The 72,089-nt window shown below is 43.3% G+C and overlaps 1 long non-coding RNA gene across 1 annotated transcript; it reads left to right on the top strand.

The window, feature by feature from the left end:
- Positions 1-24,486: 24,486 nt before the first annotated feature.
- Positions 24,487-57,829, top strand: LOC107179004. Its single transcript, XR_006217087.1, has 7 exons — positions 24,487-24,632; positions 44,602-44,728; positions 49,390-49,440; positions 50,455-50,679; positions 55,014-55,169; positions 56,513-56,568; positions 57,664-57,829. It is a non-coding gene; the product is annotated as an uncharacterized LOC107179004 (long non-coding RNA).
- The last annotated feature ends 14,260 nt before the right edge of the window (positions 57,830-72,089 follow it).

Here is a 72,089-nt window from a genome sequence, read left to right as displayed (position 1 = left end):
TCGTTCTTTCTCTCCTGCGCTGGTGACCTGGGACAGAGGACTGCTCCCACCTCGGGTCCATTGAGCCCCTATTCTGGGATCTATGCCTGAGAAATCTCGTGACCTTATCTCCTTTGCCTGAGTCTATTGAAACTGCACCTGCAATCAAAATGGCCCCGGGTTCTTCACTTCCTGCAGGGGGAGCTATCTGCCAACCACACAGTGGCTTGTGCCTCCTCGGGTCATCAGGTCCTAATCTGCATATTCTTAATTCAGCACACCAGCCTCAGGATTTCCCACACAGTTTGGAAGAAGGGACTGGAGAAGGTCAAAGTGTTCTGCTTAATATAGAGCGGAATTTGGGTGACACAGGAGCGGGGGGGGGGTGAGAGGGGTTCCTATGAGGCGGGGCTGGGGGGACAGAGGGAGGAGCCGGGCGTGTTGGGCAGCTGTGCACCGTGGTGGGGGTAGAGCTGCAGAGGAATGTGGCTCCAGGGGATGGCCATCTGTGAACTGCAAGTGCCAAGTTGCGGGTAGTGGCGAGTCTGGGAGAAGTTGCCATGGTCCTTCTCTCCTAAATCTCCAGGCTTGGCTGCAGGGACCGGGCTTATCCCGGCTGTTGCTACAGTGAGAAGCGACGATGAACGAATGGCTGGCAGTCTCAGGGTGCTGATTGCTCCCGATCACTCACGTGCCCTGAGAATAACTTCATATTGTGTTTACTAGGTGTCACGTCCTCTGTCATCACAGCCCAGGCACTGACTCACTTATACGCTCACAACGGTTTTTGTGCTGTTATCTCCATTTTATAGATGAGGAAACTGAGGCACCGTGAGGTTTAATGATTGGAAGTAGAAGACGGAGCCCAGGTCTCGGCTCAGACGGGCGATATATGTACCCTGCAGCCTAGACCGTGGTGGAGACTCAGGAGGGAGACCAGGGTGAAGCAGGTCTTCCAAGGCATTCACCTCGGGAACAAAATTTAAGGGGGTGCCAAAAAACTCCCTTGGTCACAGTAGTGACCAAGCTGAATACAGTTTGAAAGCAATATTAAAAAAATAAATAAAAATTAACGCAAAACCTCCATTACGGAAAAAAAAAAATCAAAATTTAAAATAAGGACCATGTGAGTATTACTGATTCCCATCTCCTCCGCCCCCCCCCCCCCCCAGCCCGCCGGCTGTAGTGTAGCTCAGTGTGATCCTAAGAGGGGTCAGATTTTCCTGTTGATTCTCCGTTCTTGTCCTCCACACTGAGGCAGAGATACCTCTGAGAAGGTACTTACGCTGGGATGCACAACATTCTAAGGTAAGGCCTTACACTTCTATGAAGCTTGAAAAGGGTGTTGCTGACGATCTCTGCTAGATCTCCGAGGTTAGATCTCCCAGCTAATGGCAGGTGAACAGCCCATGTCTCGTGGCATTTATACCTACTGTTTGTTCTGGCTGTGGTGCTCAAACTGAGTCTTCCCTTAAGAAAAGTTCATTTGACTGTGGTAAGGACATGTCAGGGAGCTTCGTGGTTTAGTCAGTCAAGTGTCTGATTCTTGATCTTGGCTCAGGTCATGATCTCACGGTTCATGGGGTCGAGTCCCGTGTCGGGCTGTGTGCTGACATCGTGGATCCTGCTTGGGATTCTTTCTCTCCCCCTCTCTCTGCTCCTCCCCTGCTCTCTGGCTCTCTCAAAATAAATAAACATTAAAAAAAAAAGAACATGAGATCTACACTAGTCTTAAGAGATTTGTAAGTGCACAATACAGTGTTGTTTGCTGTAGATACGATGCCGTACGCAGACCTCTAGAACTTTTTCAGCTCGCTTGACTGAAACTGTACCTGTTGATTCGTAACTTCCCATCCTCTCCTCCCCCCGGCCCTTCACTGTTCCACTCGTTGATTCTATGAGTTTGAACGTTATAGACACTGCGTGCATGTGGAATCATGAGGGATGTCTTTCTGTGACTGGCTTATCTCACTGAGCATAATGTCTCAAGGCTCATCCATGTTGCTGCCATCTGGCAGAATTTCTTTTTTAGGGCCGAATAATGTTCTGTTGTATGTATCAACCACACCTTCTTTATCCGTCTACCCATCCATGGATGGATATCTAGGTTGTTTCTGCATCTAGTCAGTGCGAACAGTGCTCTGAGACCTTGGGCCGTAAGCAGGAGTACAATGAAAGATGAAAACTTCCTTCAAAAGGCCTTCTCTGGTCCCCTCCTGTCTGAGCTCCAGCCCAAGGCAGTGGGCAGCCCACTCCATTATGTCGGGCACCCAGCCCTTTGTTGCCCCTCACAACCTGTGATGTGGTGGGAAGGCACAGCTGAGACGGCGATTGACAATGTGTTCATGTCACTGTCCCACTGTCCCGTCAGTGCCTAGCCTGAAACAGAGCTTGCTACATGCCTGCAAAGCGAGTAAATGTGCTTGGGAGGACTTTTAGCTTGCCCTGTTGTTCTAAGATTCTGCGTGCCTCTTGAAATAGCAATCCCTCCTCTTTCCGATGGTAAGAAACTTCCAAATCAGCAGAGTTAAGTAGAAGTGACATAAGTCCTTAAATCAGATACGCTTGAGTTTACATACTTAACTGTGTAACTTTGGAGACAAGAATACCTTTAATCTGCATTTAATCTTTAGGATGATCCTATGACATAATACATGCACATGTATACAGGTACATGTTGGTTACTTTTTAAGTGGCACACATGTGCACATACACACGTTACAGTTTTTTTCTAAATGTTTATTTATTTTTGAGAAAGAGGGAGAGAGCACAAGTGGGGGAGAGGCAGAAGGAAAGGGGGACAGAGGATCCAAAGTGGGCTCTGTGCTGATAGCCCTGATGCAGGGCTCAAACTCGCGAACTACAAGATCATGACCTGAGCTGAAGTTGAATGCTTAACCGACTGAGCCACCCAGGTGCCCCCACATATTACAGTTTTATGTGGAGATATCTGTTTGGAAATTTTCATATTCTAGTTCCATTTGTTAACTTTAATGCTTCATTTAAATAAAACATAAGCAAAAGTGGTTTAGAGGCTGAACTATGCCAGGTTAAGGTTTATTTTCAAACCCAGAGAGCTTTGGAAGAAGAGACTATCTATGTCACTTACACGTCAGTGGGGAAATAGACCTAAGCTTTGTGGTATCCAGTGAAATGGTCCAATATTGGGTTTTCAAGACATGCTGTCAGCTTTGGAGTAGATGTGCCCAAGCAAATCTGTTTTGTCAAGAAGAAATTCCTCACTGTTGGTGAATTTGGGCTGAAGAAAACAGAAGTTCAGGAGACAGAAACCAGTCACCACGTCCTGTGCCTCTTGGCAGGGAGCATGACTTTGTAGCCATGCTGCTGTGGTCAAGGCTGGGAAGGCCTATCTCTTCCAGGCTATGCTGGTGTGATGGAGGAAGACTGTCTCTTCTTGTATCTTGTAAGTAAAGCTTTGAGTGTTTTCAGGGGCAAATGAAACTCTCTTTGGCTCATAGGAGCTTAAGCAGCCAGCATTCAAACCATTATTTGTAACTATTGATGGCCCACTGGGAGAGACTTTATGCAGATGTTTCTATAGAAACTGGGTTGATCCCAGCATTATTTTCAAAGTCATGGATTTGACAACATGAAGAAATTGCTGAACTAAGATTCTGTTATCAAAAGTTCACTGAAGAAAATATTTCCAAGGCAGCCTTCCTGGACCTTCCTCCCAACCCTCAGGCAGATTTTTCCACACTCTTGTGTTGCCATCACTGAACATTGTATGCATTTCAATCCCAGTGTTGTCCATGTGCATCTTCATTTATATACCTCTCAGGCTTGCTCTAGACTGTCTGCTCCCCAAGGGCAGGGGCTGGATCTTACTTGTCAGCACTTAATGGGTGGGTCCAGGTTCTGTGGTACACAGGAGACATGGCTCATCCTATGCCGGCCCTGAATTTACCACCAAGAACTTGCTGTCCATGAAGACATTATTCCTTCTGTCAACTGTTCCTTCTGTGACTCTAGTGAAAAGTGGGAACTTGGCAAGTGCAGGTAGAGTATCAGGCTTGTTAGGGAACCTTCAAGATCTTCCACTCCTTTCTCCTATCTGATTACAGTTGAACCTTGAAGTATGTAGGTGCCAAGCCCCTGCATGGTCAAAAATCCATGCATGACTTTTGAATCCCCCATAACTTAACTGCTTAAGTTGACTACTTAACTGTTGACCAGAAGCCTTACTGATAACATAAAAAGTCAATTAACATATTTCATATGTTATGTGTATTATATACTGTATCCTTCCAATAAAGTAAGCTAGAGAAAAGAAAATATTAAGAAATAAGGGAGAGAAAGTACATTTATAGTACTGTACTGTATCTATAAAAAAAAATCCACGTATAAGTGAAACCACACAGTTCAAACCCATGTTGTCCAAGAATCAACTGTATTTTATGTGAGGCATTTGAGCTGGTGGATTATGAATATGAATTTTTTTTAGGGCTGGGAAATAGCTAGGCATCTGTCTCCTTCGGATCTTGAGTATTATTAGCAGAAACTGTTTGTTATCATTCACTCCAATAAAGCAGGTGCCAGTTTAAGACAGAGCCTTTTGAACATTGGAAGAACACTTAGTTTATGGACATACCACTGAGATCTCTGGTCAGACTCATGGGAAAAGGCCGTATTAAATCCATCCACAATACAGAGGTGAGCCCCTCATCAGCAGGGCAGGGAGAAAACCTCAAGCTCCTACTATGTCCTAGATGAGACTTTTTTTTGTCTGCCCCTGTTATTCTAAGAGGTATTATAATCACCATTTCACAGCAGGGAGTTAACTTAAAAAATGTTTCATTTTATGCATTCAGCTGACTCATATGGGACACTATTCTAGGTAACAACGATACAAAAATAAAGAATGCAAACATGTTAGCTGCCCTAAAGCCCATACACATTTTTGCTCTGATCCTCCAAAGGCCAGCACGGGTCAGATGCTGAGTGGAAAGCTGGGCTTTTCTATGCTAAGTCACTGCTCATTTCACTACATCCAGTTGTGCGAGATTCACTCGTTCTGCTGTGACCTCTCTCTGGACACTAGCTCCTGGCAGGCTCACCTTCTGTGTAGGTCAGAAACTGGAAGAATCCGTCATTATGTTTTGTGTTTCACATGCACCCTGGTGTTACAGGACAGGCTCGTCACCTTGTTACTGATCTTCTCAGCAATGCATCTATTTGTACCAATTATCATGTAACGACATGTCACATCATTTGGGTTCCACTGAACTAATTAAGACTTTCGCCACGTATTATCTCAAATGACAACTGGGGACCGCCATCTTGAGACATCTCTGCGTTAAAAGTGAGGCAACTGGACAATTTATCTGAGTCTCAAATGCCATCAAATTTTGGAACTGCTACCATCTGTGACTTCAAGTTTGAAGAACTAACAATTAAGAGGCACCTGATACTAGGCATTTCTTATATACTTTATGTTCCTTATATCATATAAACCTTATCAAGAAAGTGATGGAGGAAAGATTGGGACTGTGCTTTGGTTGATTTCAAGGCTTAATTTCTTTTCACATAATCTCCTTTCACAGAGAGCTTGGTTCTCTATCTTCATGATCAAACATGCTGTCATTTCAAGTATCTGACATATGAAAGATGGTGGAGAAAATTGGTCCTATTAAATTCCTTTTTCAGATAAGGGATTCCAAGACTTATAAAGATCTTATATGGGTTCAGAAAACTTGTGAATGACAGAGAAAGAATAAGGGTTCAGGCTCTGGTTCCCAGCCATTGGCTGCTCTATTGTTCTAGACTCCTAGACCTTAGTGTCCACAGCTTGAGAAAACAAATTAGCTTGACTTGATTTGCTAATAACCCTCCAAACACCCAGCTAATACTCTTATTTTTCATCCCTGAAAGAAGGGAGGTCTGGTTTTCCAGGAAGGATAGAACCAGGGGTCTTCACTGGCACAGAAGGAAGCATTTTTTTTCACGTCTCACTAAGTATTCTTGTGCTAAAAAAGAAATTTCCTTCCATGTATATGCCTGGCAAACTCGTACTTGTCTTCAATATAATACTTCCCACCTGCTCTTCCTACCTGAGTAGAGGTAGGTGCCCTTAGTTCTGTGCTCCTGCATTATCCTTCACTTTCTCCTGGCACTTGGTACATATCATCTCTTAGAAACTCTTTGCTTACTGGGTCATCACTGTCCTGGCTCCACTGGATTGTTAAATTTGGAACTGGGATGTCTCCATCTACTGGCCCCTAGCAGCCAGCATGGGGCTTTGTACATAGGAAATAAATGGATCAGTGGATGCACAAATGGATAGACACTGGATTGGATTAACATATGGATAAATAAAGAAGATAATGAGGGATTTTATTTAGACACTTAATTTAGACACTGCTCACTGAGACTATTTCAATGAATAAATTATAAATTTAAAAAAATTTTAAATGCTTATTTATATTTGAGAGAGAGAGAGAGAGAGAGAGAGAGACAGTGTGTGAGCAGGGGAGGGGAAAAGAGAGAGAGAGACACACACAGAATATGAAGCAGGCTCCAGGCTCTGAGCTGTCAGCACAGAGCTTGATGCGGGGCTCAAACTCATGAGCCATGAGACCATGACCTGAGCCAAAGTTGGACGCTTAGCCAACTGAACCGCCCATGCAGGCACCCCTCAATGACTGAATTATAAAGAAACAGATAGCTGGCTATCTCTACAAATGCACATTTGGCTTGAATATACCCATATTCGCATCTATATTTATCAACATCAACATTATCTACCCATAGAAAAATCGCCCTGATCCTACATGCAGAGATCACTGCTAACATTTAAGTGTGGTCCCTTTTAGAATTTTCTGTACCTAGAATGATACATGGTCTTCGACACGAGGGCCATTTTTGGCTGCTTTGACCTTTTATCTGTGCCTCTGTGACTCATCTTTGTGTTTTACGTGAATGCGCTCCTATTTTGTAATCAGAGAAAACAAAGTTTCTTTAAAAATCTTATCTCTTCTATTAAAAAGCCTAGCACCTTTTGGGATTTCTCTTAAGTTGAGATAATAATAACTGCTGAGAATGGTTAAGCATCTATAAAGGATTACTACCTTCAAGATAATGTTCTAAGTATTTTAAACATGACATATGTGAAGTCATTACTGAGCAACCAGGACAACTTAATGAGATGATTATTATTATTATCTACTCCGTATTGATGAAGAAAGTGGGATACACATAGGTGCAATAATTCATTTTAAGTCACACAGCTGATAAGTCATCAAACATAATCTGACTGATTGAGAGGGAGGGGGTGTCTCACATTGGTGTTTTTTGTTTTTTTTTTTTGTTTTTTTTTTGTTTTTTTTTTGTTTTAGTGTACATTACCTATTTGATCCTTATTTTTATTCCATGAGGTGGAGTATTACCTCCCATGGATCCAGGAAACTGTAGCACAGAGAGATGATGTTAGTAATCCAGTCTTCTCGTCTTAAGGACTGGCATAGCCCATATAATAGCCAAACTCCATAATCACTCCATAACAGCAGATAGGGCTGTTCATGTATTTTAGATTTATTTATTGAGGGGTTTATTTATTTGTTTGCTCACTTATGCATACAAAGATTGATCTGTCATACACACATGAACCTATTAATATTGCTGGGCATGGGACAGGCAATAATAGCTTTGCAAAGACTGTATGATACTGTTTTCCCATTTTAATGGATAGAGGAGCCCTTGAGTTCTTTGTTTCTGAAGACTAAATCTAATGAGATGATGTATTCAAATATGAATAGCACAAAGTCTGGCGTGTAGTAAGAGCTTAATTCATGATCATTGAATGAGCATTTGCAAAACTTTGATGAATCACATTAAGGAAAGAAACACCCCAATCCCAGGGATGTGTTACTTCTCTTTACATAAAAATAGAACACCATTGATAACACTGGAAACGCGGAAATTCTCTTTTATTCTATTTTTAATTAAATTTTTGCCAAAATAAAAAAAAATGAATTCCATAAGGAGAATGTCTTTGATTTTTTGCAGTGTGACGAACTAGATACCTGACTGAATCTTCCACAGGAAACGGTTTACAGAAAGCCACTTATTTTGTAATCAATTGCTGGCAAAAGTAAGGACTTTCCAGAGAGAGCCCAAGACTTAAATGAAGGTGAGAACCCAGAGATAGAAGCAGAGTACAGAAGCCAGCTCTCTCCTTGCTGGCATTGCTACTACAGGGAAAAATGGTCTTTGATTTTCATGGCTTCTCAAAAGGCAGTGGACTTTAAATAAGACTCAGACAGTCTACACTCTGGAGAGTCTAGTATGAGACCCCATCCCAATATAAACTGGATTCTAAAAGGTTAGAGCCTCAGTTTAAGAATGAATTAGGAAAAGGAGTGCCTGGGTAGCTCAGTCGGTTAAGCGTTCGACTCTTGTTTTTGGTTCAGGTCATGATCTCACAGTTCATGAGTTCAAGCCCCACATCAGGCTCTGCACTGACAGTGCGGAGCCTGCTTGGGATCCTCTCTCTTTCCCTCTCTCTCTGCCTCTCCCCTGCTCACTCTCTCTTTCTCTCTCTCAAAATAAGTAAATAAACTTTTTTTTTAAAGGAAAGAATGAACTACAGAGAAGCCCAGCTTTCTCACTCTCAAAGATTGGTGCAGAGTAAAGAGGACAGTTTCTCCCCCTGAGAATTTATCAGGACACATGGGTTTTTAGCCTAGAATGTCTAAAACCCCACAACTTGAGAATGCAGAGCAGATAAGTTCTGATTTTGCAGTTCTTTCAAGCACTTGACAGAAGCAAACACAAATCCTTTCTGGAGGAGCTCACCTTCAATCCATGCCTCAAAGAATTCCCACAGATTAATTTCTAAGAAAAGTGAGCACACAGACAAAATAAGAAAACTCTTAAAATAACAAAGCACCAAAGTAAGATGGAAGAAACACTAGACGACAGAACCAGCTGCTTGGTCTTCAGAGGTTAAAGTTATCAAAGAACATAAACTAAGTGTGTACATCATATTTAAATGAAAAAGAAGAGCCTTTAGTATAAGAAATATCTCTCAGAAATGGTGAAAAATGGGGCTCCTGGCTCAGTTGGTGAAGCATCTGACTTAGGATCAGGTCATGATCTCATGGTTGGTGAGTTCGAGCCCTGCATCAGGCTCTCTGCTGTCAGAGCAGAGCCCACGTCGGATTCTCTCACTCCTTCCTTATCTCTCTGCCCCTCCCCTGTGCTCTCTGTTTCAAATATAATTTTTTTTTAAGTCGACTTTGGGGTGCCTGGGTGACTCAGTTGGTTAAGCGTCCGACTCTTGATTTCAGCTCAGGTCATGATCTCACTGTTTGTGGATTCGAGCCTTGCGTCCGGCTCTGTGCTGACAGCATGGAGCCTGGAACGTGCTTTAGATTTAGTGTCTCCCTCTTTCTCTGTCCCCACTCCCCCCCTCCCCCAGTCACGCTCTGTCACTCTCTCTCAAAAATAAAATAAACATTAAAAGCATTTAAAAAAAAGTTGACCTTAACCAGTCTTCCAAACAAAACAATGCCTTGACAGTTTTCATTTGTCGACTAGAAGCACAAAATCTGAAGTTGGTATGAAAATTAGGTTTCCGATTCCAAAGCAAAGGCAGAACAATAACAACAAAAAAGAAATGGTGAAAAACATCAAAATAGAGAATCAGGATTCCAATGTATCCAAGCAGGATAAATAAGAAGAAATTCATGCCTAGATACAGCATAGTGAAACTGTAAAAAACCAAAGCCAAAGAGAAGGCCCTAAAGGCATCCAGTAGGAAGAGAAATATTGCCTTCAAAAGAATGGCAATTACATTGGTAATTGATTTTTTAACGACAGTCAATATCAATAGCAGCAGTGGTTGGCAAAAGAGTGTAGAAAAATAACTTGGTTTGAAGAGAAACTAGCTGTCAACCTGGAATTATATGTCCAATGAAGATATCATTTTAAGAATGAGGGCCAAATAAAGACCTTTTTTTGGCACCAAAAAAGCATTTTCTTACAATAAGCCTTGACGCTAAAAAAAAATTCCAAATTGTGTTTTTCATAATGAAAGGAAGTGATCTTCCATAGGCCTGAGATGATAAAAGAAAAGTTGACCAAGATTATATTAAAGATTTGAATATCTGGGTAAATATTTAAAAGGACTGATTGTTTAAAACAATAATAATGAAGACTTAAGGAGTTAACAAGTAAGATAGAGTTAAAATGTTTGAGTATAGTAGCATTTAAATTATGAGTGATCAGAAATAAATTATTAAAAGATCCACATATCACTCCGAAGGAAGGTATATTTACCTTACATGTTGGTAAGGTAAGGTTATTACCTTACATGTTGATAATTATCTTCTAAAAATATCAAAAGAATCACAAAAATAGAATTAGAAGGTATAACTAATAAACTAGCAGAGGTATAATGGGGTAAGAAAAAATACATGCAGACACATGCACATCAAACAAAAGAAGGACAACAGGAGGCCAAAAAAGAACAAAGTAAAGGATGAGCAAATAGAAGGCATCAAATGAACTGTAAATTTAAGTATTTTAGTAATTACAATAATTGTGCATGGAAGCAATTCTTTAGGTAAAAGACAATTTTCCTGGATTGAACAATTTGTAATCCGGGTATACACTTTTTTACCAAAGACATACCTAAAATGTATGGATAGGAAAGTTTTAATATAAAATTATGTAAAAGATATACCATTCAAATACTAACTAAAGCTTTTCTTTTTTTCTTAAAAAAATTTTTTTTAACGTTTATTTATTTTTGAGACAGAGAGAGACAAAGCATGAACGGGGGAGGGTCAGGGAGAGGGAGACACAGAATCTGAAACAGGCTCCAGGCTCTGAGCTGTCAGCACAGAGCCCGACGCGGGGCTCGAACTCATGGACCGTGAGATCATGACCTGAGCCGAAGTCGGCTGCTTAACTGACTGAGCCACCCAGGCGCCCCAAGCTTTTCTTTTTTTAATATGAAATTTGTTGTCAAATTGGTTTCCATCCAACACCCAGTGGCCATCCGAACAGGTGCCCTCCTCAATGCCCATCACCCACTTTCCCCCTCCCTCCCACTCTTCATCAACCCTCAGTTTAGTCTCAGTTTTTAAGAGTCTCTTATGGTTTGCCTCCCTAACTTTTTTTTTCCTTCCCCTCCCCCATGGTCTTCTGTTAAATTTCTCAGGATCCACATAAGAGTGAAAACATATGGTAGCTGTCTTTCTCTGTATGATTTATTTCACATAGCATAACACTCTCCGGTTCCATCCACATTGCTACAAAAGGCCATATTTCATTCTTTCTCCTTGCCAAGTAGTATTCCGTTGTGTATATAAACCACAATTTCTTTATCCATTCATCAGTTGATGGACATTTAGCCTCTTTCCACAGTTTGGCTATTGTTGAAAGCGCTGCTATAAACATTGGGGTACAAGTGTCCCTATACATCAGCACTCATGTATCCCTTGGGTAAATTCCCAGCAATGCTATTGCTGGGTCATAGGGTAGACCAGTGGCATAGAATAGAGACTCCAGAATTGGACCCACAAATGTATGGCCAACTAATCTTTGACAAAGCAGGAAATAATATCCAGTCGAAAAAAAGACAGCCTCTTTAACAAATGATGCTGGGAGAACCAGACAGCAACATGCAGAAGAATGAAACTAGACCATTTTCTTACACCATTCACAAAAATAAACTCAAAATGGATAAAGGACCTGAATGTGAGACAGGAAACCATCAAAACCCTAGAGGATAAAGCAGGGAAAAACCTCTCTGACCTCAGCCGCAGCAATTTCTTACTTGACACATCCCCAAAGGCAAGGGAATTAAAAGCAAAAATGAACTACTGGGACCTCATGAAGATAAAAACCTTCTGCACTGCAAAGGAAACAATCAACAAAACTAAAAGGCAACCGACAGAATGGGAAAAGATATTTGCAAATGACATATCAGACAAAGGGCTAGTATCCAAAATCTATAAGGAACTCACCAAACACCACACCCAAAAAACAAATAATCCAGTGAAGAAATGGGCAGGATGAATAGATACTTCTCTAAAGAAGACATCCAGATGGCCAACAGGCACATGAAGAGATGCTCAACGTCGCTCCTCATCAGGGAAATACAAATCAAAACCACACTGAGATACCACCTCACGCCAGTCAGAGTGGCTAAAATGAACAAATCAGGAGACTATTGATGTTGGCGAAGATGTGGCGAAACGGGAACCCTCTTGCACTGTTCGTGCAAACTGGTGCAGCCACTCTGGAAAACAGTGTGGAGGTTCCTCAAAAAATTAAAGCTTTTTAGGAAAAAGCATATTTTTAAGAGGGTCACTACATAATGACAAAGGAATTAGTTCACCAGGAAGTATAATACTTTGAAAGTTTTTTTCTCCTTAAAACATATGTTTTTAATAACTATTAGAAAAAAAAATAGTGATTTAAACAACACAATTAACAAAACATTTTTTATGGATATTTCAAAAATATGGCACCCAATTATGGTGGTATGTATCATCTTTTCAAGCACACATGGAACATGCAAAAAGTTGCCCTATAATTGGATGTAATGCAAATTCTCAAAAAAATATCATGGGGACTATTTCCTATGACCACCATACAATGAGGTTTGAAATCAGTGACAAAAAAGACAATTGAACAAATCCAAATTTATTCAGAAATTAGGAAGTCATGAGTCAAAGAATAAATGATAATGGGAATAAAAAGATTTAAAACAGAGCAATAATGTAGAAATACAGAACTGAACTATTTATATTAGAAAAGGAGAAAAGCTAAAGTTTAATTACTGAGACACTAACTTAGCAGATCTGTGGTACAACAAAAGCATGATGCCAAGAACGCAGAAGTAGTGAAGAACAGAAGTTACCAAAATCGAGTAAGGAATTACAGCAGAGAGGACTAATAAAACCTACACCATGTAGCAAGTTTGATCAGAAATAAAAGGGAAGACACACCAGAAAAAAATGGGAAGTGAAAAAAGAGACATAACTATGGGTATAACAGACATAAAAATGCTAAGAGAATATCAGTGACGAACATATATTTAGAAACATATAACATATACATACATATAACATACATATAAGAACAAAAATTACCCATGAAGGACTATTTACCAACAATGATAACTGACAATGACACTGAATCAATAGTTGAAAAATCTTACCCCAAGGAAATACCAGTCCAAGACTGTTTCGTTGCGAAAGGAATAAATTATTCTCTACTACACAATTTCTTGTCGAGAATAGAAATTGGCAAATACTCTAACTCATTTGATGAAGCTAGCACAAACCCAATGCCAATATCCAGCAAGGAGAGTAAGAGAAAAGAAAATTATAGGCCATTCTCACTAGTGCTCATTAATGACTCATTGGACCACTATGCTTAAAAATAATAATACATCATGACCGACTCGTGTTTATCCCAGAAATTCTAGTTTTGTTGAGCATTAGAAAATCTATTGGTATAAATCATTGCACTAATGGAAGGGGAAGGGAACATATACATAACCATCTCAACAGACAAAAAATGATTAAATTTAATAGTTATAAGAATAAAAAGACTCTGGGCAATCAAGAGTCGTTAATCTAGGATTTGAAGCCTACCGAAATCTGGAAACAAGTCTCATGCTGAAACATGAAAAACATTCCCTTTAAGATGAAGAACAAGGGTGCTCCCTATCTGTACTTTAATTTAGCCTTGTTCTGGAAGTCTTGGCCAGTGCTGTCCAGCAAGAAAAGAAAAAAAGTATAAGACACAAAAAGGAAGAAATAAAATTCAATTTGCAGATTATATTGTCACCTACATAGCAAACCCTAAGGAATAAATGGACCAATACTAGAATTGATAAAACACGAGCAAGCCTGTTGTACCATACATCATCTCTAGAAATGTATTGTCAATGACAAACGTGAAAACATGGAATTTTGTTATCTCAATATTTACAATACCTTTAAAATATGTAAATTGCTCCCCTCTTCCCCGAATCTCTCAAAAGATGGTAAGGTCCAGTCTTTTAGGGAGAAGATTATAAAACATTATTGAATAGTTAGTGTTGAAGGAGTTTTCCCTCGGTCTCTGCCTCTCTTGGAAGATATATAATATATTAAAGAGCTGGAAATTCAGTGTCTTAAAGATGCTGTTTCTCTTTAAAGTTACCTATAGAATCAACATAATTCCAATCTAAATCCCAAAAAGTGTGTGTGTGTGTGTGTGTGTGTGTGTGTATGTTTACTGACAAGCTGATCCTAATGTTTAGGTTAAAAAGTAAACATTTAAGAGCCAATTCATTGACAAAGTTCGTGTGGGGAACATAAATTTCCAGATACCATGAATTACTATAAAGTTATGTTAATTACAATGTGTGCAATTGACATGGGGCAGATATTTTAATCATGGCCCAAGAAGAGAAAGCCCATGTATCACAGGTAATTATGACAGAGCTGGCATTGTGGACCAGTGTAGAAGGGATAGACTTTCTAATATATGATACTGAGAAGATTGTGCAGCTGTGTGAAAAACAAACAAACAAACAAACAAACAACTCATCCCCCTTACTTCATATTATGTACAAATGAACCAACTCCAGGCTGATGAAAAGCCCAAAAAAGAAAGGTGAATTTTATGATGTTTGGAATTTAATATAGGAGACTAACTTAATGAAAGAAAGTTTCTTTAAACAATACACAAACTCAAGAAATCATAAAGAAAAGTTTGTTCTGCTCAACTGCACCAAAAGAAAACATCCAAGGAGAACGAAAACTCAAATATCAAACCGGGAAAAATGTTCCGAATAAATAAATAACTCATACAAATCAACGCGGAAAAGACAAAATGCCTGACAGAAAGGTGGGCAAAAGATTGAAGCAAGCACTCTGTGCATTCGAGAAAAAGCAATTGCCAATAAATATTTTAAAAGAGCTTAACTGCATCTGTCATCAACAAAGGTAAGTTAAAATTAGCCACCGGTTGGGTAAAAATGAAAGCTGCCAGTATGGAGGGTTGATGAGGCTGTAAAGCGAATGAGTCACGTACACACATTTGTGAGAATATAAAATGGCCTGGCGACTTTGGAAACTGTGACATTGTCTAGTAAAGTTGGAGGTATACCTACTCTGTGCCTCAGCGATTTTAATCCTGAGAATGTAGCCCTATGTACAGATAACTCTTGAATATGTGCCCCCAGACTAGAAGATATGCTCCAATGAACTAGAATGTTCTTAGCAGCACTGGCGTGAGCAAAATCTGGAAAATAGCCCGATGTCTACTGAGTAGACAGTGGAAAATTAAATAGTATTTTATGCACATAAGGAAATATTATATAGCCATGAAATCAAAGGATTTATGGCTATCCACAATAGCACGGATTATCTTCGGAATGTAAACTGGGCCAGTCGTAAAACAGATTGTGGAATAATGGCTAGCGCTTATGGAGCCCACACTGTGTGTTCCAGGCACTATTTTCAAGGTCGTACACAAATGAGTTTCTCTTCATGAGAAGTAGGCCCCAATATTATTTCCATTTTGCAGTTGAGAAAACAGGCACAGTGATATTTACTAACTTGCTCAAGATCTCACAACTCATGACTGGTGGAACCAGGTGTCAAAACCCAGGTAGTCTGGGCACAAAATATACTGTGTGGTATGATTTGTGGGGGGCCTAAAGTTCAAAAACAAGCAAAAGCAAACAAATTATTTTTAATGATACAAACCCATGTGGCAAAATGAAAAATAAAAGCAAGTGAAGGATGAACCCAGAATTCAGGACAGTTGCTCCCTGTGGGGAGTGAGGGTTTGTGATCACGGAGAAGCAGATGAAAACTTCAAAAGCAGTGGTCATTTTTAAAAACGGAATAAGCACCCATATATGAATTGTTTTCTTGTTCCTTATACCTTATGCATAGTTTATGACTATTGTTTTGTTTCTAATCAATATTTAAAGTGATTGAAAAAAACTAAAGAAAAAAATAAGACCTTGCCGAAGATGGCAGAGGAAGTTCTCGTATTTTTTCCTCATAACATTTCTTGCATCTTGGATGAATCCTTAGAAAAATCCACAGAAGTGGATCTGGATGTAGAATTTTCATTATTTAAAGAATTTCTGTTCAGACAAACAACAATGACAAGGAAGAACGGCATGAATGCCTCTGATCACAGCCTGTCCAAAAAGCAACATGGTGGAACAGCAAGATCCATCCCTTCAATACGGGGTTTTTAAATGTTGCAACTCAAACCCGGGCCTTTATCCTCCTTCTGATGGTAGACTGTGGCTCCTTCTTTCTCCCTCCAATAAAGAGGTGTAGGGGGGCGCCTGGGTGGCGCAGTCGGTTAAGCCTCCGACTTCAGCCAGGTCACGATCTCGTGGTCCGTGAGTTCGAGCCCCACGTCAGGCTCTGGGCTGATGGCTCGGAGCCTGGAGCCTGCTTCCAATTCTGTGTCTCCCTCTCTCTCTGACCCTCCCCCGTTCACGCTCTGTCTCTCTCTGTCCCAAAAATAAATAAAAAAACGTTGAAAAAAAAAATTAAAAAAAAAAAAGAGGTGTAGGAAACAGGATTCCACCCTCCGTCAAGAAATTCTCTGCCCAATGACTTAGAATCAGTTTTTAAGGAACAAAATTCAAATTATCAGGTTAACGTTACCTCTTACATTAAATCCTTGTAGTTTTTCCAGCTGTGGTAGTTACTTGAAGTCTATCCCCGCTCCCTCCCCATTCTCAGTTACATCCCATCGTCTCCCAAGCTCAGCTCCACTGATTGCTCCTCTGTGAGCTTGTCTTCTCTACCCCCAGTGTGCCCCTTCTCCAAGATTTGCTCCCAGAGTAACCCTTAGCACTTTGCACACGCTTGGAGCAAAGAACCCCTGATTAGCATTCTGCTTGCCTACTATTAGTTATTTAGTGTCATTCTCATCTAGAATGGATGTTCTTTAAGGTGGGATATCAAATCATAAGAATCTCTAAATTATATTCTGGATGTTCAACAGCAAAGGGTCTTGCATGAAGTAATAATTGTGGTGATCATAAAAATAGTAGGCAGTATCTCTTCTAGTCATCTGCTGTTGCATAACTCATCACTCCAAAGCAGGGGCTTAGAAACCAGGATTTCTTTTTATCTCTCCTGGTTCTCAGCTGGGTGAGTTCCTCTGAGGTTCTGTCATGCTGTTGCATTCAGATGGTTGTCTCAAAGCTGGACCAGGCTGAACGCCCGTGATGGTTTCCTGACTCTCACGTCTGGTGCCTGGTTCCCCTTGGCCTCCCTGTCTCTCCATGAGGGCTTCCCCTGCCTGGCTTATGCTTCTCCATGGCTTCTCCTTCTCACAGCATGGCGGCCATAGCATGTGACTGGCGGACACCAGCTCCCAAAGGCAGGAAGTGGAGCTGCCTGGCTGTGAAAGCCTCTACCCAGACTTGGCACAGTGTCCCTGCTGTCATATTCCACTGGTCTGTGCGGTCACAGGCCCACACAAGTTGACGAAGGCGAAGAAAAAGATCCACTTCTGAATGGGAAGCACCCAGGTCACACTGCACTAGAGCAGGTGGCCACGATCAGGGAGTACAATCTGCTACAACATCTATGGAATACGCCTTCTGCGTCAGACATAGCACTAAACATCCTGCACATATGAGGTCACTTAACCTTCTCAACGATGCTTTGAGATAGCTACTGTTTCCATTTAATAGACAAAGAAAATGAGGCTCAGAGAGGCTAATTAATTGCTTTAAATGTCACAGCCAGTAAATGGTAGAGCTGATATTCCCATGAGATCACTCCAGATCCCCCCCTGCCCTGGCTTTTTACAACCTTTTTAAGTTTATTTGTTTTGAGAGAGAGAGAGACATAGAAAGAGAGAGAGAGAGAGAGAGAACAAGTAGGGAGAGGGGCAGCAGCGAGAAGGAGAGACAGAATCCCAAGCAGGCGCCACACCATCAGCACAGAGCCCGATGCGGGACTCGAACCCGTGAATCGTGAGATCGTGACCTGAGCAGAGATCAACAGTTGGGCGCTTAACCTACTGCATGACCCAGGTGCCCCCAGAATCCATTCTCTTCATCACGGAAATATTTGGCTTCCTCACTGTGAAAGATGAATAAATAGTTGACATTAATATTTCTTTTCTCTGACTAACCCAACAGATTCATTTTTAGGCTCTTAAAATAGGCATCTTAAAAAATATCTCCCGTGCTCCCCAAAGAAGCAATAGAGAAGAATGGAGAGCGAGAACAGAGAACCATTCGGTAGGTCCTCCTACTCTTCTACTTGATGTTTGGTCTGTGATAGAACTCCTGAGCTCTTGTTTGTGACCTGGCCTCTCTTCACCAGGAATTCTGACATTCCAGGTAGCCTGGCCTCTGGGAAATTCCTTTTGCTCTTTCTAATGGGTACCTTTTTCTAGGACTTCCTGATTTTGGCCCCAAATCATATCCACCCACAACTTTTGAAACGCTCTTCAGCTTTTTGGTATCAGGTGCATTTGGACATGACCAAAGGTTTGCACGAAGTCAACTTTGCTCTCTTCCTGTATCTTATTGGTGGGGGAACGTTGGGTATATGGAAACTAGGACATAAGCTGGTGACTGGTGGTTTGGCCTTCGTGGAATCCCCAACCAGAAATCCTGGACCTTGCTTTCAATTGGTCTGCATATTTACATAATCAAACACCACGTGACTATTATAAATTGTCATTATGGGTCAGGTTCTCCAAACACTGGCCGGACTCGTGAGACTCCCCACGGTCACTGGTTCTGCTTATCGCTAAGTAGTGAAACACGGTGTCTTAGGACGTGGAGGTATTAATAGACCTTGTCAAATTAGTTCATGAGATGTATTGTTTTCTACCAGTGGGGGAATATAAAATATGACCTGCCTAAATGATGGAAGATTGTATAGCTATGGAAATAAGTTTAGTAATGCTGGACAATTGTTGTGATACATTAACATTAAAATCAAAATAGGATGCATAGTTTTATAAGAAAGTCTTAGGGACGTCTGAGTGGCTCAGTTGGTTAAGTGTCCAACTCTTAGTATTGGCTCAGGTCATGATCTCACGATTCATGAGATCGAGCTCCACACTGGGCCCTGGGCAGACAGCATGGAACCTTCTTGGGACTCTCTCTCTCTCTCTCTCTCTCTCTCTCTTGCTCTCGCTCTCCCTCTCTCTCTGCCTCTCCTCTGCTCATGTGAGTGTGTGCTCTCTGTCTTTCTCCCTCAAAATAAACATTAAAAAAAGAAAAACAACCCCGAAAGCCTAAAAAATACCCAATAATCTTGACCACTTTTTCAGTGGTTCCATTATGGTACTTTTTTCTTTGTACGTTTTTGTATCTTAAACTTTTCTACAATGACGATACATGACTTGTGTGATAACGGTAGGCCCGATATGAAAATAAGTCACAGCCTTCTCTATTCTTTGTGATGTTTTTAAAGGCCACAGGCATGAAAGGTCCAAACTTGTGGCGAGTCAGCAGGAGACTACAGTTCGTTCAGCTGGAAGCCTCCCGTGTGATGGCAGGTGAGTTAAGTCAGGGAGTTCCTTCACCAGCTGGCAATTTTGCCACTAAGAGGGAAGGAAGGCTGTCTCGAAATCCCGCATCGCCCCATCCCCAGCCATCTCCATGAGTCTTGGGGCCAACCGTACCTGCTGTTCCTGCACGGAATCCATTGGCCATGTCTACAACCTGTGGCCAATGCTCACCCTGTGGCTCAGCTGTGTTCTCTCACAGCGTGCAGCTTTTTAATTACCAGCCAACCACGATGCTGAATGCCAGCTACGTGACTCTGAGAGCACCAGTGGATGGGCCTGGTTGGCCCGAGAGTGGATTCGTAATTACTCCTGGGTAACTAGGAAGCCAGCCACGCTGACTACTCTGCGGGGTACAAGACTGTGATCTCAGGATGCTAAAATTGCTGCTTCTCTTTTCCCCAAGATTCAGTGGGATTTACACTTATTAATTCCTGCAAATCAAAACGACGTCGTCCCCTGAGGTCAAAGGCAGGCATCGTTCGCATATACCATGGAAGAAAATAATGACCTGGCATACACAGGGAGTTTTATCAGGCATACGTACAGAGGGAGGTGGCATTTATCGGGCACCTCTTGCGTACCAGACACAGAGCTGGCTCTTTGAAGTGGAGTTGATGTGTATCCCCACCCAGTGATAGACTGGCTTTTATCATGTGAGGTCTCGAAGAGACAATATGCCTCTCGTAAGCAAAATAGTCATCCAGTTTGGGGGTGTGTCCCTGATGAGAAATACATAATGATGACATTCTTAATCATCGTGAAGCAGTTCCACTCGGCACAAAGATCATGGATGTTGGAATCCAAGAAGCGCGGCTCTAGCTGCCGCTGAATTGGGAAAACCTGTTACCCAGGGTGGTGGTCTTATGTGGGGACGGGGGCATGCGGTTTCGTGGTAGGTAGGCACAGCATGGCACAGATCCTCATGCAAATGACTGGCTGTGTGCTGGCCATAGGCACTCCTGGTCTGCAGAACTTTTATTTTCTTTATCCTTTCTCACAACCAGACGCCGAACTTAGGTGGCACAAGTATCACAGGGGAGCGTTGTTACTTGCTTACCAGAATGTACAGGGTCAACGAATAACATGCCTTCAAGTGGGCTTTGTTGGTGTCAGTATACACAGGATCTTTCTTCCAATCTTGAAGCTCACTGTCTCAGAAGGTAGTGAGCCCTTATCCTAGAGTATTCTAGAAGACTCTCAAGTCTGGGGTTACAGCCGCGGGTAGAACTGAATTCCATATCCCTCAGACTCTTTCTAGCTCTCAAACTACTTTATTGTTTTGTTTTGTTTACCACCAAAACTCTTGCCGAAATAAATGAATATGAAAGACAAGTTTCCCGAAGCAAGAAAAGAGATAATAGGTTATTGTCAGATAATTTGATTGAACCCGTGTCCCTGTTTAATAATAGACTGTCACAGTTTGTTTTACATGTGACAGGACACACAGCATTGCATGCTAGGGGCCATAGTGACACAGCCTTCTCTAATACTCCTAGAGTATAAAGTTTAATCTTGGCAATAAAACTGCCTCATAAAACTTTATGGGTAACAACCGAAATGTCCAACACCAAGGTCAAGATAAAATAAACCACCGGATAAAATACACAGCCACCATTCCTTATCCAAATTCCTTAGGGCTAGGGATTCAGAATATTTTGGAATTTAGGAAAGTAATATTATACATGTAGTAAATGTTAGTAATTTCCCCTCAACGTTTTGGAGCAATGGCCAGTCATTAAAGATACTCCTATTCCTATCATGAAACATATAGATATATTCACAGTAAGTGGGAAAAATGAAGAACATACATCACTTCACTGCAGGTCAAGTTTTGCTGCCAAATTGGTTACAAACAGTTTTCAGTAGTTTGAAGCCTTTGGCTTTGGAATTGTGGATAAAGGATTATGAACCTGATTTAAGCCCTAGCCCCCAAACACCGTGATTTTGAAGAAGACCCTAATGTGGGCTCAGAACACAAAACAGTATTATGGAATGAATGAAAACAGTAGACGCTCTGAAAGTAGGTTTCCTGACATTTTAAAATATTACACATAGATACAGAAAAATGACGTCAGAAACCCGCAGCAAGAGAGTGGTATTTTTGGACGCCAGGAAAAAATGGTGACTTTTGTTTTCTTCTTTGTAATTTTGTACCTTTTCTAAAATTTCCAAGAGGACTATGAGTAATTTTAACGACAGACAAAGCCAGCTTGCCGTAGCAACTTTTCAGCCTGTGGGGACACTGCAGGGACACTTCCCCCCCATTAGTCCCCAGTCTGGGATGTGTGAGGGCGTCTCCCTCTTTGAGTGCCGGAAGCAGCCTGGCCAGCATAGGGCACTTGCTTACTGGAAGGGGCTAGAAGCCATCAGTCTAGTGACCTCTGCCTCTTTCAAAACGCTCAGAACTGCAGACCAAGTTCTTATCAGTTCTGTCTAGAATGATGAAGAGATCCTGGAAACAAACCCCAAGACCCTTTTATTCAGCCCCAGTGGAGTAAACGGGTCTGTCTACTCTCCCCTAACAGTGCCGACGTGCTCCAAGGAGTAGGGATTTAAGCAGTTGGATTGATTGTTAGAGAAGCTGAAAGCTTTGTTGCAGGGAGAATAAATGTGAGGTAGCCTGCTAATTTCAGAAGCAGTTTAGAACCGGGACATCCGTCCTTACTGTCCTGGAACATCTTTGTTCTTTCTTTCCTGTTTTTCTTCTCTCACAACCACTGTGGAGAGTTGTTTATCCTCGCTAATGTACTTAGAGCAGTCTTTGGTTTTTCAAGTTCAAGTCTCTGATATATATGTACACGTTTGGTCTTTAATTTGTGCCATTCTGCAGAACGTTTATGGTAGTCAGTTGCATTTGAATTAAACAAAAGACCAATAATAACGATGTTTGTTATGACATCTGGATGAATGAAAAAAAGAAAAAAACATTGGTGGCACTTTGCTGTCATGTGCTGCATAAGACTAAAATGACCTGCCCAACCTACAGGTAATGTAAGGAATTAGCCGTAGCTACAAAGGCCATTTAGAATTCCGGGTTATAAAATAACAAGGGATTCCAGGTTCCAGAGTTGTAAGGCCTCTTAGACCAGCATCTCACAACCTTAGCTGCAGATTGGACTGAGATGAGCATTATAAGTAAAGTCCGTGTCTGGGGATTCTGATTTCTTTGGTCTGGGGAAAGACACTGAACTTGCTTCTCATCTTGAGCCTCCTTGATGATCCTATTCTTCAGTCAGGTGTAAAATCTACTGCCATGAATTAATTGGGTTTGTGATTTTCACGGAGGAAGGAGTGCTCCCCCAAGGCATCGCAGGACAAAACCTGTGTGTGTGTGTGTGTGTGTGTGTGGAGAGGGAGGGCCATAAATTTCCAAACTATTCTCACACAGTGTCCCATATGTGACCGCCTTCTCCGAGTCCTGTGTTGGCGAATATTATAGCTGCCTCTCGAGCGTGCCAGGAGGGAGATGGCTCTGGGGCCGTTGTTCTAATCGGGTGCATCTCAAACTTTAACGTGGCTAGAAATCAACTGGGGGTCTTGCAGAAATACAGATTCTGATTCAGCACCCTGAGAGGAGAAAACTAACATTTATGGAGTTACAGTGATTTGGTTCTGTCCTCTGGGAGCTCTATATCTGACACGACTCTAATGCTGAACTCTTAAAGCCACCCTTTGGAAGCTTGATGAAATGTAATTGCCAAGAGGCCAACTGTCTGGCTAGAGACGAAAGCAACCCGAAGTCCTCCTGAAGGGGCAACACCTGTCTTCTTTATGGAGGAGACCCTTGGCACAGGCTGGAATCACAGGGACAAACAGAAGCAGGGCTGCAGGCTAGGGGCTCTCGACCGCACAGCCAGGTGGAAACTCAGAGCACATTTCTGTTGAGATTGTCAAAGTAAGCCCACATTACCCGCGAGGAGGGGTGTGGGCCTAAAAAATAAAGCTCTGCTGCAGTGGGTTGAACGGCAGCCCTAAAATATTTCCAGGTCCAAATCCTGGGCACTTGTGAATGTGACCTTATGAGGGAAAAGGGTCTTTGTAGAAGTAGTTAAGGATTTTGAGATGAAAGCATCCTGGATTAACCAGAGGGGGCGGGGCCCTAAACCCAAGGACAAATGTCCTTATAAGAGAAAGGTGAGGGAGATCTGAGGAAGAAGAGAAGGCACAGACCCAGAGCGGAAAGTGAGTGGGGGCGGAGGCAGACAGCAGAGTGATGCGGCCACAAGCCAGGGAGCCCCTGGGGTCGCTGCCCAGACCGGGTGGTGGTGGCAAGGGCGCATCCTCCCTCCCGGCTTCAAAGTGAGCAGGGGTCTGCCCACACCTTGATTTTGGACTTCTAGCCCCACAAAGTGCGAGAGAATACTTTTTTGGTTGTTTTAAGCCACCCAGTCTGGTGGGAAGCGGATGCACCTGCCTTCCCATTCATTCCGCTGCCACAGAGCATTTACTGGTCTGACAATGGAGCTTCTGTCTGCCACACTCATCCCTGGTTGTAACCCGCAGTCTGAGAATTCGTCCCCTTTGTCCCGCGACCCTGGATCAGGCAGCTCTCTGCCCCCCTCCTGCCTCACCTGCCCAGCTCACTGCCTGCCTCAGTTTCCTGCGGAGGTGGGATAAACAGACGGAGCCCTGGATTTGGAGCCAGACAGACTTGATTTGCAGCTCCAACTCCTTCCCCGCTTTCTGTGCCGCCTCGGATGAGTCACTTAGAGGGGGAAGCCGACGCCCAGAGAAGTCAGTGGTGCCTGCCCGCTGTCTGGCCCCACTCGCTACAGGGTCAGAGGCAAAGGGCGTCCTGGCATCTCACACGGAGGAGATGCTCCATAAGCCAGGAGCCCCAGCTCCTGCGTCCCACGGGCCTGGGTCTGGCTGTGTGTCACATCACCCCACTGTGACGCCTATGGGCATCCGGGACCACCATGATGCTGGGACTGCGGCCTCCTGTCACTCTGGACACCGGCCCTGCCTCCAGCACCCGCCTGTGAGACTCGGGCATCACCTGGTTACCCTGGGCTGTCCCCCAGGCTCCCCCTAAGACCAGGAATCCACCAGAAACCAGGCAGCCCCCCTTTTCGAGGCCGGATCCTGCTCTCTGGAGGGAAGGTCAGGTAAGTCCCCACGTGTCATACAGCCATAAAATGATGGGGCCAAAAAACAAGGGATTTTTACACCAGGTCTGCCTGACTCTGAAGCTCATGTTCTTACTTACACCGTGACGGGGAGGGTAAGTGTGCTACCTTTCCAACGGGCAAACTAAAACAAACAAATGGGTAGGTAGGTGGATGTTAACATGAATACACCACATTCTCTCAATTTAAAAGTTTTGTTTCCTTGTTTCTCATTATAAATATTTCTTATGACTTGGAGGCCTGCATTGTTTTTTTGTTTTAACCAGAGTCCTAGACATCAGGAACGGGATGGATGTTGTGCTGAATCAGACACACATTAGGATATCCTAAACTGACCGCATCACCCTCCCCGGGCTGCTCCACGAACCCAGAATTGGACTCCAGGGTCTCTGCTGGGGCAGCACGCGTGGGAACCACTGTTGCTTCGGTTCTGCCTTCGCACACCGGGGTGTGAAGCGATGGATGGTATTTCATGGTGCTCAGCTGGCATTCTGGGGCTGGGGTATCCCGTCCCCGTCCCGGCCACACACCCATGCTGGGCGAGAACAAGCGGCCGGCCCGCAAAAACACTGTCCCGGTAGGAAATATGCTTCTCTGAGCACTGACGTGCACATCCTCGGCGACCCCCCCCCCCCCGCCTCTGGGGCTCGGCCCTGACGCTGGCAATGCCCTTCCTGGGGGGCACGCTGATGCCCTTCCTTGGCTTACATTCCGGTTCCCAGCGGGAGAGGGGAGACTGGGACTCAGAGTGACGCCCGGGTACTTACTGTCTGTTCATAGTTCTTGGTGCCTCACGAATAAGTGGGATCTTGAATTCAGCCTGTGGAAACAAAAAGTAAAACCCGTTACCGAGCCCGACACTTCGTGTTTTAATTCCGGCGAACACGCGCCTGTCGCTCCTTGTTAGAATGGGGTACAGGTGCCGGCTCAGAGGAAATGACGGGAAGGGAATCAATCTGGGTTGATAATTGGTTTATTTCTGGAGCGGGTCGGGGGAGGGGCCGTTGCCCTGACAGGCTGTCCTCTTTCTGTCAGGATCCATCCCGTCTGCCCTGGGGAGCTGAGCACACACACCCCGAGCCTGGTTTTCCCTGGCGTGCAATTGTGTACTTCCCCTGGGCACCTGCTTGGCTGGCTCTGTGCAGGGCGCCCCTGCACGTGCAGGAGAAGGGGTGCTCTTCCTTTCCAAGTGTGGCTCTGCCATGAAATATTTATTGGAAGCGACATTTCTCTACCGCGTCACCTAGGACACAACCATTTTTTTTTTTTTTTATTTGTGGCTTGTATTCACCCACACAGGAGAGATTATTAACTCCATTTCCCAAATACATTAGCAGCAGAGACCCTGGGAGTGTTCGGTAGGGGCTTCACGGCAATAATTACATTTCATCTACACAAAGACTCCGGGAGGTATGAAGGATATTGCCCCCCGGTACCAGTTGGGTTCTAGCAAGAAACGGATGGCACCCTCAAATTGGTAACAGTTTAATAAACAGTTCAAAAGGTGTGGACGGGGCGTGGGGAATCCACAAAGGAAAGTGAAAGATGTAGGGGTGCCATTATCATGCTTGGGGGCTCAGGGGAGCCAAGGGTCACTGGGACCCAGACACGGGGCTGGTGGGAAGGGAACTGTGGCTCCCACAGTGCGAGGGACCCAGAGGGGGGATTTGGGTGGGTGCAGTAGAAATCCCCATCTCACACTTCTGGCCACAGTCTCATGTTGCTGCTTCCCATTGGCCAAACTCAACAGGAAGCCAAGGGTGAGGAGCCGTGGATGTGGTCTCTATCCATCAGCCTCCCGGGGATCCTTGTGAGTGGAGCAGGGTTGGGAATGGACTTCAGTGTTAAAAAGAATGAGGCTCAGGGAGGTTAACTTATGTGCCCACGATCATCCGTCTGCCATAAAAGTGCACAGGACTCAAAAATGCCATTTCCTGGCCCGTCACCATATCACACCCCACCGAGCGTTATGCACTTCTAGATCATTCTGCCATCCGTCTGTCGTCGTTTAACCATCCATCTATCCATCTGCCATTTACCGAGAACTTAGTGCAAATGTTGTGCCCAGTAAGACACGGTCTCTGTTCTCAAGGCACTCCTAAAACTCAGTATAATATGGATTCTGCCTCTTTCCATGATGGCTGTTATCAAAGTGCTTTGTAAAACCAGATGCATAGAAAACAAAACAAAACAAATCCTCTGTGCTTTGGAGGCCAGGGAAACTTTATTTATTTTTATTTTTTAAAACTGTCTATTTATTTTTCAGAGAGTGAGAGAGACAGAGCGTGAGCCGGGGAGGGGCAGAGAGGGAGAGAAACACAGAATCTGAAGCAGGCTCCAGGCTCTGAGCTGTCAGCACAGAGCCCCACATGTAGCTTGAACCTGTGAACCGTGAGATCGTGACCTGAGCCAAAGTCAAACATCCTGAACCACCCAGGTGCTCCCCAGGGGAATCTTGATAAAGGAGGTAATATTTGAGGGGTGCCTGGGTGGCTCAGTGTTAAGCGTCTGAGTCTTGGTTTCAGCTCAGGTCCTGATGTCACAGTTTGTGAGTTTGAGGCCCGCAGCAGGCTCTCCGCTGTCAGCACAGAGCTTGCTCTGGATGCTCTGTCTTCCTCTCTCTCTGCTCCTCCCCTGTGCTCTCTCTCTCTCTCTCTCTCTCAAAGATAAGTAAATAAGCATTTTTTAAAAAAGGAGATAATACCGGAGCTGAGTCTTGCAGAGCACGTCTAGAACTTCCTGGCACAGAATTAGGAAAGGTGTGCTGGGAAAATTCAGTCTCATGTGCAGAGAGGTGAAGGCGCTAGAATACGTAGGGTGGCCAGAGAGGCTTGGCACGGCTTGGTGGGGCCACAGGGCTCAGCAGCTTGGATGTCGGTGATACTGGGTTCTGGTTGTCGGGGACCGTGAATGACAGCGGATGGGCTCTGGACTGGAGCTGTGTGATCTGGGACCAGTAACGGCACGGAAGTTACCAAAGGGCCAGACTAAGCTCCAGGTGCTCAGACACCCTGTGTGTGACTTCACAGCTGCATCTAGTCTGTGAGTGACAGCAGGGAAAGGAGAGGCAGCTGTGAGGCTCTCGTTCGCAGACCGCCCTCTCTGGATGTGGTGTGGCATGTCTAGTGCTCGGTCTCTTTGAAAGTTGTCTCCTCCATGGAGGTGGGGAAGAGGGCTTGAACCTTCGTCGGTATAACGCAAATAACCCCCCATCAAATAGTGGAAGAGTGCTACTCTAGATGTCGAAGAACACTGCTCGGTCCCTGCACTGTCATGAATTGTGTGACTTCTCAGGAGCACTTGGTGTCTCCTGATTTATAAATGCTAACTAATGCCCATAGTTTTCTCTTACTGTATTGTCGTGAGTATGAAATGAGTTGAAACGTCCATCTGTAAAACGTTATGGAAGCATGGACATTGCTTGTATAACAAAGTAAAGTCTGCAGGTTGCTTTAACGTCAGCTGTGTTATATTTGGGGTTATATTGGCATCGATGGTTGGGTATTAATATTTAGAAGAATTAAACTACGTGATTATGGTCACGCGGGACACATCTGCACCGCCTTCCCCACTTTGGGACCACCCACCAGTTAAATGTGTTGCTTACACAGTCACTTCATTTCTTGGAAGGCGTCGGTTAGCAGTGTTGAGATGGGATAAAGGAAGACAGTTTCCTTGAGGGGGTTCCTTCTGTGCCTGGCTGTTGGCCAGCTCTCAGGGACACAGTGAAGGGATCACAGGGTGCGGGACAGTCCCCTCCAAGGCTTACCGCCTTGGATCAGAGGTCTGGGGAGGTGGCCAGGGAAGCTGTTTTCCAGCTTCACCTGCCATCCACTGTGTGGCCTTGAACAAGGTATTTATTTATTTATTTATTTATTTATTTATTTATTTTAATATATGAAATTTATTGTCAAAGTGGTTTCCATACAACACTCAGTGCTCACCCCAACAGGTGTCCTCCTCAATGCCCATCCCCCCCACCCCCCATCAACCCTCAGTTTGTTCTCAGTTTTTAAGAGTCTCTTATGGTTTGCCTCCCTCCCTCTTTCTTTTTTTTCCTCCCCCTCCCCCATGGTCTTCTGTTAAGTTTCTCAGGATATGCATAAGAGTGAAAACATACGGTATCTGCCTTTCTCTGCATGACTTATTTCACTTAGCATAACACTTAATAAGGGTTCAGAAAAGCAGCTTTTGAGAGATGTGAACAATCTGTTGTACAAAAAGAATTTTAAATGGTCCTGAAGGGAGTCCAAACTTTCTGGCATTTAAAAAGCAAAGTTTGGGGTCTTAGCGAGCCACAGCAGAGTCTGAGCCAACCAGGCAGTGGCATCGGCATGACATATTAGATGGCACTCCACAAAGCAAAGGGCTCTTCACTTTCTTCAGGGTGTCTAAGACCCGTCGGAGAAGGCTGTGGTTCTAACTGATCTCAGTCCCTTAATAAAGGATGTGGTGAGAATGAGGTGTGGTGAGTCAGATGCAAAGAATTTCATGTCCATCGGTTTTAGGAAGGTAACATATTATAAAAAAGACAAGGCCCTTCCCTTCCTGACAGGCGTGTTTTCGGAAGGAATGTAATGAACATCGAAAGCCCTGATATGTGTCCCTGCCCTGCCACGGTAGCCCCGTATGATCTGGATTCTCAGCCTTATTTTATACGAAACCAAACGGACATTCACAGACAGTAAGTAGCGTGCCCTATGTTGCACGCACAATAAGCGGGTATTGCAAACCACTGCCCTTGATGCTTTTTAGTTTTCTGTGGGGACAATAATCTCCTTGCTCTGAGCCTCAGTTTGTTTATCCACAAAGTGGGGGTGACACAACAGCTATGGTAGGGCTCATGGGAGCACAGGACATCTAAGATGTGGAAAGATAGTTATTGCCGTTAACTCGAACTTTAAGATTAAATGTCCTGTATGACTTTTATTTATTAATTTATTTTTGTTTTGTTTTTGTTTTTTTTGAATGTTCAGTTTTGAGAGAGAGAGAGACAGAGTGTGAGCGGGGGGAGGGGCAGAGAGAGAGGGAGACACAGAATCCGAAGCAGGTTCTAGGCTCCGAGCTGTCAGCACAGAGCCTGACGTGGGGTTTGAGCTCACGAACCATGAGATCATGACCCGAGCCGAAGTTAAACACTCAATTGACTGAGCCACCTAGGCGCCCCAAATTTTTAAAGTTTACTTATTTATTTTGAGAAAGACAGATACAGCATGAGTTGGGGAGGGGCAGAGACAGAGAGAGGGAGAGAGAGATGGGGGGTGTCAGAGAGAATCCCAGGCAGGCTCCACGCTGCCAAAGCAGAGCCCAATGCATGGGTAGGACCCACGAAGCCATGAGATCATGACCTGAGCCGAAATCAAGAGCAGGATGCTGTACCCACCGAGCCACTCAGGCGCCCCTAAATGTCCTGTATGACTTAGGTTTTAGTTTCCAGGAATGAGAAGCTCTTCCCTGCTGTTCATGATGACCAGGGGGGTAGGGACGGGTTCTCACATCTGTCTGCCCTTCAGGACTACCTGGGGAGCTTTAACAAATACTAATGCTCCAGAAAGTTTGATCCAGCTGTTCTGGGGTGGAGCCCAAGTATTGATAGTTTAAGAATGCCCAGGGATTTTAAGGGGCAGGGAGGCGAAGGAAGTGGACACGAGAGCCACTCTGTCCCCTTCTCCACTCTGTCCGCCCCCCGGTGCCACTCACTGGTGTCTTCCCGTTCCCGGGGGGAAGTACCACACTTCCATCTACCTTGCTGTCCCGGGCTCATCGTAAACGGAAACGCAGGCACACCGCTGCTCAGAAAGAAGACTTAATCTGCTTAGAGTCGTTTCTGAGTTAATTTTCAGGGAACCGTGTAGAGAAAACCCACCACGTCCAAACACGGATGCCACAGATCTGAGCAGGGAAGGCTTCCAATCTCACCAGGCAGCGTTCCTCTCTCAGGTCTTATTTATAAGCAACGAGTGAGTCAAAATCCAGGCGCACACAGCTGTTGTTCGGGGTGGAATTTGTTCATGTATCCTGAGAACATTTTTTGAGGTTCTGCTATGCGCCGGGCACCGTCCAGATACTAGTAATTGGAGACCACAGAGCAAGGTCCTGCCTCATAACCCTGGCCTGTGTTCTCCATGATGCTGTAAGCAACTGTACAGAGTGAAATTAAATATGTCTCTGTAAATAATAGAGGAACGTAAGCCGGTGTTGGAACGCACGGGAAGGCGTGCCCAGAGGGGTCCACGCAGCTCCCTTGGAGGTCAGCAGATTTCCTTACCCTCTACTGCTCCTTACAGGTAGCCCCGACCCCTACTTGGTGCCTGATGATGGAAGGATGGGCTTCAGGGCCTAGGGACTGTCCAAGATAAAAGGGCATCATGGAGGATTGCTTTTCTTGCCTTCACTCAGCAACATGGAGAGGCTGCCGTGGCCAGCCAGAGAGAGAATACCATGTATTTGTACCCTTACTTTTCATAGGAATCATTCATTTCAGTTTCTCTTCCTCATTAGCCACAGAAGCAAAGCCTAAGCGTGGCTTCCGTGATCAGAGAGAAGTGATGTTCTGGTGCCATCAGTCAGTCACAGCAGGGCACCTAGTGCAAATGTCACTAATATGTCCAGAGCCGGGTCGGTGGTGGGGATCCTGGCAGAAGCAAGTGGGGGTCTCCAGAAGAGACCACACTCTGCCTGCAGGGCCCACAGTCAGGGAAGGACCGGGTAGGAGATCTTGGGGCCCTGGGGAGTCACAGGGAGAGACCACCTCTTTTCATGATGACTGTTTATTTCTTCAACAAGGAGAGAGATCAACTACATTGGATGCCAATGCAAATCTAATCCTAAATGCCAACCTGGGCACTATAACTGCCTATGTACCAGCTTTCAAAGCCTAGGCAAAAGAAACAAAATACACTCTTAATTAATTTTGGCTTAGAATTCTGTGCTTTCATTTCAGGGATAGAGTTCTCATGGGATTTACAGATACCTAAGACTTTGGAGATCTTTGGGGTCCAGAAGGAAGCCCAGTTTGAAAAACACTGCTCTACCCTATGATGCCTCCCATTAAAACGTAATTCACTGCTCTCAAGGTATAAAGAGGGCCTTGCCAAAGAGAGGTGCACAGTGTGGCTGGGGTCCTGGGAGTAGAGGAATCCCTGACCTAACCATCCTTTTTGACCAAATAACCCCACAGTTTTGGAGGGGATGGTCCCAATTATTATATTTGGTTATCTTACTAAGTACTTTGTGCACTGAAAAGCATTCTTTTTGTTTGTTTTAAAAATGTTTATTTATTTTGAGAAAGAGAGAGACACACAGACACAGAGCAGGGGATGGACACACACACACACACACACACACACACACACAGAGAGACAGAACCCTAAGCAGTCACTACTCTATCAGCATGGAGCCAGAAGCGGGGCTCGATCTCGTGAATCCTGAGATCATGACCTGAGTCGAAATCAAGAGTAAGACACTTAACATACTGAGCCTCCCAGGCACCCCTGAAAAGAATTTTTCTTTTTAAGTAATGGATTTGATGGTTAAAACACATAAATATTTCAGAAAACTAAAATAAAGGAAGCAAGGTCCTATAGATAGGAGGGTGCATAAGATTTCCAAGGAACATACATTAGATCTGGGCTTTAAAACCGGTATGGCTGCTTCTGAGCTGGAAACCCACCTGGGGTCTCAGTGAATGTGTTAGGAAGAAAAGACTTGTTTTATAAATGGATTGGATTTTGGTGTGGATCTTAATCCAAAAATAATTAATACCCTTATGGTATCATAAGCAGTTTACACAATTGGAAATATGTAAAGCAACAAATCACGTTTCCTTGTTATCCTGGAGAAATCTTGTTCTCCACTGGGAATTCGCTGGTGCTACCAAACCAAGCTTGCAAAGAGCCATGTTATCATAAATATTTCTGCTGCATTTCACCTGATCCAAAATTAATATTTTATGAAGGAAAAACAATGCTTTTATAGTGAGGAATCTTTTGTTTTGTTTTTTTGTTTTTTTGGGTTTTTTTTTGCTCTTAAATATTTCTCATTTATTCCTGGAAGATACGGCTTATAAAAATGCTAGCCTCTTTATTTCAAAGTTTAAGAAACAGCATTCTCGTAATGACTGTGCACGTGAGCAGAGCTAGAGGAAATGGCTGAAAGCAAACCATGAGGAGAATATTAGAGAAAGTCAAGAAGGTACGACATAGCTCCGCGGCTAAGACTGGGTCAAGGCTGGAGGGGAGGGTCAAAATGAAGGCTTGATTCTTTTTCTCATTAAAACACAAAAACAGGAGAAGTCATACAACACACATCTGATTCTCTATACCGTCATATCCAACAGATCCAAAATGGTAGACGTTACTTGGAGTCGAGGGAGGGAAGGAGGGGATACTGGGTGTGTATTTGGGGAAAAGGTCCAGGGAATGTGTGTGTGTGTGTGTGTGTGTGTGTGTGTGCATGTGTGTGCATACATGTCTGTAGTGTGGGCACACCTGCACATGCTTTGAATAAATGTGTTGAAAATCTGATTTCTCAGACTCAGATGTTTATTAATTCGGTCACAACTATATGCAATTTTCTTCTATTTTCACATAAAAAATGAGAAAGTGACATCTTTGAGATGCTCAGACTTAGAGGAAGCTGTATGCTGATTGGATTTCTATTTCTGTACCCTGGTCAGAGCAATCAGCTACATTTAATTAAGTATAACATTTAATTTTATTGGATTTCCAACAAATGGAAGCCTTTGGAGTCAAATGGATTGTTAGTATAGATTTTTTTTGAGGAATATGGGAAACTGCTTTCCTAGTTTTTCTGCTATTAAGTATGGGCATATTTTTAAAAAGGATTTTGCAACTGTCTTGGTAACAAGTAACTTCCCTTAAGTATCTCAAGGCAATGTGCATGTGAATCCATTTTTTATTTTAAATGATCTTGAAAACACCCTTAATGATCTGATGCAATCTATAGACTTTGGAACTTATTCCTCCTGGTGCATTTTGTTTTTAAAAGCCATATTCTTTTCTCTTTTGCAGAAAGGGTTACTTTCCTTCCATGGTAAGCTTTTTCTTTTTCTCCCCTTTTTTCCATGTTATAGTAAATAGTCTCTTTATCCTTTTTCTCTTTTGCTCCTGTTGTTTTATCATATCCCATTTCTTCCTTCTGTTCTCCCTTCCTTCCTTTTCCTCCATTCCTCTTCTCCTTCTCTCCATCATTCCTTCTTCTTGCTTTCTTATCATTGAAATTGTTTCACTGCTCAGATAAAACTAGACTGTAGCAAAACTAAAATGTGGATGATCAGGAGTCTCATTAGATGTTTCCTTACCATTTTTTAAAAAGGCTTGCCTGTTTGCCTCACCCCATTTTCATTTGGCTCTCATAAATCATGGCAGAATTTCACTGATTGGGGCCAATACTGCCAGACCCCTGTCTATCTATCTATCTATCTATCTATCTATCTATCCATCCATCTATTTATCTGTCCATCCATCTGTCATCATCTGCCACAATTTATAGGCTGGCCTTGGGGTGGAGATAAGCCTGGTGACCCACCTCCCCCATGGACATCTAAAGACTGCTGGTGAAAGCACTGTCATTCTTGAAATAGTCATTTATTAAGCACCCACTATATGCTGGTTGTTTTATGATGAGCTGTTTCACAGTAAGGTAGGTCTCAAAGAAGTTTGAGAGCATCTTTAAATCCAAAGATGGGGCATGAAAAGCCAGGTAATCTAATAGAGACTGGACTGAGAGTAATATAATCTATAACAACAACAATGACAGCAGCAACAATAATAGTAATGCCATCTGCTGAATTCCAGAACCCTATGTAGGACACCCTGTTTACTTTAGATTCCCTCATACAGCAACAATCCAAATGACCCAGATTTTTCAATATTGAGCAATCCTGTCATTTTGTTCAGCAAGACTTCTCTTGAGCCAAATCTGTCTAGTGAACAAAAGCACAGTATGGATTCAGATGAGGTCATTGCTTTCTAACTTCAAGTGCATTTAGGACTTAACTCCTGAATTGAGCTTCCTGCGTATAGTTAACTCTTTCTTTGCCCTTTCTTTTATTCAGGATCACTCACCTGGCAAATCTCTAAGCCCGGGTGTGCTGAACTATACGGTGTGCCATGTGACTTGAGTCTGTTTCTCCAGCTCCCCCAAAAGGGGATATAAACACTGCCTGCCCTTTACTCATAGGATAGGTTTGAAGACCAAGTGGGATGGTGGAAGTGAAAATACTTTGTCAACTATAAGCAGTTATGCAGTATAGTTCAACAGGCAACTGTTGAGCATTTTCTAAGTGTCAGTACCGTGAAGGACACTGAGGATTTGAAATTGGCAAGGACAGTGTTCTAAAAGAATTTCTATCATTTTTCATTAAGTCTTAATATTTTCAGAGGATCAGTACATTTGGGGAGTTGTAAGATACTACCAAGGCTCTGATAGATGAATGATTAAAATAAATAGGAAAATGATGAGATTAGCCTCCTGGAGAAATCACCTTAAAATAGGACTTTAGGTCAAGACTCTTTTTTTTTTTTTTTAATGTGTATTTATTCTTGAGAGAGAAAGAGAGAGTACGAGCAGTGGAGGGTCAGGGAGAGGGAGATGCAGAATCCAGTGTAGGCTCAGTGTAGGCTGAGCTGTCAGCACAGAACCTAATATGTGGCTCGAACTTGTGAACCACGAAACCGTGACCTGAGCCAAAGTGGGATGCTTGACTGACTGAAACACCCAGATGTCCAGGTCAAGACTCTTACAACGCAGGAAAAAAAAGCCCAAAGAATCTAATCAACGTTTGCCTGAATAGCAAATAAACTCACGATAACTGAACTGAAAATGATTTTATAGCCACTATCCTTTACTTGGCACTTAATAATTGCCATGCAGCATAATACATAATTTTTATACACTGCGTCTCATTTCTCCCCATAAATCCAAAAGGTGGGTATTGCAATTCCATTTTATAAAGGAAACTAGAGGCCCTGAGAGGTTAAATAATGCTAAAATCATTCTGCTAGGAAGTGACAGTCTGAATCCAAACACCAGCTATTTACTTCTCAAAGAGTGGGTGGGGTGGTGTAGTGAGTAGAGCTTGAGAAGAGAAGTAGGAGTTTGGGGTAGGGAAGTGTTCTTACGGGGAATATCCAGAGAAGTAGAGCTGGTCAGGAGATCCCCAGCCATGCCCAGGAGTAAGGGGAAACCGACCTATGAACATCCATAGGTAGACATGGGGCAGACTAGCTTCCGGTTTCTATGAAGACATTAGACCATCCATAGCTCAGTGAATTGAACGACCATGATGACCCAGTTCTGACTTTGTTTTCAGGAGGCTGCCTCCTGGCAGTAATTTGGTTTCCTGCATAGATTTGCCTACTGGAAAGGAACTTATAACCCAAGTACACTTTTAACACTTGAGCAGAGTCACAAAAGACAGAGGTATGGGCCAGAATGCCAGAGACAACACCCTGAGTCTCATCAACTTTGGATACCTTGGATGGAATCTGCAAAGCTGATGACTAAATTTGGGTCCACAGGGACTCTTAGAGGTTGGGCCTGGGCTATTAGCCACCCCTCATATTTATCTCACACTAAATTCAACAGAGAACCCACCACCATGGAAGGCTGTGCCTTGAAACACATGGATATTGAATTTCCAGATTTTTTGGATCCTCTTAGTTTATATAGCAAACAGCAGTGCACCACGGACTTCCCTTTCTAATGCTTGGGTTTTTGGGAGTCTCTCGATTAGCATCACCAATGAAATAAAATAACCAAACTCATACACCTGTTTTGCTATTGCTTGTGGTACATCTGGGAGTCCTAACATGTTATTGGTTAGTTTGAAGGAAAGCGATGCTGTGATCATAACCCTGAATACATCCATCAGAGCACTGATGAAGCATCGTGCACAGAGCAGGAGCTTGGGACTCAGGGAGACCTGGGTCCCACTTCTGACTTTCCCTCTTATTCACTGTGTAAAATGGACAATGTAGGGAATCACTGTGAACCTCAGCATTCTCTTGTACCAAGTAAGAATAAATATACTCACTAAAAAAAAAAAAGAGTGAACCATGATGATGATTCCCAATGTATTCTGTCCACAAAAGTAACAAATGAAACAAAACGCACAAAGGATATTCCCATAATGACTTTTTTTCCACTGTTCTGTTTTTCATGGTAATTTTTCTTTCTTAAGTTACTGATATTGAACTTATTTAACTGGATCTTTCTCAGACTTATTGATAATTCACTTCACGATATCACTGGAGATTTTGTTTCAATCTGTAAAAATAAATCTAATTTAGACTCAAATAGTTATCTCTGTTTAAAGATGTAGCCCCTTTGAGCATGGCATCTTTCTCATGCTAGAATGGCTAGACATAGCCTGGAGGAACTCTCCAGAACTCAGGTCTTGGTGGACCTTGGCAGTTGTCTGCACTAGTGCATATAACTGCTTTTTAAAAATTATTATTGAAGTATAGTCGACATATGAACATAACTACTTTATGTAGTGGTGTTCAGAAAAAAGATCCTCCTATCTAGCTCTGCTACTGTGTGACCTTGGCAATGACTCTGCCCAGCCACCACTTGTCCATTCCCTGAATATCATCTCTGTGTCAGATGCTGTAGGTACATCTGCTCTCATCTTCACAGCAACACACAAAGTGTATCATTTTACCCACTTTCAAATTACAAGACGCCAACAACATCTAACTGAAGCTCGGAGAAGCTAAGCCACTTACCCAAAGACACAGAAGTCACACATCACATTCGTACACAGCTTTGACTGACTTCAAAGTTCCTTCTCTTTCTCTTGCACAAATGACCTGAAGTCGCCTCCTCTACTTCGTTGAGGCTGCTTGCACAGGCCATGAAACTGTGGTATATTACTATTCTCTAATGAGATTATTAAAATAAAACATTCGTAAATTTATCTGTATTCAAAATTTCATGGCATGTTTTAGGAATGAGGCCAGCACTGATCTGGGGTGAAGAAAGTAATGGTGAGCGAGCCGACCTTTATTGAGTGCATACCAAGTGTTAAATATGTACCACGTTTCATTTAACGTAAATATTATATTATCGAGGCTAAGTAGTTGTCTGTGCAAGTGCTACGTGATGCTGCTCCAACGTAAAGATGTGGGAACCGAGGATCGGAGGCGATAAAGTAACATGTCTGGTCCAAGTGGCAGAGTTTGGATCTCGACCAACTTGTCAGATGTGAAACCCCACAGTCTTTCCAGGACAGCACCTGACTCAAGGCAAAGTGAGCTAGAAATAGGGTCTCCTGATGTGAAGGCCAGCGCTGGCCAGATGGTACAGAAAAGAATAATCTTTGGTTTTAGAATGGTCTTGTTCGGGGAGTCATGTGCGAGGGCTCCTTGGAGAGAAGAAAGAGAAATACGGCCCATAGAGGGCCGGTGTCTAACACCGCTCCAGGAATGGCTGCAAGATGAACTCTGGGAAGCTGCCAGGAAATACTGTTCCTCTCGGTCAGCTCAGGTGCAATCAGGGTACTTTTGAATTCTGTTAGGACATCAGTGGCTGGACGACTTTGAACATTTCCTTGGACCACTTGAGTTCCCCTGTAAACCAGGGAAAATACTACCCAACTCTCAAGGTCGGGTATGAGGATCAGGCGAGTTAATGCACATAGACTGGCCGTCGAGAGATAGAGCTGTAAATGCCAGTCGCCTTTCCTGTTTCTCCGGGGGCATGTTTTATCTTCAGTTTCTCAGAGGCTTTCTGAAGTTTTGTCATTTCTCTGGCAGACCTCCAACTGGCCTGTCCTACCACTGCCTTCCTAGGTTTTGAAATAACCATTCCCTGTGGTTTGAGGGGCCCCCCGGGAGTCCAAGGGAGCGATAGCACCGAGGGGTATGCTACAAGAGACACAAAGGGTATGCTCAGATAAGTAACATTGGCACACAAGAAAAACATCAGTGTCGATAAATTTCCTCCATGACCGTAGCTTGTAAAGCAGACAGACGTTGATGACCCTTAACTCCCTTTTCTCTGTCACTTATTTATGTTTTGGCTCTTCTTTCCAAGAAAAGCCCGGCAGAGATGCCTCCCCAGCACCTTGGAGGGTGAGGATTGTACCCACCTTCACCTTATTCTTGTGCTTCTCATCCCTGTGAGCAGAAGGACGGTTGGCATGATTTCAAAGTCACACCAAACCGGAAAGGAAACGATTTCAATTTAGAACATTAAATATATACATATGTATATATATATATATATCCACAGGGGCTCCAGGAGTTAAGTTAACTTCTACTTTCAATGACCTACTTTGAATTGAGGCTGCCTTTCTAGGGGGCTGCCCTAATGAAGGTCAGCCAAGAAAGCCAGCAACCAGCCCGGCCTTTGGATTTTAGGAGCAAACAGTCAGGGGGTCCGAGCTCCGGGATGAGAAGATTGAAAACATCTAGTCTTTTAATTTTTAATGGGTAGGTATCTTGATTCTTTCTTCCAGCAGAATGAAGAGATCTTTAGAAACTGAGTTAAGGGAGCTGGCTTTCTTTATGCCGCTCGATGCTTTATAGAAGGCCCAGCATTCAATGTTATAAAAACTTTTTTTTTTTTTTTTTTTTGGCGTGGTGTCTCAGCTCTTTCCTAACGATCATTTATGCCAGTGAGATGCCCATTCAGAGGGAGCTGGCCTACTTAGTTTACCTGAAGAGTGCGGCCGTGCACAAGGTCCCGTGCTGAGATGCTGGTCTCCTGCGAGGGGTTCCCGAGGCGGCATTGCAGAGACGTCTGACAGCTGGTAATCCGTAAGGCAGTGGGGTGAACTGTTCTCAATGCTAAGCAGTGTCCTTCAGCAGAAAGCCCCTGCTAGGTCCGTTTGAGGTTGTGTTTCCTGTGAAATGCAGCCACAGACTAGGGTGGTGGGACCTGTGTGTGGGTAGGACTTCCTCTTCGGTCAAAGTGCAGTATGTGAAGGTCTCTCAACCCAAAAGGATGTCCTTAAAGATACACGGAGTCCCTTCCAATTACCAGAATACACCTACACGGATTGCTGAGCAACACTCGAGCATAAAAGGTGGGTTTTGCCAGTCTTGTTTCACATGCACACTGATTAACTTGTGACCTCATGTTGCAGAGGCTTCCTGAGGCCACACGAGACATGCGGACCGGATCCGTCAGGTGCTATGGTGAGAACACGGGTCTGGCATGAGAAATGCCTAGCTGCTTCTTCTTAACTGTGTGATCTCGGACAAGTTTCAGTTTCTCAACTAGCTTCCATTCCTGTGATTGAGGGACAATAATATTTATATTTTAGAGCTGTTCCAAGAGATGAGCAAAATAATGCAAATAAAGACCTGTAGCGAGATTTGGGGAACATATTTGGCGCTCAGCATATTTAATTTCTCTCTGCCTTGCTTCTGGTTCATTTAAGCGGGCAGTAAGTCATTGCAAATGCCTGGTGTAATCTGGCTCTCGCCATTTGACCCTCTGGTTTTATATGCATCGATGTTGAATTCCACAATAAATCCCAAGATCATTTAAAAAAATTCACAGGTGGAAGTTTATCTTTTCTTGGGTAGATAAATCTGGTGTTGACCTAACTTATACCCTCAAGGTAACACTAAAGTAGGCACTCATTAAATGTTGGATATGTGCCAAGAACTGTGCTGACCAATTTGCAGGCATTATCTTACTAAATCTTACTGATAATCTTGGGAGGAAAAGGCACCTAAACCCATGTTGTAATTGTCAGAACTGAAGCCTACGAAAATCCAAGACGTTTACCCACGTTATCAATTAGCTTTTGATGCACCAGGGACTTAAAACAGTAGCCATTTTATTTAGCTCACTATTGTGCGGCTCACTTGGGCTCAAATGAGCCCAGAGCTCATTTGCTCTGGGCCTGTGTTGGTTTCCCGGGGCTGCCGTAGCAAAGTTCTACCGGATCGGTGGTTAAAGCAACACAACCGTATTGTCTGCTTCTCAGTTCTAGAGGCCGGAAGTCTGAATCCAGGTGTCCACAGGATTGGTTCCTTCTGAAGCTGTGAAATAAGGCCTATTCCAGGCCTCTGTTTTTGGCTTGTAGATGGAGGTGTTCATCTTCGCATTGTGTTCTTCCCATGCCTGTGTCCACATTTCCCCTTCTTATAAGGATACCAGTCACATAGGAGTAGAGCCCACCCTAATGACCTCATTTTAGCTTGACTACTTTTTGAGGACCCTGTCTCCAAGTCAGGTCACATTCTGAGGCACTAGAGGATAGGATTTTAACATATGAATTTGACTGTGGGGGGCACAATTTAACCCACAGCAGGACCTGATCATCTGGTCTCTACTTGTTGGCTGGCATGCAGCTGGAGGACTTGGGCTCCTTACCTTCACGTTTCCGTTGGTTGGCAGGAAGTTAGCCAGGTGCCCCAGTTCTCCTCCAAGTGGCTTCTCACCGTCCAGCAGGCTAGCCCAGGCTCATTGATATGGTAGCCTCAGGGTTCCGAGTGCAACAGAGAGGGAAAGTCTCAGGCTCAAGTCTTTTCAAAGTCTCTGCTTGCATCCTGTTTGCCATGGTCCCCTTGGCCAAAGTAAATCACAAGATCAAGTCCAGAATGAACGTGGGAGAGCATCACCCAAGGGGTAGATACAGGGAGCTACCCTGGCCGCCTTTGGGAAAAAAAATCTAATGCTCATGTTGGAATCTAGTTAGTAGTTGGACTACAACAGGATTGTAAGTCTTGATGATATGAAAAGTCCCTCCTTACACATGCACCCCCATGTTTATAACAGCACTATCAACAATAGCCAAAGTATGGAAAGAGCCCAAATGTCCATTGATGGATGAATGGACAAAGAAGATGGGGTATATATACATACAATGGAGTATCACTCGGCAATCAAAAAGAATGAAATCTTGCCATTTGTGATGTGTTATGGTAAGTGAAATTAGAGAAAGACAAATATCACATGACTTCACTCATATGAGGACTTTAAGAGACAAACAGATGAATGTAAGGGAAGGGAAACAAAAATAATATAAAAACAGGGAGGGAGACAAAGCATAAGAGACTTATAAATATGGAGAACAAACAGGGTTACTGGAGGGGTGGTGGGAGGGGGGATGGGCCAAATGGGTCAGGGGCACTAAGGAATCTACTCCTGAAATCATTGTTGTACTATATGCTAACTAATTTGGATGTAAATTATTAAAAAAAAAAAAAAAGTCCCTCCTTTTTACCAAAGAAGAATTGAAGACAGTTTGGTATAGTAGAGAGTTGTTAATAGTGTAGGTGGCTTTTATTCTACTCTGGGGACTCAGGGAAGACTCCCTTTGGGACGGGGTGATATTAAGGTCTTTAATGATGAGCTGGAATTTGCTAGAACTAAAGAGGGGAAGGGGGGAGGGAGAGCAAGGGAAGGAAAGAAAGAAGGAGAAAAAGAAAAGAAGGGAGGGAGGAAGAATGAAAGAAGTAAGGAACGGAGCAGAAAGAAAGAGAGAAGGAGGGAGCAAAGGTCAAGGAGAACATTCAGGGCCAAAGCGATTGTTTGTCTAAATGCCTGGGTGGAAGGGACAGCATCTGTAGCTCATTGGTGGAATGTGAAAAAGCAGAGGTGACTGAAAGGCAGAACAACAGGGCGAATGTGGCACAGAAACAGCCCGAGAGACTGGCTGCGTTCTCTGAGTCTGAGCCAGCCACCCACAGGCTCCCACTCATGTCTTCCCTCTTTCTTGCTGTCCATTCTACATTCCTCAGCTGGAGGACCCCCTGATAGTCATCTTTGATTTGGGTGACAATTCATTCTGTGTTAGTTGCTTCATGAGTTCTTATCTCTTGCCCACCACATTCCATACCCCACCTGCATAGTTTATGGGGTCCATGGACCCTGCGTCACACTAGGGGGTATTGGGAAATCCTAGAGGAGTTTGGGTTTTAGCGGCCAGATCAAAAGTCATGAGATTCATCACTGAGAGTCTACCTGGATTTGGGCAAAAGACTTGGCCGTTCTGTCTCATATGTAAATTGGGGATGATGATATTTACTGTGAGCATTACATTACTTACTTCCTGCAAAGTGTCTCGTACTATGCCTGGCATCTAATTAGTATCAGTCCCTTGGTTTTCCCTGGGGCCCTCTTACAGTGCCACTACAGCATAATATGAGGCCACCAGAAATAGTACCTGGTGGATAGGTAAGTGAACCACCCCACCTATGAACAAAGGATGCAGGCTATGTGCCGAGTTGCCTGTGGGTCCGAATGGGACATTTCCGTCAATGCTTGACACAGTGAGTTTGCTGAGATTTCACTCTCTGGCTAGTCCAGTCAGGGTATGGAGACCTTGGGTAGATTGTGTGGAAGAATTACAGGAAAAACCAACCCCCCCCAAAACCCCCCCACAAAAAACCGGAAAGCAAGACTTTTAAGACCTAATTATGTTCAAGTAGGACCACGGTTCCTGGGATGGAGGGAAAGAAAGCTTTTATTGGCTCTTGCAGGCCCTGCTGGGAGGCAGACTGCAAGACTGTCAGGCTTTGGAGTTACTCTGGCTTTGTTCAAATCCCTCCTGGCTCCACTAATTGAATTACTTTCAGCAAGTTATGTAACTTAACTGATTTCTCTCATTGCTCACCCTTAAAAAAATGGAGCATGATACGCGTAACCTCATGGCATTTTCAGTGCATGAAATGATAAGTTTATCACATAAATATAGGTAGAAGAGAAGGTGTAACCACATGTCAACCACCTGGAACCCATTCAAACAGTTCACCAGATATTTTTTCAACTTCTATGAATTTAACGCACATAAGGAGAAACGGAAATTTGTATCTATACTTTAAAAAATTATTTTCGGATTTAAAAAAATGTTATTTTGGAATAATTATAGACTCACAAGCAATTGCCAAAATCATGTAGAGAGATCCCATGGAGTACCCATTACTCGCTTTTCCCCAGAGAAACTGGCTTCTTGTGAATAAACATTCCACACAGAAACAGGCTTAATTCTCAATTCGCTTTTCTCTAAAGTGGAGACAATGTGTTGGAGAGGCAAAAACAAAAACAAAAACAAAAAATCATAAAGCCTGGCCTAACCACTTTCCTGCTGTTCTTGCTCTCTCGTTGGTTTTCTTTTGCAATTTTGTGAACAAAATAATTTCATTGGAATGCAAGCTGGTGCAGCTACTCTGGAAAACAGTATGGAGGTTCCTCAAAAAGCTAAAAATAGAACTACCTTACGACCCAGCAATTGCAATACTAGGTATTTATCCAAGGGACACAGGTGTGCTGTTCCGAAGGGACACATGCACACCCATGTTTATAGCAGCCCTATCAACAATAGCCAAAGTCTGGAAAGAGCCCAAATGTCCATTGATGGATGAATGGATAGAGAAGATGTGGTATATATATATATATGTATATATATACATATATACATATATATATATATATATATACATATACACACACACACACACACACACACACAATGGAGTATTACTCAGCAATCAAAAAGAATGAAATCTTGTCTTTCACAACTATGTGGATGGAACTGGAGGGTATTATGCTAAGTGAAATTAGTCAGAGAAAGACAAAAATCGTATGACTTCAATCATATGAGGACTTTAAGAGACAAAACAGATGAACGTAAGGGGAGGGAAACAAAAATAATATAAAAACAGGGAGGGGGACAAAAGACAAAAGACTCATAAATATGGAGAACAAACTGAAGGTTACGGGAAGGGTAGTGGGAGGGGGGATGGGCTAAATGGGTAAGGACAACTAAGGAATCTACTCCTGAAATCATCGTTGCACTATATGCTAACTAATTTGGATGTAAGTTTTAAAAAATAAAAAAATAAATTAAAAAAAAATAACCTCAGGTGGTTAAGAAAAATTGCTGGTCCTGGGTAAGCATCCTAAACATCCTGGTGTTTGGTGTTTTTTTCTTCCTTTTGTGGGTGGTGACTGCCAAGTTCAGACTCCTGTCACACCGCTGGTCTCAGGATCGTGTCAAGGCCTGACGTCAACCCTGAAAGCTGTATGTGCAGCTTGCACATACACATATAAGCCCCCAAACACAAGAGGGACTGTTCTACACGATCATGGTAGGTGTGTTTGTTTTATAAATTCCTAGTTGAGGGTACTGTCTCCTGTAACGGATCAAAATCCATGTACTTTTTATAAGTTGTATGAGAGCTCCTGTGTGAGAACCTAGGTTAATTGGCACCAGCAATTATGGTTTTTTTTTTTTTTTTTTTTTTAATAGCTTCACACCTGTTTATGTCAGGGCCTCAGGAAGTTTGATTCCAGGACCCCTGAATGGGGCTCACCTCATGCTAATTGCCTTACATCCTACATCCTATCTCCTCCAGGAACATTATGAGCCTCTCAGTTAGCTGTGGTCTCTCTCACATGCCTCACTAGCACTCTGGAAAGGGGAATCTTGGTGTGAGCATGAGTTGAGTTCTGTGCTGGGTTTCAGATGTGCTCCATATCAACTGGGTCTATGCCCTCAGCCGGGCAATTTTCACGACTGCTGAGAAGTAGCTCCCTAGGGAGAACCCAACATATAAACAGAGTGGATATTCAAGCTCCTCTGGTGTCTGGGGAACTGTAGCAGGTGGGCTTGTTCCCATAGAAGGTCCATTCTCTCCAGAAAGGACCTTCAGAAGTCCCTGGCTTCCTAATAACATCCTATAGCAAGGCAAACCCCAATGTAGGTAGACCCAGAGCTCAGTGTAAGAGATCACGGGCCAGAGGTGAAAGGCCATTGTAAACATAACAAGGTTTCTGACCTTTCTGGATTATTTTCCAGCCGAGTTTTGTTGCATTCACAGCATGGAAGTGACAACGAAATTCAGAAAGAGCTTTTGCCTTAAATCTCTGCTTTCACAGAAATGCTAGGTGGTTTATCAATTAATGAATATCCATTAAATATAAATTCAGTGCTTAGTTCACACTACTTTTCTCCCAGAAGAGCCTCATGGGACTAACATTAAGACCTCCTTGTTCTAGGCACTTTGCATAAATGCATAATTTAATTATCACAATAATGCCTCCATGTTGGCATCATTGTTACTGTTACCCATGTGAAAAAGCAGAGTCTCAGCACCACCAAGTTCTCATCACACTGGTGATAGAGTCATTTGTCCCCACTGTCTCCATAAATTCCCTCCCTGCTTTGGCATCATGAGGACTCCACAATGCTGGTGTGTCTGTCCTGCCAAGGCTATGGGAACAAGAAATGGCAGAGGCTACCATACCTGGAGAAATGCCAGTGAGAAAGGAATATGTAAGAGAAAGTGCAGCACATTGAGGGAATGATACAGGCTAGCAGGATGGAGAGTGGCCTGGGATGGATGGGGTAGGGTGTTTCTTCATATAAGGCAGTGTGAGGTTGAGTCTCTGCAGAAGTGACATTTGAGCTGAGGCCTGAGTGAAGAAAAGGACCCAGTTAGATGCAGCTCTCGAGGGAAGGGATTTCTGAGTGGAGGTGATCCCATGAGAGGTTGTTAAGGAAATGATGAGCTTTTGGGGGTGAGCTTCATATGTCTTATTAAATCACAAATTCCTTGAGGGGGGCCATTGTTGCTTCTCATCTTGGAACCCTTGACAACACCAAGAACCCACTGTGTATGCGTATCACCCAGCAGTTGGGTGAATGGAATTGGCTGTAGACTACACCTCTCATTTTCAAATGATAAAGTGGAGGGAGCCTGACCAACCACCAAGGCGAGTCAGGGGAAGAATGAAGACAATGGCACCCATTTCAGCCTCTCAGCTAAATCTCTTTAAAGACTGGCAAGGCTATGCCTCTAATGCTACATTTAAATGGCAGCCACAGTCAGCCATTTATCTTGAGCAGACACTTGTTTAGACAAATCTGGTGAGGAGTGTGACATCATCCACACACATGCAAATCTGCCATGGGTTGTTTGCCAAACACTCTTGCCGGAGGTTAAAACACTGTGGTATTTTTAAACCATGCAGGCAAAATCACTCCCTCTCCACACAGGAGTTGAACCATTGCCAGCGTTGCTAAATTGGCAGGGCAAAGGGCCCCACACCATCTGTCCTCACATTGGCTGAATTTAGGTCTTGAAGTGAGAATCGGATTAAGAAAAAAGAAAACGGCATGAACATCACGGAGGAATCTTGATAGGTTTCTCTTGACACATGGGATGAGCCATCAGTAGGGGAAGCAGTGGAACAAGGTAGGACTAAAAAGAGAGGAAGGAGGCCATGCCTAACACCAAAAATGGAGTCGGACCTTTGGCTTTTAAGTGGAGACAGGGCTTTTAACCTCTCATACGTGCACACACTCTCTCTCTCTCTGACTTTTTCCTTTTTTAATTTTTCTTTTCTAGGAGGAAGGAGAAGGAAAGTAAAATTGCTTTTCTGTCTTTAAAGCAAATAGGAAAAACCATAGGTGGTATAAGTAGAGTAACTACACTTTTCAGACTCTTTCCCTGAACTTTGCTTTTCTTCATTGGCCTCTCAGTCTATAATGCATCTATCACTCATAATTTTTATTTTTGGGACTCATAGCAGTGAAGTTACAAGTCTTGACTGGATCCTGCAGCTGGAAAACCACTGGACAAGGAGAAACTTTCCCTAGCCAATAGCTTTCCTTTTTTTTTTTTTTTTTAAAGGAGGAAACAGAGGCTCAGTGAAGTTAAAAGTAAGGACTGAGTTCACGGTTAGCACTTGTGAAGCTGGCAGTTCTGTGGCTTGGATTTGAAGGCTGGCGCTCTTCATATAGTCCATGATGTTATCCCTGTGCCAGGAGCCTTCTATGGCTCTGGGGTTTTCTAAGAGAGAGTGGGAGCATGGTTCCTTAATGATCACACATTAAAACTCCTAAAGGTATTTATAGCGGCCAGAGGAAGGCTAGTGTCTGTTAATTCGGGATGCTGTAACGAAGTGCCATAGACTAGGGAGCTTATTGACAATGGAAACTTGTTCTTCATAGTTTTAGAGGCTGGAAGTCCTAGCTCAGGGTGTCAGCACAGGTAGGTTCTGGTGAGAGCCCTCTTCCGGTTGTAGGCTGCCAACTTCCGGTTGTATCCTCAAAGCGGAGAGAGGGGGCAAGTGACTAGTCTAGTGACCGGTAAGAGAGCACTAATGCATTCCTGGGGCTCCCCACCTGCATGACCTCATCTCATCATCGTCACCTCTCAAAGGTGCAACCTGCTTGCACCATTGCATTGAGGGGTGGGATTTCAACATATGAATTTTGAGGGGATGTAAACATTCAGTCCAGAACAACTACAATCCTAAGAAGAAGGTTGTAAAAATGAAAGAGGTGAAAGAGAACAAGGAAAAGTTTTTTTTTTTTTAAATTTTTTTTTTCAACGTTTTTTATTTATTTTTGGGACAGAGAGAGACAGAGCATGAACAGGGGAGGGGCAGAGAGAGAGGGAGACACAGAATCGGAAACAGGCTCCAGGCTCCGAGCCATCAGCCCAGAGCCTGACGCGGGGCTCGAACTCACAGACCGCGAGATCGTGACCTGGCTGAAGTCGGACGCTTAACCGACTGCGCCACCCAGGCGCCCCAGGAAAAGTTTTTTGAAATACATGCTCCATGGGGTGAGGCTTGTCCCTGTTGGAATCTATCATGTGGAGCATCCCTGGGCACGGAGTTGTACTCAGTGAATATTAACAAAGGAAAGATACCACCTCGTTGGGGCCTGGACTTTAATCTGTGTTGTTCATGCTCTGTTCTGGCACCTGGGACGGACGTATTCAACCTTGCAGATTAGCAGATGGAAAAGAGAAAAGAAAGGGTTAAATAGGCTTTTCAATTGATGCCAAATAACTTGAATACTGAACCTCCGTAGGGTTAGTATGAGGTCTTAGATGAAGGCATGGTCCCTGTTCTGAACAATTGCCCAATATGGATTGAATATATTCTAATAAATTAATGAGGAGACAGGGTTTTCATTATAGGCCTGTGAGTGTATGTGTAATAGAATTTCAACTGGGAAGTAGAACCCGTTCTGGGGCGTCAGGGAAGCTGTTGGAACAGTTTGTGAGATGGCCACTCTATTTGGTTCTTTTTGAGCCTGGTCTCTCATAGCAACAGGTGTGACAGGGAGGAGAATGTGTAAGAAGCAATGTGATGGTGATTCTGATGGTGTTGATGGGAGACAAGGCTCAGGAGAAAAAGTGAGGTGTGATTAAAGAGTGAAGTTGTTCAGCGATGTTTTGATTTTAGAGCCTGTTTTGGGTTGAACTGTGTCCCCCTAGAGACGTGTTGAAATTATAACCCAAGCACATCAGAATGCAAGTTTTTTTTTAAGAAATGGGGTCTTTGCAGATGTAACCAATTTAAGATGAGGTGGTTTGGGTGGCCCAAGCCAAGGGGACGGGGGTTCTTGTAACAAGAGGAGAGACACACAGAAAAGAGAATACCCTGTGAAGACACAGCCATGCACGGGGAGAAGATGGCCACGTGAAGATGAGAGCAGAGATCCGACTGATGCGACCATGAGCCAAGGAATCCCTGGGCTGGTAGAAGCTGGCAGAGGCAAGGAAGGATCCTGTGCTATAGATTTTTTTTTTAATATGAAATTTATTGTCAAATTGGTTTCCATGCAACACCCAGTGCTCATCCCAACAGGTGCCCTCCTCCATACCTATCACCCACTTTCCCCTCTCCCCCACCCCCCATCCACCCTCAGTTTGTTCTCAGTTTTTAAGAGTCTCTTATGTTTTGGCTCCCTCCCTCTCTAACCTCTTTTTTGTTTTTTTTTTTCTTTGAGGGCGCACAGTCCTGCTGACACATTGATGGAGGACAGCCGGCCTCCAGAACCGTAAGAGAAGACGTTTCTGTGGTTTTAAGCCACTTAGTTTTTGGCACGTTACAGCAGCCCTCAGAAACTAACACAGAGACTTAACATTTATAACTTTGAAACACCATTATTTTGGAAATTTCTATAGAAAAACAATTTTCCTACTGTAAGACCGAGTTCCAAACCCCTTTTTATCCTCGTTGAAACAAAGTTTTCATAATATGATTTTCTTTCTTTCTTTCTTTTTAATGTTTATTTACTTTTGAAAGAGACAGAGCATGTGTGAGGGAGGGGCAGAGAGAGAGAGCGAGGGAGACAGAGAATCCGAAGCAGGCTCCAGGTTCTGAGCTGTTAGCACAGAGCCCGACGCAGGGCTCGAACTCATGAACCGTGAGATCATGACCTGAGCCGAAGTTGAACGCTTAATCGACTGAGCCACTCAGGTGCCCCCATAATGTGATTTTAAATAAATTATCTGATGGAACTGGAGAGTATTATGGTAAGTGACATAAGTCAGGCAGAGAAAGACAGCTACCATATGTTTTCACTCATATGTGGATCCTGAGAAACTTAACAGAAGACCAGGGGGAGGGGAAGGGGGGAAAAAGTTACAGAGAGGGAGGGAGGCAAACCATAAGAGACTCTTAAATACTGAGAACAAATTGAGGGTTGATGGGGGGTGAGGGAGAGAAGAAAGTGGGTGATGGGCATGGAGGAGGGCACCTGTTGGGATGAGCACTGGGTGTTGTATGGAAACCAATTTGACAACAAATTATATAATAAATAAGTAAATAAAAAAATGATCTGAGGTTTTTCAGGAATACAAATATGATAGGCCATTTTCATGTGTTGTAGAGAGAAAGAAACCATGGCTTTAAATGTTGGTGGTCCACGATCTTATGACCAGCAGCTATAATTTCTCTTTAGTTAGCCTTTGAGATAATGTATTCAACTCTTCTAGGCCTTCCAACAGAAAGACTGCCCGGTCTTCATGACATGGTGTACCAGCTCTTCAGCCTTTGCTCTTGGTTACAGGGGATGTGGGGAAACCATCCCGGAGTCATCTTCCAGGACCCTACAATTGCTACATCAGCCTTTCGAGGAGCACAAGCACCGACAGCATAAACACAGTGCAATAAACCTTCTTTTGCTGACCGTGCGAGATTGCCAAAGTCCATTGGATTTTTATCCAAGCAGGTGGGACCGAGTGCGGGCCTTCAGCCTACATTCACACTGCTGGTCTGCACCTTGGAGAAGAAGGTAAGGAATAAATTCACTCACACTGTTTGGATACCTGTATAGTCCCAGGTACTATGCTCATGTTGAATTGGGTAAGCACTTGCACTGTTTCTCAAGGTGGGCATCACCCCTGTTTTATTTTTTTTTATTGTTATTATTTAAAAAATTTTTAATATTTATTTATTTTTGAGAGAGAGAGAGAGCACAAACAGGGGAGGGGCACAAAGGATCTGAAGTGGGCTCTGTGCCGACAGCAACAAGCCTGACGTGGGGCTCAAACTCACAAACTGTGAGACCATGACCTGAGCCCAAGTCAGCCACCCAGGTTCCCCATCACCTCCATTTTATTTTATTTTATTTATTTACTTTTTCATCACCCCCATTTTAAAAAGAAGGAGATTGAATCTCTGAGAGTTTCAGTATTACAAAACCAGAAAGCAGATGGGTCCAGGCTTGACCTAACTCACACCTGGCTAACCCAAAATCATTCCTTGCTCTGCTTTTCCTCCCAGACTAAACTACACGTCCTGTTCCCTGCCTACCTCTCTTTGTATGCATACCGGCTCTGTGGGGCCTTCTGGATCTTATTGTGACAGAGGTAGGAGGTAAAAGGGGGCAATAAAGCCCTCTCCCCAAGTCACATTCTCAAGGCTCTTTTCCTTCTTCCTCTAAGCCTGGTCCAGGGCCACTTTCCAGGCATGTGGTTCTCCAGTCCATCTTGTCCAAAGTGGAGATGAGTGTGGTGAGGAGAGAAGAGGGGAGTTTTCAGCTCAGCATTTCATTTAATAGCTCATACGGAGCTCAGTTCTCTTAGTTATCTTTGAGGACTCCATTTTGTCCTAGTCCATTGACTTTGTCCTCCAAGTAGGTGGAGTAAGGTGGAAGTTGACCCCAGACTCTGTATTGGATGGTTTTTATGTGCCACCACAGGTCCTTTAGGCCATCTGTCAGGACCCAACTCTGGCTACAGTCACATTCTACCTGAGCTTCATCGGCCGCCTCTACTGCACTTACTCTATGTCTACTTCGTGATATGCCAACACGTAACCTGATATTCACCCCTTGAGCCTCTCACCTCCAATTCTGAGCACCTCACTTGCCTCTGAAGCATGTGGTACCGCAGTACTCACTTGAGCCTATGCAGAACCCAAATGGAAGCACAAGAGAGTTAAATCCCATTGGGAATATTGGGAAATATAAGCTGGCAGATAAGCTTTTCCCTTTCATGCCCCTCCAGAGGACTGTCAAAGGCTCAATAGTTTTTGAGGACCTTAAGAAGATAGCACCGTGTGATAGTGGGATGGAACACTTACTTGGGCATGGTACAAAATGCTGAGCCAGCTCAGTGCCATCATATCACATTGGGTCTCCTTCCTAACCTCACGTTCCCATTTGCCTTCCTCCCAGTTTCCCTAAGATCAAATTTTCTAGTAATGCTTTAAACTCTGTTTTTCTGGGGGAGCCAGGTTAAGACAAGTTTCTCCCATGGTTAGTTTTATAGGATTTTCTCTGAATCACCTGGGACACTTGTTAAAAATACAGATTCCAGGGACCCATTCCAGACCTATGATTAAAATCTCTGGGTTTTAGATCTAGTGCTGTGCATTCCAAAAAGGTTCCGCTGGTGATTCTCATGCACATGACAGTCTCAGAACTGTGATGTTCCAGTGTTCCAGTCTAGGGTAAAATGAGGAAGAAGGATGGGGTATGTGCCCTCAACATCTTATTTGCTTGGAACAACTAAGAAATGTACAGCTATGGCTTGCAAACCCACCTCTCGTCTTCCAAACTATGATACATTTCCTGCCACAGGTGAACAATTCCAGACACACGTGACTACAAAAGAAATCTTAAAGCCCATTCAAGAAAGGTCAGGTATGTACCTGAAGTCACCAGAGGCTACCACATAGGTTCAGGGCAGTAATCTCAGTGACACTGGATTGGCCTTGTGCCTGATTCCATCCCAAAGTTACCCATGAGGAATTGCTGTGTCTTACTATGATTTATTTAACATCTAAAATCTGGGGAGGTAAAGGTTTGGGCAAAACTAAGACCATCTTCTAAAGGTCCGCACAACTGAATTAAGAAAGTCCCTACAGAGTTAGTGTGGGAGTGGCCAGGAAATTTCTCTTTGTGAGCAAAAGAAACTACTGATAGTCTTTGCAAGTGTTAGGGTCGTGAAAACAAAATTTCAGCCATGAATGAACTTGTGAGGGAGAAAATAATTATTACCTACTTCTCCCAAATAATTCACCCTCAAAGTTCAAGGGTCCAACAGGCATGGCTTCTCATACTTGAACACATTCTTCACGTAGCAAGCAAGGCAACTGGGTATGTACAGGGTACATTTGCTTTCAATTTTCTCTTTTCTAGCTTCCTTTTCATCAAAACTACCTACTGTGGCAGGTGAAGAATGGACTAGGATGTCATACAGAAATGGCTTCCAAACCCAACTTGGCTTTTCACTATCTTGGGAACATTCAGCAAACTATTCATTGTGCCTAAGTTTTGGTCCACTTATTTGGACACTGGACACTTTGTTTTAACCTTTGTGGGCTGCAAGAATAACATGAGGCTAATTATAAAAGGGCATAGCACAGGATAGGAATTTAAGAAATTGTCATTAAGTTGTCATCGTCAGCTCATCATCATGGTGATTAAACTGGGACAAGAAGCCAGCAACAGGATATGCATCTATGGAATTATTGATGGTTTTGTGTTGATTTGTGTGATATCAATAGGACTGTGGGGATAAAAGCTGAAATAGGCCTTTTTCCCCCCCACTCAGAATAATACCTTTAGCAGAGCAGAAAAAGAAAGGAAAATTGACTTGGTTGGTGGGCTGTGAGACCCCAGACTGTGCAGATAGGACTAGAAGTTGTAATTCCATGGTGAAGATGGGGGTGTCACTCGTGGTGGTGGGTGAACTACATAAGATTTAAGGCAAATTCTAAACCAACAGGTACAGAGTTTCATGAACATATCAGTCTGAAGAAATTTGAAAACATGGGTTCAGCTTCCAGAGGTGCTTTGAGGGAAAGCCTCATACTTTAGTCGATTGTTTGGGCCCTTGTACCTGTATAACACCTAGACTATATTATGCCCTCAGTAAGTGTTAGTTGAAAAGTGAATACATAAATATATGAATAGATTACTAATGGAAAAATAAAGCGTGACAATATATATGACAGGTTTGGTTATATTTCTGAAAATCTGTTAAGCTAATTTTGTACTTGGTATTCCCTGCTTTTTCCTCCCACACGTAGACCCACCTGTCCCTTGATGGAGCACCTTCTCAAATCCTCATATTTCTCAGATATTTCCACCTTCTAACTGAAATCTGCAAGGAAAGGTCAGGGAGCATTATTCAACATAAGTTGTGATGAGATAGTTAATTTTATATGTCAGTTTGAATGGGGCATGAAGTGCCCAGATATTTGACCAAACATTATTCTGGGTGTATCTATGAGGGTGTTTCTGGATGAGATTAATGTGGAAATCAGTAGACTGACTAAAGCAGATTGTTCTTCCCAAAGTGGGTGGGCCTCATCTAATCATTTGAAGACCTGAATAGAACAGAAAGGCTGAGTGAGAGGGAACTCTTTTGGCTTGACTGTTTGATCTGGGACATTGGTCTTTTCCAGCCTTTGGACACGGACTGAAACATTGGCTGTTCTTTCATCTCAAGCCTGCCAACTTTCAAACTGGAACTTAAGCCATATGCTCTCCTGGTCTTCAGGCCTTTCGATTCAGTCTTGAACTCCACCTTGACTCCTCTGGGTCTGTCTCTTGAGAGTTTTCTTAGCCTCTGTAACCACACAAACCAATTTCTTATCATCTATCTATCTATCTTTGGAGAACCCTGACTAATGCATTTATGTATAAAATATTTGCATTTCGATAGGAATTAGGGAAGCAACAGATTTGACAAAGGACTGAGGTGGAGGTGAAGGTATTGCCTTTGTGGGTAAAGAAGGTGAGAATTGCAATAACAACTAACTGAGATAGTCGATGTAACACATCCAACATCATAAATGCTCAGTAAAAACTTTGGGATTGATATGATTATGCTACAGGACACTGCAGGTCATTCTACAGGAAACAGAACTCACTGTGGTTAAAGATATCTGGGAAATCTGGAAAGGAATCCAAGCCTGTCCAACTCCAAAGCCAAAGAAATGTTCATGGTGATTTTAAAGAGACCCTGGAATTATCCATTATTTTGCCTGAGACACATAGGTGGGTTCCTATTATACATCCACAGTGCTTCACAGTCTCCCAAAATTTAACACTTTTTATCTCATTCAAACCTCAGAACCTGACTTGTGATGTAGGTGCTATTTTTAATTTTACAGATAAGAAACCTCGAGACTCAGCGAAGTGAAGAGACCTGTTAATCATGCAGCTTGAATGCCGTGACCATGCTGGAGCTCAGACCTCCTGACTCCAAGTCATGTATATTGCTCCATACCCAGGGGTGAAAAAAGGAATTTAGACTCTTACTGGAGCTGGTGAGACAACAAGCGTGGGTTGAGGACAGTTACCTGAAAAATCTCTGTCTTTCCTGAAGTAAAAGAAACATGGTTTTGTGTAAGCAATGCAACAGGAATATGCAAGTGTCATGGCAGAATGTATGCATGGTGCATCTATAATTACACAGAGGCTTTGCATTTAGAAATCGTATCATTCAACTGTTTTACTGCCTAAAACGCTTCAGCGGATTGAGATGATTTCAACCTGGTGGAAAATGGTGATCATCTTTCGCACATGTAAGAGGCCTTAGCAGCTCTCCCCTTTCCCTAGTTCACATTTCTCTAAGCCCTCGATTAATTCTTCCATTTGTAACATGAAGATGCCATGGGGCTATCACCATCCAACTTTTCTGGACGTGAATAAGATATATTTGTTTTACCTTTTGGTCAATACTTTGACCAGGAAATGCTTAAAGTCACGCCACAGATTTTGCAAGCAGACATTGTCTGTTTCGGGCTCGGTGGCATCTATTGTCAGTAGACATAAACTTCAATCTTCTCCTTAAAACTTGCCTTTTCTTTGCCAGTGCGGTTGAATGTCCTACATTAAATGACGTGTCCTGGCCCCTCTGTACCAGGTTGGGTGTGCAAGGGCACAGATAAAAACTGTCATTACTTAAAAAAAAAAAAACAACAAAAAAAACAACTGTCATTACTTGTTAGTACTCTAAATTTCCAAAGGCTGCTTGCCCTTGACATGTTCTACGCTAGATGTCGGCAGGATGAATCAAAACCCATCCCTGCCTCTCAAGGAACTTACAGTGAGGTGAAAGACTGAAAATAAACAAATTGGCGAATGAACAAACAAGAGACACTCACAAGGGGTGTTGGGGTGAAGCTGGTAATATGCAGGAGTTGATCATAATAAAAGCTCACATCTTGCTTGCCATGGGCCACCATAATTAGGGCTTTGCCTATATGAGCTCTTTTGGTCCTCACAATAACTCTGCGAGTTAGCCTATCTCTAGTAGATTACTATAGTCTTCATTTTATAGATGGGGACACTGAGGCATGGAAAAGGTGAGGGAGCATAGAGGTGTGTGAGCTGAGAGTTGAATCCAGGTAGATTGGCTCATCCACTTAGCTGCTATCCTATACTGTCTCAGCCTGTGGTCAGGGGCAGGAGGAGCTGTGAACCAGTCGGAGGAGGTGGGAAGCACATTCGATGCAGACAGAATTGCCTATTCAGAGGCAGAGGAGACCGGGAAGATGAGGCCAAGATGAAGGCCTGCAGCTTGGGATGCCTGTGGCACATGGGTATGAAGACGCATATGCCAAAGGTAAGGCTAGACATATGAGCATATTCATCTTGCCCCTTCCAGGTGAAGACTTCCCTGTTTTGTTCTGGAGACACAAGGAAGCTGTTGAAGCATCTTAGGTACGGACACGTCATGACCCGATACCCATTTTCCGTGAGGTCATGTGGGGGAAGTGTGAAGGAGAGTATCTAGAACGTCTAGCAGAGTATCTGGAGTATCTAGTGTCTAGGAAAGCATATATTTCGAGAAGGGAGAGGGGACCCAAAGCAAAGCTACCAGAGGGGAGCCTCTCACAATTGTCTATGTACGGAGGGAGAGAAAGATGAACTGGAAGGCTTTTAATTGATAGGCTGGACAGGTGAAGAGAAAGGTGCCGAGGACTGTGGCCAGGTTGGATGTGTCTACAGGAACGTATGAGATGGCGCAGGGAGGAGGAAGTTGCCCTGTTTTGGATGTTGAAGGCTCCAGGTACTTGGGATGTATGCTTGGGATGCTGCATGCACGTTATGGATTAATAGGGTGGGGATCAGCACCTGGAGAGAGGGGCTCACAGGTAGCACTGTGGGTAGAAGTGACCGGGGGCTTCTCACAGCAGTGTTTAGTGATATGGGCAGCTGGCTATTTCTCAAGGAAGGAGGTGCTGTAGGAGCTTCTGGGGGCAGCCAACGTCCTCAATGTTATCCACTCCCACCACCATTTCTTGGATCTGAGTCTGGAATTCTGTTTCCAGCCATGCCTTTACTCTTGAGTTGTGGAAGGTATCAACCCTAATTGAATTATTATTGAATAAAACATCTAGAATAGTGCCTGGAATGTAGTCATTGCTGCACATAGTCTGCTGTGCAAGTGGTTATTAAGCAAAACAGGTGAAGGAACTCCCACTTAGCAGCTTGAGGTCTTTCTTCTTGCTTGATACACGTAGGGCTTTGGGCAGGAAATAGAGATGCCTGAGGAGGACCAGCATCTTAGAAATAGGCTGAAGAAGACTACAAGAAGGGCCATCCAAAGACTAAGCAGAACATCAGCGAAAGCTCGTGTCATGCCAGGCTCATTTCTTCAAGAAGGTGGTGTCCACAGGGCAGAACCCAGGCAGCAGCATGATTAAGTGAAAGGTGGCAAGTGTTTTATTAGGTCTGGAATCCATCTCAGAGATGAAAGTTGGCATGTGCCTTGTGGGATTGTTAATGGTAATAGTCTCAATGTTTATCTTTTAGACCTGCTGCATTCAATTTGGAACCAGGAGCCACAGGCGTCAACTAAGCCACTAGCCCACATGTCTTAAGTGGCTACTTTCCATTTCATGAGGTGTTTCAATAAGCATTTAATGAGTGCCCGATGCGTGCCAAACAAAACAGACAATGTCTTACAGGAGAGACAGACGTTTATGTGTATCTTTGATGTCGAAATATGTGTAGCCTGTGCTCCCTGCTATGTGCTCTCATGGTTCTTGCCTGAAGTCCATTTGTTTTCTGCAATTCTGCACTTCTTAGTATAATTGATGGAGAGAGACAATGAAACTATACAGCTCCTCCAAGGAGACCGTAAGCTCCAAGATAGCAGGGTTGTCTGGGTCTGCACATCCACGTGTCCAAGAGCCTGGCACATAAACACATGCGGAATAATGATCACAATTTCAGGAAGTGCAATGAAGAAATGGTACAATGTCCTTTGAGAGTAGGTAACTGGGGGATCTTATTTAAATGAGGGGGTATTCAGACCAGAGAAAAATTCCGTGAGGAAATGACAGCTAGAGTGAGAGTTGCAAGAAGAAGAGGGGGAGGTAGCTAGAGAAAAGAGGGGAGGGCCTTCGAGGGAGTGGGGTGGGGGAAGATCCCCAAGTGAACAGAGTTAGCTGCACTCTGTCTCATTTCACACAGTGGTTTCCTTTAAGCTTCTGTAAAATGCCATTTCAGGAAATCATGTGTTCTGTTTTGTAAAATGACTCATAAAAGAGCTATTTTGTTGTCATTGGCATTAAAAATAAATTCAGAATAACTTGGAACCATGTTTATTTTCATTCTTGAGTTTTTATATAAAATGATGGAACTGCAAGTTTAATTTTTTCTTCTGCTGTTTTACAAATGGATTTTTTTTCTTCTTGCTGGCTGATGTCAGCTGCCTACCCTGAACCCCTGGGGACGGTGCTGCCTTCGGGTCTGTTCCCTCCCTCACCTGATCAGTCATATTCTGGAGGAGATCCGTGTTTATCTCCCAGGTTGGGCAGGGAGGATCTGCCAGGACAGCACAGCCACTCCCGACTCCAGAGAGGACATATCTGCTCAGGGCAACTGAGAGGCAGTCAGAGCCTCGGTACACATGGAGTCTAGGCTCCCGGTTCCTGACATTCCAGACACTCTACTTCCTGGCTGTGGGGTTGGGGAAGAGTTAACTCTCTGAAGCTCAGAGCCTGAACTGGAAAATGTAAATGACATGATTGCATAGTGCCAGGTCAACTCTCTGGCACACAGTTGGTTTGCAGCGTGTATGAACAAAAACAGACCTAGTCCCTGCTGGTTTTCTTACCTGTCTTAAATTCATCTCTAAATGTATCCATCTGGATTTGAGACTCCATAATCCCATGAAGAATGAAGGGAACTCCCTATAAACTTATCTGGATGGACACGGGTGCCAGGTATTATATACTTGATCAATGGAAATGCTTCTGGGGTCAGAAATTAAGGGCATCCTCAATCAGATGGTATTTGCCACACAGATTTATTCTTCAATATGAGTCCGTGGGGAGCTGGAGGAGAGGCTTCGGGAAGAGGGGCTAAACTCTAGTGAATGGAAGACTCGATGGAACATTCTCCTTGGTGCATTAAGGGCTCTGGTGTCTCAATGAGACCAAGGTGGTCGGTGTGGCATCTAAGTGTAGAGAGAACAGGATGCTTTGGCTCCAGTGTGGGAAGCAGGTGCAAAGGAAGCACCTTTGTAAAGCAAAGAACCACCAATAATAATAGGGTGGAGGGAATGGGGTCCGGAGGCTGAGCCTCCTTCTGTTGTAAGTGTAGAGAAAGAATTGAACCCAACACACACTTCCATGTTAGGACCCATTTGTCCTTCCTCAGTGGGTATGGCCTTGGGAAATGGCTGGTTACACCTAGACACCGTATTACGTTTTTATTTGCAGCTATAACAGATTGCCAGAAACTCAGTGGCTTAAACACATTTAAAAAAAAAATTTAATAGTTCTGGAGGTTGGAAGTCCAGAATGGGTTTCACTGGGCTGAAATTCAGGCGAGGGCAGGGCTGTGTTCCCTTTTGGAGGTTCTATGGGAGAATCTGTGTCCTTGCCTTGTCAGCTCCTAGAGGCCAACTCTGTTCATTGGCTGGTGGCCTCTCTTTCATCTTTAGAGTCAGTAGCATGGGGTCGCGTTTTCTCAGGTCACATCCCTCTGACCCTCTCTCCCGACTCCCTCTTCCACATTAAATGACTCTGTTCTTACATTGGGCCCACCCAGATAATCCAGGATAATCTCCCAATTTGAAGGTCAGCTGATGAACCACCTCAATTCCATCTGCTACATTAATTCCCCTTTGCCACGTACAATAACACATTTACAGTCCCTGGGAATTAGGGCATGGATGTCTTCAGCACTGCCACAAAATCAAATGTGTGCTGTTTATGTTGGGTAAGGGGGGACCGGACTAGTGTCAGAAGCCATGGGCTCTGGTTTTGGCATCGCTGTTGATGCAGCGAGCCATTTTGTTGGACGGTTCCCTGTTTCGTCACCTGTGGATCGGCAGCCCTGTCCGGAGACAGAGCAAGTGTAGGATGAGGAGGAAGCAGGAATGGGGTGGATCTGGGTTAATGTCTTGCTCTATTCTCTAGCTGGGTTAATGCATTTGCATATTTATAAAGAAATTGCAGACATTACCTGCCAAGAGGGAAGAATGAGGGAAGCAGGTATAGTGGAATGCCCGCTTGCCTCAGGATCAAAGAGTTCCAGCCCAAGTGTGTCTTGAGGCAAGTCACCTCCTTTCTGCTTCTCATCTGGGCCCTTCCGTAGGAAAGTCATGTAGAGGGGCACCTGGGTGGCTCAGTCGTTTGAATGTCTGACTTCGGTTCAGGTCATGATCTTGTGGTTTGTTAGTTCATGCCCTACATTGGGCTAGTTGCTGTTGATGCTGTCAGCGCACAGGCCCTTTTGGATCCGCTTTCCCCCTCTCTCTGCCCCTGCCCCACTTGTGCTCTCTCAAAAATAAATAAACATTAAAAAGAAAGAAAGAAAGAAGGAAAGAAAGAGAAAGAAAGAAAGAAAGAAAAAGAAAGAAAGAAAGAAAGAAAAGAAAAAAAGAAAAGAAAAAAAGAAAGAAAAAGAAAGCAGAGTCACGTACAGTCTGAACTCCTGGACCTCCAGTGCCCTCCCGAGGGCTGTGCTTCTATTGCTGTAAATCCAAGGCTAAAGGGGCCTACTTGGGGGAAACTTAGAGACCATCCCAAGATTTGTTTCTGTGTTGAGCTGATTCCACACTGAAGTTCCCAGTCAAGGGCAACATGCCAGGACTCCCTGGTTTATAAGCAGGATGCCAACATAAACACTATGGCTTTGGTAGGCAAGGGGCAGACTCCATTTCAATCCTTTATGAAGCATCTGAAAATATTCAGAGTCTGGGATCAGCTATGAGGGCTGGAGGGGGAGAAAAGAATACATGGCATTTGTGTACATCTCCTATGGACGTCATTAATGTCCATTCATTATGTCCTGTTCATTTTCCTCATTTGATCCCTCCTCCAAGTCATTAAATTATACAGGAGGGGTGTTGTTATTACCTTCATACAGATAAACAAGTGATGCCTACATTACCCCTTTGGCCATTGATCAGACCAAGGCACCATACATCTCCTTTACCTACAGAAGTCTCTGAGCTATTGTTTCTAGTGTCTTCCTTGGGACACAGCTAAGGTTCACTCATTCACTCAGGAAATAAGGGAATAAATTAGACCTGGTTTTTATCTTCAAGCATCTTATAGAAAATTGGTAGGGAAGTAATGGCAGCACAGGGCGGTATGTGTCCCCATGGAGGAAAGTGCAGGATGTGTTTAGACCCCTCAGGAAGTTTCCTGAGCCTGTGTGAAGAGGGTTGGCAGTTTCCCAGGGAGGAAATGATACTTGACTTGAACATGGGAGGACCAAGATGGGATGCAAGGTTTCCAGGCAAGTGGAACAGAGAAGAGAGATGCCTTGGTACCATCAGAGAAGAGTAGGTGGCTCCCTCAGACAGGAGGGGTGGCAGGAGGGAGCTTGGCACAGTGCACAGCATCCAGTGCTGAGGTCAGAGAGGCCTGGGCCCAAATAACATCTGTGTCATTTATTGCTGCCATTTAATCTTTCTGTGCACCAGGATTTCACATCTGGAAGTAGAAATATGATTCTGCATCATTTCATTATGATTATGTTGGATAATAGTAAGAATAGCTAACCTAATATTTGTTATTTCCAGACACTAGTCTAAGTGGTTTATACCGATTAATTCTTGAAGCTTCTCAAATTTTTGTTTTTTTTTTTTTATTTTTTTCACATTTATTTATTTTTGAGACAGAGAGAGCATGAACAGGGGAGGGTCAGAGAGAGAGGGAGACACAGAATCTGAAACAGGCTCCAGGCTCTGAGCTGTCAGCTCAGAGCCCGACGTGGGGCTCGAACCCATGGACCGTGAGATCATGACCTGAGCCGAAGTCGGACGCTTAACCGACTGAGCCACCCAGGTGCCCCCTCAAATTTTTGTTTTATACACCACAATTTTCCCTGTTCTATAGATAAGGGACCAAACAGAGAAAAATAAGTAACGTGTCCAAGGTTACATGCGATTCAGTAGAAGAACCAGAATTGCAGAGGCAGCCATGCTTTTAACAACGTGTATAGAAAATATACACAGAGCACCAACATACACTAAGTGCATGGCAGGCAGAGGAGGTGTTGTTGAGCAGAGGAGGTGGGCAGAGGCCAGATCATGAAGGGTTCTGCTTGTCTTTTATCCTATAGGCCATTGAGAGCTCAAGGAAGGTTGGTCATGACTTGTCAGATAGTCATTTTAAGATGATCACTCTGGTGGCCATATATAGGATGGCCTACAGGAGATAAGACAGAATATTGTCTTTGCAAGACATTGAAGGAAATTTTCAGTTTTTTGAAAGAGAGTCAAGAACCTTTATCCCTAGACTTTAAAGTGTCACAGAAAGAAGTCACAGTGTCACAGTTTAAAGGAAGAGAGACCAAGCTTCTACTTGGGACTGCCAAATGCCATGGAGACCACTTCTGTGATTATGTCATAAAGCTGTCTTTCCAGAGTTTTCTATGCAACAAACAGGTCTATTGAAAAACCTGGCTTAACACGTCTGTTGGGCTGAACACAGAAAATAGCATTCAACTACTCTGCTTAAGGAAGGATGTTCAATTAATAGTTTTAGTAAGTAAGCTTCATATTGATAAGATTCCATTAATCATGGATAGTGATATGGTACCAGATAGGAATCAGGAGTTTTGAACTGAAGACTTATAATCACTTTGTATCCCCATTTGTAAAATAGATAATACTTGGGAGACTCAAAAATTTTGTTCACTGGAAGATAGTTTACATAAAGTATCTATGAAGCTGATGTTTATTGAGTACCACTATAATACCTAATAGATAAATATGTCTAGACACCACACTCATGGTTCTTTTCTTGTTTAACTATTACAACCATCATGTGAAGTTGGCGTGATTACTATCCCTACCTTATAGGTGATGAAATGGGAGTCTTCAGGAGATTCAGTCATTTTCCCAAGACCTCACAGCTAATTTCACACTGGAATCTTTCTGACTCTAAAACTCCTACTTCTGAGTTTGATGACATGGGTAGACTGATAGCAAAAGAGGCCATAGTTCTCATCCCCTTTTTTTCAGCTGGGCCCTTGCAACATAATTTCCCTGGTCTTCCAATCAAGTAGCAAAATCCATTTCCTTGCCGTCTGAATCTGGGCTGCGTCAAGACTCACTCTGCCAGTAGAACGTACTGGAAGTGACATTGTGCCAGTTTCAAGCCTAGGTCTCAAGAAAACTTGCAGACATTCCTCAACTCTCTCTGAATGCTGTCAAGTAGCCGACGGGCTCAGTCAGCTTAGGTTGCTATAACAAAATACCAAGGACGGGCAGGCAGGGTGGCAGGAGGATGTTAAACAACAGGCATTTATTTCTCACAGTTCTGGAGACGGGGAGTCTGAGATCAAGGTGCTGACTAATGTGGTTCTTGGTCAGGGCCCTCTTCCTGGCTTGCAGACGACACATGACATGGCAAAGGTAGAGGGGTCTGGTGTCTCTTCCTCCTCTTAGGAGGACACTAGTCTCAATCATGGAGTCCCACCTCCTAATAACATCTCACTGGGGGATTTGGGCTGCAACATGAATTGGGGCGGAGGGACATAGACATTCAGGCTGTAACCACCCAAGTAAATAGTACCATCCTAGATTGTGGAAGATGGGAGACACATGGCTTGGTAGCTCTGCCCTCCCCCTCCCCCACCAGCTGACACTGCAGACCTGTGAGGGCCATGCGATGGCAACAAATCATCATCATACTTTCCTGCTGGCATCACGGATTCAGGGATGAACCCGGGTCACATCAGTGCATCCTGGACCGGGCCAGAACTGCCCAGCCAACCCTCCAACTCACAAGCTCACCAAATGTTTATTAAGCCCTTGGGTTTGGAGTTTGTTAGGTAGCATTACTGAAAACTGATACGATGACCATTTGGTGTATTATCTAGACTGGAGGATTTCTGAAAGGTAATAAGCAAGAGAGAGCAACGCCAGGTCTCCCTCTCTCTGAGGATTGTAAGTCAGGAAAGTGCAGAGATTGGGGGTCTGGGTAGCAGCTGCCCCTTGGATTTCTGAGCAGAGGCATGAACCCTTGAAAATGGGTGGTTTTCTGTGCTCCTCAGTCTGAGGGCAATGAGTGATCACGATGGACAGGTATAAGAGACTGGCTCATGCTTGGGTGGCTGTCCAGCTTCCCGGGAAGAGAATGAAAGTGAAGCTGGTCAGAATGACAATGGAGAGGGGGAAATGGTGAGCCACAGAAATACTCATTAAGAAGTGAAAGAACACCAGATTTTCCTGTGTGTTTATTTGGCACATGCACCCTAGCTTAGTCCTTCCAATGACAATAGATAATGCGTGTTGGGCACTGATTGTGTGCCAAGCACCGTTCTAGCTGATTTGAAGGCATTAACTCAATTGTTCATCCTTCCAATACCTCCTTGAGGCAGGCACTGCCCCATCCCCGTTTTATGGCCGAAGACACTGTGGCTTTGGAGATAAAGGATCTTGAGTGAGGAAGTGAAGTCACTGCATCCTGGAAACAGAGCTGTGATGTGTTCAACCCCAAAGTCAAGGTGCTCGTCTTGGTCTTGAACCATCTGGGGCCTCCCTGACACTTAGGGTAGGTACTATGACAGAGGGGCATGCTGCCCCTCTTTACACTTGTCATCTCTTCAAGCTCCTGGACTGTCTTACTAACTTTTATATGGTCATTTTCACATATTCCCTGCTGGATAAAAGCCCAGTGAATGAGTTGATGAGATGACATCATAGAACAGTTGGGTAGGAGAGACAATTTGCTTTGAATGTGACATCTGATGTTTCCTTCTGGGCTTGAAGTCTCTGATCATTAGTATATGATGAGTGATATTTATAGCCCAAGGGTCTGGCTTGGCCTCATGGGTGGTTTCCAGCTCAAGGTGTAAAGATCTTAGCCCCTTAGTAAAGAGGAAATTCTATAAGACCAATGCAATAGATTCTGAACTTGTGGGCAACATATTCTCCTCTCTCTAAAGCCGTGAGCTGGTGGTGGTCAAACTTATGTCTGAAACCCTAAAGCATCCTCGCTCTTAACTGCTTCGTGGATCTGATGTTGTGGGCTTTAGGGGCAGTGAGAGCACTGAGCTTCTTAAATGCAGTGCTGGACCTGATTTCTAACACAAACACAAGAACCACTGGTTTTTCTTAGGGGGAAAAAATTGCTCTCTGACTCTGGTCCTTAATCTTACAGCAGATCTTCTAGTCTAACACTGCTGAGTCACATCTCTCCCAAAGAATGGCTGCCAGGTAACTTTGAAATGTAAAAAGTATATATTAATCCAGAAAAGATTTTTTTAATGAATTAAACAAGATTTTGTTTCAGAGATCCTGCAACAGAGAGTCTTAGAAACACATACTGCTCATATTTTTCTCATCAACTCTTTTTTGTTTTGAAAGGCTGGTTTAATTCCACTTTAAAAAGCTACGCTATTTTTATTCTCCTTCAATTTAAAAAAATTTCAAACATTGAAACCTCTGTCCCTTTCCTGGCCCTTGCACAATGGAGGAGTCTGCCAGTCGGGCAGCTGGCCTCGTTCCAGCTCTCCCGCTCAGAACCTGGGTGACTTTACTTCATCAGTACATATTCTGAGCCCTAGATAATCTTTACTAAAGGAAGGAATTGAAGTGAGATATTTCTAAAGTCCTTTCCAATGCCAGCGTCCTACTGAAGTATTTACACAAAGTGCTCCAAACCAGTTCTGTGATCTGTCCCACGAAAAGATTTGAAGCTGGAAGAAGTTTCAGAAACACTCTTGGGGATTCTGGAGGTCCATTAGCATATTTAACAGAATGTTGGCTGAGGCACCAGGAGACAATGGATATTGCGTTTCAAAGGAGGTACTAGATCCTATGCAGAAAGTTCAAAGTAGATGATCAAAAGCTAGTTGGATGTCATGCCACATAAGGGTATCAAAAGGGTAGCAGCAGAGAGTGAGAAAAAAATTTTGAATATGTAATTTTGGAAAATACATTGCTGAGCTGTGAGACCCTTACACCTCACAAAGAGGAAAGGGAGGAGGCAGGTGCCCTCACATCTGGTGGAGGGTGGTCTTTGACAGGACCGCTCAGAGAATTTTGGGTAAGTCCCCTGTAGAGGTCAGAATATTCTGGAATTTTAGTCCACTTTGACAAATCTGAAGTGTAAGAGACAAGCTGATGAGCTGGACACGGATGAACTGGGGGCAAGGGGAGGTGCTGGAAAGGGGAGTTGGCTGTGCTGGATATCCTGTACTCCAAGAATATCTCTGTGTAAGACGAACGTGATAACCACTACATTACGGAAACCGGCCTCAAGAATATCTCTGTGAAAAAGATGGTTCAATGAGTATTTTCCTGGACAACGGCGTGTCATGAGTAAGAGATAGTTGGTGTGGAGCCATTTTAGCTCATGATCAAGATGGCGTTCAGAGGGACGAATGCCTTCTGCAAAAAGAAGGTACAGAAGGTAGATGAAAAGCCAGAGGAAAATGAGGGCATCATCGACATCAGAGAACTATAGGGAGAGACGGCCAACAACAGGCACAAGGGTAAGTGGTGTCTCTGAGACTGACCCTCTTTTGGACACCTCATGGGCTAAACCTAGACTATGAGCTCACACCATTATCGGGCAAACAAGAACTTCCCTGTCATCCTCTCTTTTTCTTCTTTTTCCACATGCTTTAAACCTAGACAGGCAGACACTGAGGGAAGTGATAGGAGAAAATGCTAAGGAGGGGAAAGAACAAAGGCCACCCAGAGCCCCTTCCTTGACTGTAGCCTCCCCACTGGGGACGGGGGAGGAGCTGAGACTCTAAATCAAAGTTGAAATTTTGTTTTCTCAATTGGAAATACACTTTTTAAATAGTAAAGCAAGATTGTACTTGAGACTTAAGTTAGACTGGAATGTTTTGTGTTACTTAAGAGAAATTGGAGGCGGGGCCATGGAAAATAGAATCATCCAGAATGTACTTAGATATACGTTGTTCAAAGGGCTAAATATATTTTTTCATATCCATATACAGAGGGTTATTGTTTTGACTTACACAAATTGCAGATTCAAAAATCAGGATAGCAGTTGGTATATAAACATCCTTAGGCCCTTAGATCTCTTTTAATCTAAAATATTTTAGGTAACACATTTGTAGTGAAGTGTGTGTGTGTGTGTGTGTGGCTTATTTTCATATTTATTCCATGTCTTTAACAGTAAAATATTCCAGATCTCAATGGAAAAGTCACCCAAATTACCAAAATTTCATTTTTTAATCTTTTGTCAAATCATCAAATCATGTATTCTGACTTTTGATTTAGTAATTATGCTCAATGCAGCTAAAGAATATTGCAAACTACTGGTAATAGGTAAGGGACTAGTTTTCTTTTTAATGTTCAAAAATTTTCCTTTTAATTCATTTATATGCCCTAAGATTTTTTCTCTGCCTTATATCAACATTCTTATTCAGTTTCAGTATCCGTAATGAAGGAGCCATGTAATTTTTATGACTGTGTTGCATTTTTTAAAGGCAAAAAAAAACCACCCTAAAACAATGAATTGCCTGAAATACCTTCAATTAAAGATCAAACCCATATTCCTGCCCTTTACACGTTATCAAAGTGGATCTTTTAGATCCTTGCTATTTAAATGTAGATAGTGCACCATCAGCAGCAGAAAAATCCAGGACCTTGTCACAAATATACACCACAAGCACCTGTCTGAAACCCACTGCACTAGAATCCCTACACCCATTAGTTTGAAAAGCACTCTTGTAGAGAGCCATATTACACTGAGCATGGGATATATTGTCTGTGAGCTTAACTAGATTTTGTGGCCCCCACCCCGCACCATCATCTTGGGAAAGATAAATGCAGAACTGGGTTTAATTTGGCTACCTTGTTTGCAAAGGGTGTGACCTCAGGCAATTCACTTAGCTTCCTCAACCTGGTTTTCTCAGGTTAAAAATGTGGATAATGTTCTTTACCTTGACTCCACAAAGTAGGACGTATTCAAAATAATAGCATCCATAATGGATCTTGTATATCATCCAGTTCATACCAAGCATGTACAAATATATTTCCAACAGGATAGCAGTATACCCACCATTGTAAAAATAACACTTAATTTCACTTTCTTCTTTTTTTTCTCCTCTTCCTCCTCCTCCTTCCACTTCTGCTTGTTTGGCAATCTCAGCCACCCAGAGTATAACTAAGAATATTGCATCAAGTTTAAATTATTTAGTGACACTAAAATTATTATCAAACCCACTATGAGTCAAATTCCCTGCCTGTCGCATGGAAGGAGAGACCCTGTGTCCTCAGCTCAAGTATTTGGCCTTGATCTGCCCGCAATTCTGCCAGGTATGGTCGTCTCGTTTCCAATTCCCCAGAACATTATGAGCACGGGTTAGGGATGTAGGAATGGCATCTGTGGAAAAGAGTACTGAGAGCTTGCAGTTGCCTGGCAGAGAGAAAGCAAAACTGCCCTGGCAGCTTAGAATTAGGATCTGAGTCATCAAGAAGAAGTGAATTCCTTTCCTGAGTCTCTACTGTTTGAAAAGGTAGGGAAGTTTTTTAATGATATCTAACCAAAAGTTGAGCATGCAAGATTATTTTTAAAATTGGGATTTCTGAGTGAATGCCACAGAATCGAGGTTTCAGCAATATTAAATCAAAAAATAAGCAGTTTCTATCTGAATTAATTCTCAAGTGGTTTCTTTTTTTATCAGCGGCAACATTAACACTCTCCTGGCTCAGGAAAACTTCCATGACTTTGTTCCCTCCCCTCCTGCTGACTTTTTGTTTGCTCTGAGATTTGAAATTCTGGTAAAGTCAAGAAAATGGGTTAAGAAACACATAAATGTCTCAGTTGAGGCCAAATGTGTGAGCAATTTAATATTTCTATAGGAACCTTGGAAAATGTCTTGAGACTCCTCCTTCTGAGAAGATGGTGGAAATGCACTTTGACCTGTTCTTCCGCCAAGTGTAGCTAAACACTTGGGATGTTATGTTAACAAAAGCATAGGGAAACTGAAATGTGAGGAGAAGATAGACTGGCTGAGGACCTCTAGACCACCAAAAGGAACAAGATGATGAGTCCTGACTTTCCTTTTTGCTTCATGTCCCAGACTTGAAGCTGAAGAAGCCAGCGACTCAGAAATGCTAACAGGCACAGACAAGAATAGCCTCAACAAATACCTAACCTCACTACCCAGAGGAACAGGAAAGGGGCAGCCTAGCAAGACAGAAAACATCTAGAAAATAACCACTTTATTAGAGCCAAAAACCACACACGCACACACACACACACACACACACACACACACACACACACAAACTGTGACCCACCCAAGCCAGAAAGACTGAATGAGGAGTTAGACTTTCATCCTCCCAGATTGTAAGGAGGGGGCCCCAAACCTCCTGCTGGAGTAATGTCAGAGGGGGCTGAGGAAGGAGCTGGAACTTTCATTCCTGACAGGCAGTAATGAGCCCCTTCCCCATCCTAGTGTCTATAGAGACCATGTAGAGTTCCTTGATTTCCAATGTCACTGGGCAGTAATGAGGTGGTCATCACACTTCCACACATTGGGTGTGTCAAAGGATGCCTCGTGGGAGTTGTAATGAGGCGCTCCTACCTCCCAGCCCCCAAACAAGGGGGTATGAGTGAGGCCCAGTCAGGAGGAGAACTCCAACCTCCACTTAGCAGTAACAAGGTGCACCTTCCAATGGGTACCGTGGGGAATCTGGACTTCCACGCTCAAACTATTTCTGGGACTACTGAGGCAGCACCTCCCTTTCCCTTTTCAGAGTAGTGTCAGAGGACGCCAGTGAAAACACAAGGTTTAAATTAGATCCAGAGTCCTGTAACATAATACCCAGGTTGTAAAGTTTGAATTTAAAATCACTCATCATACCAAGAACCAGAAAGTTCTGGTTGTTGAGAAAAAGGCAATCTATAGATCCAATAGTGAGATGCCAGAGATACCAGAGTTATCTGACAAGGATTTTAAAGTGTTATCACTAAAAGGCTTCAGTGGGCAATTAAGAACATGCTTGAAACAAATGAAAAATAAGAATCTTAGCAAAGAAATGCAAATTCTCAGCAGAGAAATAGAGGGTATAAAGAAGAACCAAATAGAAATTTTACAAGTGAAAATATAATTGCTGTAATGAGAACCTGAATGGGTGAGCTCAAAAGCAGGATGGAAAGGGGAGGAGGAAAGAATCACTGAACTGGAAGGACAACAATAGAAATGATCCAATTTGAACAGCACGAAGAAAATGGGCTGGAATAAGCAAACAAAGGGAGCCACAGAGGCCTGTGGGACTATAACAAAAAGTCTAATACTGCTGTCATGAGTGTTCACATAAGAAGAGGAGAAAGAGGGCAGAGTTGAAAAAATACCTAAAGGAATACTTACAAATTCCCAGTTTTGTGAAGACATAAACCTACATGTTCCAGAAGCTGAGTGAACCCAAACAAGGTAAGTCCAAAGAAATCCACACCAAGACACATCATAGTCAAATTTCTAAAAATTAAAGACAAAATATCTTAGAAGTAGCAAGACAGAAATAGTATTTGACCTCTTGAGGGGGGGTATTTGAATGGGAGTGGATTTATCATCAGAAATCATGGAGACCAGGAGGAAATGGCACAACATTTTCAAATGTTGAAAAAAATTAAAAAGAACTATAGAGCCAGAATACTATATATAATAAACATACCTTTTGGGAATGCAGGGGAAATTAAGACATACTTAGGTGAAGAAAAATGGAGAGAATTTGTCACTAGCATACTTATGCTAACAAATGGCTCAACAAGCTCTCTAAACAGAAAGGAAATGATAAAGAAAAGAGCCTTGGAACACCAGGGAGGACAAACACAGTACATTGACATATGGACACACAAAATAGACTTCCTCTTCCTCTTGAGACTTCCAGATTATTTGAAGATTGAAGTGAAAACTGTAACACTGTGTTGCTCTAAATGTATGCAGAGGAGACATTTAAATGAGGTTATAAATGAGAAGGGGTTGAGGGATGTGATGGGAGGTAGGGCTTCTACATTTTGCTTGAAGTGGTACCACCAGTAGAACATGATCAGTTTTGAGATATAATGTTAGTACCAAGAGCAACCACCAAAAAAGCCACTCAAAAGATTATATTCAAATACACTATAGATAAATCAAAATGTAATAAAAAAATGTCCACAGGAAGGTAGGTAAAAGAAGTCATAAATGCAAATAGCGGGAACAAACAGAAACCAAAAACTAAATGTCAGTTTTAAACCCTAACATAAGTAATTACACTAAATGTAAATGGTCAGATTCACATTTAATCTGGACATATATTGACAGATTGGATAAACACTCATGAGTATGGCACAACTATATGCTGTCTATGAGAAACTCACTTCCAATAAAATAGCACTGGTAGGTTGAAAGTGAGGGCATGAAAAAAGGTATTAATCTAATTTTAATTGATTTGCAAATATTAATCAAGAGAAAGTAAGAGTGAGCATATTAATGTCAGATAAAGAAGACTTCAGAAAAAAAAAATCCAACAAAAAGAACATACATGATAGAAGGACCAACCCACCAAGAAAGAAGACAGTAATCCTAAATGTATGTGCACCAAAAAAACAGCTGCAAAATATGGAAACCAGAAATTGATAAGACTGAAAGGAGAAATAGGCAAATCCACAGATGTAGTTGAAAACATCAGCACCCCTCTCTCAAAAATTAATAGAAAATACAAATAAAAAATCAACAAGGATATAGAAGAACTTGACAACAGCATCACTTAAGAGGCTGTAATCAACATTTATAGA

This window comes from Panthera tigris, chromosome B1 (assembly GCF_018350195.1).
Source record: "Panthera tigris isolate Pti1 chromosome B1, P.tigris_Pti1_mat1.1, whole genome shotgun sequence".
In the NCBI taxonomy this organism is placed as follows: Eukaryota; Metazoa; Chordata; class Mammalia; order Carnivora; family Felidae; genus Panthera; species Panthera tigris.
The sequence above is the reverse complement of the archived record's forward strand: the minus strand, read 5'-3'. Positions and strand labels throughout refer to the sequence as shown.